General features: G+C 36.0%; 1 protein-coding gene across 1 annotated transcript; it reads left to right on the forward strand.

Moving 5' to 3' along the window:
* The first annotated feature begins 19853 nt into the window (after window positions 1-19853).
* On the forward strand, window positions 19854-37585 carry LOC145686379 (uncharacterized). Its single transcript, XM_081759649.1, has 6 exons — window positions 19854-20066; window positions 24939-25141; window positions 27608-27856; window positions 29944-30130; window positions 32774-32946; window positions 35483-37585. The coding sequence occupies exons 1-6, from the start codon at window positions 19877-19879 to the stop codon at window positions 35678-35680; spliced, it is 1200 nt and encodes a 399-aa protein (XP_081615775.1). The 5' UTR covers window positions 19854-19876; the 3' UTR covers window positions 35681-37585.
* The last annotated feature ends 34504 nt before the right edge of the window (window positions 37586-72089 follow it).

Consider the following 72089-nt stretch of genomic DNA (forward strand, 5'->3'; position numbering starts at 1 on the left):
ACCCGCGAGAAAGCTCAAGAACACGCATGACGATGTTGTCCACCACAAACTTACTTGGCCGGGGATAGAACCAGGAACCTCACCACCATAAGTAAGCCACCTTGCCCCTATACACAAAGTGGGGGAGAGAAAACTTATAGTTGTTTCATTTATATAATTAAAGAAGCAGATGTGGTTTCACCTCGATTAAATACAGGGAATATATTTCAAACTTATATGTTCATATATGCAAGGTAGTATGGGCCTTACTTACTATGCTCATTTTTGCCACTATGTCAGAGTATTATGCCCACTTTGTACCCCTGAGTCCCTGGCTCAGGACCCATGATCCCTGGGTAGGTGTCAATTACCTAGGGGTACCTAGGGCCAACCATCTAAATCTTTGCATGGTACATTTGCCCAGCCTCTAAATTTTGAGAGGGATACATAGAACTACCCTCTAAATTTTGGAAATTTAGTATTGTAGTACATGACGGGGTACGTACGAAGATAGTCCCAAAAAGTATCCGCTCCTAACAAAGAAAACAGAAAATTTGGGGAAAAAATATATTTGTTTCTCAATATAGTCTCCTTTTAGCTCGATACACTTTTCCCATCGATGTTCAATAGCGTCGATATTGTGCTTATAGTATCAACCGTCAAGTTCCTCAAATTAGCTATTAACCGCAGACTCCACCTATTCACTGTTGGCAAATCTTTTACCACAGAGCCGTTTTTTCAAGTTTGGAAAGAAAAAAAATAATGCGAAGGTGCTAAACCAGACAAATAGGGTGCGTGAGGAAGTAATTCGAACTCTAACTCGTTGATTTTGGCCATCGTGATAACGGATGTGTAAACTGGCGCATTGTCTTCATGAAACAATTTTTTTTTTCGTCAAACACGTCCGATTTTTTTCCTCATTTCATCACTCAAACGCTGTAATAAATTTACATAATATTCGTCGTTGATTATTTTTTCCGTTTGAAGATAAACAATGAAAAATTATCCCACGCACATAAAAAACGGACACTGTTTCGAGCAGATGGGACTGTCTTCGCATTCTTTGGAGTCGATTCTCTCCTTTTAGTCCATTGTTTTGCTGTTCCTTTGTCTCAGGTGTGAAGTGATAGACCCATATTTCATTCATGGTTATGACTAGAGACAAAAGTTAGCTTTATTGCTGTAAAACGTCGCCAAACACTCGATTGAAACATCCTCATGACGCTGTTTTATTTCATTGTGAGCAAACGTGGCACCCACCTCGCGCTCGGCTTTCTCATATCCAAATTTTCAGTCAATATGCTATGTATAACACTTTCTGAAATGCCTACCATGTGTGCTATCTCGTGCACTTTCAGTCGACAGTCATCCAATATCATTTTGTGAATTTTCTTCACTATATTAGACGTAGTCACCTCATTTAGTCGACCACTGTGATGTTCGTCTTTGCAGCTTGTACGGCCTCGTTTAAACTCTACCACCCAATATTTTACTGTTGTTTAAACGAAGGAGGAGACTCTCCCAGAGTAGAATCTAGCTTGGTTCTGATATTGGTTGTACTGAGGTTTTTTTAAAAATGAAAGGATTGTGTCATATAACGAGGAGCCAGTTTTCCCATGTTTACAAATTCAATATTGATGTCTGCCAAACAAATACTAAACAACGTAGCATCTTCAAACTTCAAACCTAAGCTTTATAACGTTGGCACTTTCAATAATGTTTCAAAAGTTCCGATTCTTACGTCGAAAAGAGCGAAATCGCGACCGATGAGAAAAATTTTACGTATCAGACGGTCAGTAAGTGGGAAACCACTGGAAATCGGTAAGTTGGAAACACTGCACTACTTGCCTTCAGTAATTTCATGGAATCCGGAAGATAGACATAGATGAGTGTTGGCTTTAGAGTTCAAATAATTCATCTAAATCTTAAATTCTTTAATGGGCAGTGTTGCTCTCAAGCAACATCGCATTCTATTGCGTTATCCGCACGAATTATAACTTCAGTGATCATTTAATTGTCATTATTGCTTTCATACAATACTTATACACATAATTTGCGGGTCGCTTATTTAGATACTTCTAATCTTCGCTCACAGGGGCAGTCAAATTTAGTATTGTAGAAGTTTTATCTCTTACGTTCCGCGAAAGTATTTTATTATTATTATTTTTTTATTTGTAGTTTCTTGCTCTGTAGGAAAATATTTCAACGAAACTGTTGGTAATTACTGAGAGTACTCTTATGATATTTTACCATAATAGGACAATGCTGCTCAGTAGCTACACATAAGACTTATTTTATGGTAATGTTGCTTTGAAATAATTACCCTGTATTTTGTAACCAAAGTACAAAAATACTTTAAAAATTACGAAATTATGATCAGGAAGGCATGGTTTAATCATAAAAGCAAACTAAATATGTTAATGGTAATGCTATTAATGCTTGCCAATTAAAGGGTTAATCTATCTTTAGATAACAGGTGATTACTTACTAATCGCATACCAAATGAAATGATAACAATACATTTCTGGTTGAAAAAATTCCTGAAAGCTCGAAATGCAAAAAAGCAAAGTAATGACATATGTTGATAATAATGATAGGTCTGTCTTGGAAGAAAACTTAAACACCACTACAAAAATGTCACCATTTTACTATAATTATATTAATGTGTTTAAATTGTAACTGTTGTTAATTTTGCAATTGTCAACTTACAGGCCGGTAGCCAGCCCAAAAGTGTAGGGGGGCCGGCTGAAGTTAGGGGGTCCCGATCCAACAATATTATAGTTCATCACCATATTATAGTTCATTTGCAAGCCTATCGTGAAAATTTTAGGGGGCAGCAAAAATTTAGGGGAGCCGGGCCTGCCAACTTATACTAGAAATTAGTAGAGTATTCAACCAAAACTCAATGACTAGTAAGAAGGATGCACAGAGCAGATTTCTGCATCTTACTTCTTTATTCTCTCTTTGGGTCAACTCTCTATATTTAACAATCCCTTACAATATTATAACGGAGTGAATACACTATAAAATACGTTCGTAAATATTTAGAAATGTGGATGCATGTAGTATATTAACAATGCATGATATTATTCAAACATACGTTCAAATGTTACCAAGACTCAGTTTCAGGCTACTTTTCATTTATCGAGAATGTTCTAACTTTCTATACACTTTACGCCCCTCCCACTCTCCATTTCTTCGAAGATCCTCCTATCCTTAGATGCTAATGAATTCTACACCAAATAATCGGGAAAGCATATTTTTTCTAACAGAAGAAACCATCAAAATCGGTGCACATATGTCGAAGCTATACATCAGCACGCACACACATTATATATAACGTCGTTGATCTGACGTAAAAGTCATGATGTACAGCGGAACCACTTGCCAGACGGTAACAGAGGTTTCACTCGATTAGTCAGTGTGCTGCTTGTACGTAGAATGGGGAAGGCCGGCGACATATCAGAGTTTGATAAGGGCCAAATTGTGTGACACATTACTGCGAACGGGTATGTCACAAACAGCGCGACTTGTCGGGTGTTTGAGAGCTGTTGTGGTTAATGTTTTCCAAGAGTGAGAAAAGGACGATGAAACCAGCACCAAACGACAAGGTTTGCAAGAGCCACACCTCACTGAAGATGCTGAACGTCGTAGACTGTCGACGTTGGTAAAATAGTCTAAGGCGCAAACTGCAGCACAATTAACAGCGTATTTTATCAGTGGATAAGCATGAGTGTATCTGTGCATATAGTTCACCGTACTATGTTAGATAGAGGCCTCCGCAGGCGACGTCCCGCACGTGCACCAATGTTAACCGCACGGCATCATTGTCATTAGATCTCAGAGCAATGGCAGAACATTGCATGGTCCGATGAATCACGATACTGCATCTGGATCAGAATCCGTCGTCTTTCAGGAGAACGGCTGCTTAGACGAGCACAGTAGGACGTCGAGAGTCCGGTGGTGCCGACATTATAAATTGAGGATCCTTCACATTATCATCTATGAGCCTATTGTGCTGCCAAAATGTCTTGAGCCGTGGCAAAAATGCGAACTAAAGCTCACACCCTCACACACCCACGCGTTGAGCCAATAAGGGTTCAGGTGTCGCTAAGCGAAAGAAAGCGACTGGAATTCCTTCAACCGATAGCAGCGCTTGCAACGGAAGACTAGGGATCAAGTCAAAGTGGCATATCTTTAGTAGTGTGTGTGGAGGGCACCATGACGGCTCCCACCTATCGGCAGGTCATTGTTGATCATGTTCAGTCATTCATGTTTCGTGTTGGTAATGGCATCCTTCAGCAGAACAATGTTCCTCGTCACAAGACAAACATTATGCTGCTGTGGTTCAAGAAGCACAGTGGTGAATACAATAGCTGCAATGGCTCCCAAATGCACCCGATCTTAACTTAATTGAACACTTTTGAGATGTGAGTGAACGTCAGATCCAAGCTCATAGACCCATTCCTCGGAACATACAGGATTGACGAGGATTGTGTGTGCAGATCTGATGCACCATGCCTCCAGCCACCTTACAAATCCTCATTACTTCCATGCCAAACTACATTATTATTGCGAACCAAAGACGGACATACCAGATATTAGATAGGTGGTTATAATGTTTATATATATACTTATCAATTTAATAATTTAATGGGGACATGTGTTCAGAGCAGCCGTGATGTTACGTGGATGGAGTCAATGAGGTTGCGAATAGTAGCTAATGGAATATTACACCATTGCGTGTGCAATGTCATTGAGTTTCGTGACAGAGGATTGAAGCAAAAATCTACGCCGGATTCCTGTTTCCAAATGGGAGCAATTATGTGCAGGTCTGGAGATTTGATAGGCCAGGGAAGGTGTTCAACTACATCCCGATGTTCCTCAAATTACGCTGCAACAGGTCCGGCTGTGTGAATTGGGGTATCATCATCCTGGAATATGGTGTCTTTGTCCAGATATAACATCTGGACCGTAGGTTGAACATGATTCCATAAAATAGTGACATAATTATGGAAAGTGAGGTGATTGTAAATGTTAGTACAGGACCCACTGAAAACCGGAATATTACGACTTACAGAGCCGCCTCCATGTTTCTCACGTGGGCGGAGAAAGTGAAGATCATACGCTTCTTTGGGCATCCGCCACACAGTAACACGGCCCGGGTTTGGATAAAGGTAAATGATGATACATTCGACCATATCACACGGTTCCAGTCATCAGTGATCCATGTTGCATGTCCTCCATTGCTTGTCTTCACTGATGTGGTTTTGCCGTGAGTTTCCTAAGTCGTTATCACATTGGACATTGTCCCTAGAGACAAACTCACTTGCCAGTTGCCAGTTTCGTCACTCTCGCACCACATAACCGAACACCAGAATTTCTCCTGTTTGCAATTCAGAGCGCTATCACTATCTGCTCAGTTAATTGGTCGCCGCGTGATGTATTTCCAAGTCAATATGTTTTGTTTAAATTAATAACTATATATATATATATATATATATATATATATATATATATATATATATATATATATATATATATATAAACTAGTCGAATCAGAATATATTCCTTTCCTTGAAGTCGGTTAAGCGGAATATAAAAACTTTTATTTTTAAAAAATATTAACCAACTTCAGAAGAGCGATAAAATAAAAATAAAAAATTCAAAATCGCTAAAAACAGAGAGAGGCAACAGTTGTACAAAGCAATAAAGTGTTGGTATTATCAATAAGAAATTTTTGTCTGTGATAAGCCAAATAAATTAACCCTTAAATCTATAAAATTAATGTTAAAACTACAATTATACATTAGACAAGGACTAATTTGTTTAGTGACTTCCATGGCCTAAAGCTTCATAGTCTCGCACTGGATCCTAATTAAATTTACGCGGCTACGGTAGATCCATTATGTTACAAAGAGAAAACTAGGGGTAAAAGTGGACCTGAAAGGGTGGGGGGACGGTAAATTGTGGCATGACGTCACTCTGTCCCCCTACCTATTTTTCCTCATTGTAATTTTTTAGGAACTGGGGAACGCCGTACATATTTTTTGGAGGTGGAGAGACAGCGTCCCCCCGCATTTCCGCTCACTTTTACTTCTTGAGAAAACCGTCCAAAATGATGCACCTACTTATGTCGAAGTTATGCGTGATCATTCACACAATTATATAAACATTGTCAATCGTTCAAGAATTTCGTGGTTTAGCTTCAAAGACTATCATTACATCCCAATGAAATTTACATGAGACCACCGTGAAAGCATATTCTTTCAAACAAGAAGAAAAATCAAAATCCCTGCACATATATTAGACCCTATATATAACACACACGCAATGAAGTAGAATAATTACGGTATTAACGTTGAACTGTTGATGTTTCATCATTTTCATTAAGGTTACCATTAGATTCTAATGGAATTTACGTGGAACCATCCCAAAAATATGTTCTTTCAAACAAAATAAGAATAACCAAAATCGATACATTTATGTCGAGGCTATGCATGAACATACCCACAACATATGGTCGACAGCGTCACAAAGTGTCGTATCTCAAAAAAATCGAAAATTGAGATATTTTACTATGTAGTTGCATACACTGACTTCTACAATTTCCCAAAACGACGCATCTGTAATGTGCGTTGTTTTGACAGTGGTGATGACGTCACTGTGTCGTATCTTCAGATGAAGCACAGAAACCATTTTCACAAACAGTCGTATCTTGAGTTACGACAGTTTGTGAGCAACAAATCTTTCGCAACTGGACAGATACGCCTATATTCAAATCAATTTGTTCATATATACAAAGTGGCCCAAAAGTATGTCTACAGTCCCGTACTGATGAACTAATTGCTTTTTATATCATTTCTTATTGTTATCCATCAGGTAGACTTAGTTTCTTTATCATTTGTTCCTAATGTATTTTACTTTTATCTTAAGCTCGGAACAGCCGAAGCAAATAAACTTATACGCTAGAATGTTATACTTGATCAGTGCGGGGCTGTATACACATATATTTACACGGCATGGGCGTCAGGTTGCGGATCGACATGACATGACATTTTTGAGTTTTACGTCCCACGGTTATGCCGGTTAGGTTAAAGGAGACTGTAATTATGAGAAATGAATGAAATTGTGGAATGAAGAGTGTGAGGAAACGGGAGAACCCCGAGGAAACCCACGCACATGGTGTTTGTCCACCACAAAGTTTACTTGGCGGGAGCAGGGTTGGAACCCGCGACCCCATGCACCAGAGGTGAACGCTCTACCACTGAGCCACCGCGGCCTCAGGTTGCGGATCTAGGAGAAGGCCTTTAGATATAGAGGTTAGCTGCGAAGATACTGAATAAGCAGTCGCGGACAGACAACTAGCAGTTTTCCTCCAGCTTGGGGGTTTGGGTAAGGCTAACAATCTCATCTATATATATAAAAGAGAACGTACAAAATCCTTTGTCCGCTCATCACGCTAATACGGCTGAACCAATTTCTTTCATTTTTGGGGGGTTATTAGGATTTGGACCCTAGATGGTTTTTATCATATCACTTTAATTTTTAATTACCAGTGTCTTGAGATAATTGACCATTCAAGTGTCCATAACGTACAAATCCTTTGTTATTAGTTCATCATAGGTAAAAATAAACGTATTTATATGCAACCCGCATGACCGTGTCACTCGGCGGGTTAACATAAATGACAGGCGATATACAGCGGAAAATAGCTTGAATCTTCTGTTTAAAATTTTTTAATTGATTTGCTTATTTTTACAGACACTTTTACAATATGCCAGCACCGGGATGACCGCAGCGAAGCGGGGCGGGTTAACATAAATGACAGGCGATATAATGTTAAGATTTACTGCAATCTTCTATGGTTTTTATCATATCACTTGAAAGCGAAAAAGTAAAAATTATCTAAGTAACAAAGTTTATTGCGTTCCGGGGTGACCGCAGCGAAGCGGGGTGAACGCTGCTAGTCCTGTATATAAGAAAAAAAAAGTACTTGTTCAGAAACATTCACAAAAGCCTCAGACAAGGACTGATTACTTGGCACGACCTCAGCAAAAGAAAATGGACATGAGATTTGCAACATGGAATATTAGAAGTCTTTATAGGGCAGGCGCGTTAAAATCCGTAACCAATGAGTTAGAGAAATACAGGAAGGACCTAGTAGGAGTTCAGGTTAGTTGCTATGATGGGGTATGCGGTGCAAACACGTAAGAACATAAGAGAAATTTCTCTCCGATTCTTTGAATCTCGGCATGGACAAAATGAGGAAAAATTCAGTCCACAATGCTATAAGCATCTATTAAGCACTGTGGCAATAATTTTGTACCCTTGCAACTTGAACCGATTGTTAAACTGGCAAGAACCATATACCGTTCATTGTGTTGACAGAAGCGATGTACGAGACTAGATCTCTGTCCCAATGTCTTTGTATTCTGTCAGTTAGACGTGACGAAAATGGGGATCCAATCAATTGGAGGGAAAGTGAACAAAGACTATCCAAACTGCATTCAGTTTAAGATAACTTATTTTGAAGACACTTACAGAACTATTTCCCTGAAAAGAATGCAGATTGAATCCACCAGATAGAAGTTCCTACTTTGCAGACTTGTCAAAAATTATCTCCAGAGAAGTACGAGGACTTGTTATCATTGTATCCGGGCCCAACTCCAATCATTCGAACCCCTGAACATATTCAATTTTACAGAAACTTACCACATTAGTCATCCTTGTCAAGTGCAATATCAAAGCATGCAATTTGCAAATTACTTTGCAAGATTTTATATTCTGGCAATTATGTTCTCAGGAATTTCGTTTTACCCTCAAGAATCTCAGGAAGCGTTTGTTAAATTATTTTGTGTAATAAACAAGAAGTTTTTCAATAAAAGTGCAGTATATTCCGATTGTTCATCTATTAATGTAGTTCTCAGTATAAAAAATATGCATCGTATCTTTCATACAAGAGAGGATTACCATCGTCACAAACTGTCGTATCTTTTCCCCGCCAAAATTTCCACAAGCTTTTACAGGCAAATTCCATAAAACTTTCTACACTGATTTCTTATGATTTAAGTTATAAATTGGTACATTTTCACTCCTTTCGGTAAAAGAAATTTTGAGTTATGGCTGTTCAAAGTTGTGTGAAAACCTAAAAATCGCTCTCCTGAAAAGTTTAGAAAACTGAGATACGACAGTTTGTGACGCTGTCGACGAATAAACAAATAAACGAGTCGACATGAAAATCTCCTCCTTTTTTAAGTTTATTAAAAAATATGCTCTAAATGTTTTTTTTCTATGTCCTCAATAATGCTATGTAATTAACTTGCGTTTATGTAGGTACACGTAAAATTCTAAGTAAAACAGATATGTAAACAATCATTATCATTTTCTCAAAAATATTAAAATTTTCCAAATTTCAATTTAATTCATGTGTCTATTCCTTTAGTAACAGTGATAAAATTGACTAGTTTATGTTATTATTATTAACTTCTTTTTCTTGATCTTGGACTACTTTGAACCTGAATTTGCATATAGTATTGTACGGTTTCTATTAATTATTATTATTAGCCGGCGAAGTAGTCCTATAATCCAGCTCTCTTTGTGATGGGGAATATCATGCACTGTCAGTATGGGCGCCCGAAGGGGAGGGCAAGGTAAGGACTGCCCCCCCCCCTTGGCTCACGAAAATGTATACGTAATATAGCAAACCACGTATATTAAATACTATACGTAATATAGCAACCATGGAATGCCCCCTAGAAAATTTTCTTCGGGCGCCTATGACTGTGAGGGTTTACACTGCACTATGGTCTGTGCATCTGTCAACTGCACTGAGTTTAAGCCCCGCTTGTAGCTCGGACCACATGTTAACAGTAGGGTTCATTTTCATTTTACTTTTTTAAATTTTATTTTCAGTTTAGCGTCCCTTTCAGCAGCGAGGCTATATGAGACGTGGATGTAAAGCTAAACGTGAAATCCGAACTACATGAACTACCGCCGGGAATCGAACCCAAGTCTCCTATTCCAAAGGCATGTATACTAACCGATTAGCCACGAGCGAGATCTTCTCCCGTATAGCTAACCTCTGTGTTACACAAGGATACGGAAACTCAACTCAGTATTATTAGTTAGTAATAGCAGTAGTATTTTGAGGTTACATGTGTGTGAAATAATTCAATGTTTTCCTTCCTAAGTTCATCTTGTCATTGGTCACTATTCATAAACACTGATCTTAAAGGTGTAACAAAATATTTTACGCAATACGTAGGACGTTCATTGACCATACCTAGTACACAAGTACTTATAATGAGTACAAGATTGTTATTTGGATCACTATGATGAAGTTTTGTTTTTGTTTCGTGTAGAACATCGGTGCGCTTGTACTTAAAATTATCTAAAAAGAAAGAAAAATATAAAGGAAAAGATAATAATATACTGACGTTTGAAATACTCCCATAAATTCAGTATATCTCTGCCTAGTACACAAGAACTTCGATAAGTTCAAGGACAACTGAAATTAAGAGACGCTTGCACTTGTATTCAGTGCAAGGCATCAGACATCTCTTAACTTAGTGATACAACCTGCTATCTGTGATAGTATTTTTATGAGTAAAGTTACATTAGAACATGACTAATTTAAACAAAATGTGTATTGCTTTCCCATGAACAAAGACTATTTAAAAACATAGTAGAATAGACAGTGACATTTAAAAAACAAACAAAAGAACTTGAAAATTTTTGGAGTGAAAAAATTTGACATTTTTACTGTCAAATCACTGGATTAGTAATTTCTTAGATGTTTAAATAAGTACCTATGCTAATCACGATTATTATTTTTACTTTTCACGAAATAGGTCTATTACTGTCTTATGGTAATGAGTAAACTCTCTAACGAAGACTTGTATTTGTAAATATCTTAAATTTCATATATAATCTCTACAGACTTCTTCATTCTAAACATTTCTGTTCCTATACAAAATTAAGAATAAAGAGCGAATTACCAATAAGCTCCTAAATAAGAAAATCTTCTTTACCTGCTGAAGCAAAAAAAAAGTCATCTCCACAACGTAAAAGTTGACTAAAAGTCATGCGTCAGTGGAAAATATAAGCATTAGGAAGGTGCTGGACTAAAACAGGGTCATAGCCGATTGTTTTCTTAAGGCTTTCCAGATAACAAAAATTTGAACAACGTCATGCTAGTAGGTTTTCTCGGGTTCCTCAGACTTCCTCCCACGTTCTCTTTCTTCTATTTTTTTCATAATTGTTCGTTTCCATTAATCATCCTTCTCGCATAGTCTACAGGGCATAACTGTGAAAAGGTAAGTTATGTTAAAGATTTCATATCCAATAACAAAAATTCGGGATTATAATGATCAAGTACTTTGAAAGCACTATGAAGCAACGTGGGTACTATTTATAAAATACTATCTGAAACTAAAATCCCCGTTCTTCGCACAGGGAGAATAGGGATATGAAACATATTTGAACCCCTCTTAGAATACGCACTTCAATGAAAGTGTATTGATAGAAACCTGACATATTCTACTTTTCGAAGAAATGTTGAACCTTTACCCCCCTTAGAATACGTCCTTTAATCAAAGTGACATGGTAAAATTCCAGCTTGAGGTAGCTGCTATGTTTCAAAATTTATTTCAAACGGGTTAACAGTTTCCCATGATGTAATCACAAATACCAGATAGATCGATTTCAATGTAAAGAAAGAAATTATAAAAAATGCCTCTTAAAACAGAAAATTTTAGAAACGCTGGTACACGTATCTACTTATTTTTAATGACGAGTTTATTTATCGAGTTTCATGTTCCTAACTTGATGGGCTCGTGACATACTGTATTATTTTTTACATAAACTTGAACCCTTTCTACCCCCTTAGGACGCACCTTCAATCAATGTAACATGATATAAACCCAGGTCAAGGTAGGTATTAACTATGTTTTAAAATTCATTTGAAACTGTTCAACCATTTTCCCATGATGCGAATACAAACAACACTTTCAGTGTGAACAAAGAAATTTTAGAGAATTCCCTCTCCCCCTTAAAATGAGAATTGTCAAAAACTTTGAGATACGGGTTAGCTTTTTTGTTTTTAATGAGGAGTTTATACACTTCCTAACTTGAAAGGATCGTAAGAAACTTAATTTTACGCGTAAATATTGAACCCCTGTCCCCTTATGATACGAATTTTAATCAAAGTAACATAAAAGATTATTTCAAGGTTATATTCAAAAATTTATTTCAAACGGTTAAACTGTTTTCCTGTGATGCGACCATAGGCAAGATCCTTTTCATTTTTATATAGTAGATTGTTTACATTGTATAATTTGATCGCACATTAATTTTCTTTTTAATTTTAGTTTAATGTCCCACAATTATGCTTCGAAGATAAAGGAGACTGTAATGATGAGATGAATGATAATGGTGCAATGATGAAAGTGAGAGGAAACCAGAGAACCCCAAGAAAACCCAAGCATACGGTATTTGTCTACTATAAACCCCACTTGGCGCAATCCGGGATTAAACCGGGAACCCCTAGAGGTGACGCACGTCAATTAGGGTCTATTATTACTATAGACCGACAGTTGTGGCAAAATACCATAAATGCCATATTTTACAATTTTTACAACAAAAAAAAATCATGAATAAATTCGTATTATTGTAACCATGGCCATATTTGCTATTTTATGGTAGCTTCTTAAATTTTGTTGACGTTTATATCGCAAATGCAACTGAAGTTTTTCGCCGTTATTATTGAATGCAGCTCAACCATGACGTATGGAATTTAACGCTCTTTGACGTGTATTGTTTACTACTCGAATACACTGAAAACATGCCTGATGTTGCTAAAATTTCTAAGGTTGTGATGTGCTTCAAATATGATCCTATCACATCGATAAATGGCAATAGCATCATTTCAGATTTTGCCCTAGGGTTAAGATTGTCCACCAACATAAGAATTTCGCGTGCTTTATTAGCTTTTTAGTATATAGTTTATTAAAAGCATGTATTACTCAAACTTAAATTGTCCACCGACTAAGAGCTTTAAGTTTTTTATTAGTTTTTTAGTATATAATTTATTAAAAGCATGTGTTTCACAAACTCAATTACCCCTCCCCCTGCCAAATGACGCCACTGATAAATGTTGAACGATTTTAGCCTCACAAACACATCTTAATGGACAGATAGCATAATTTCTGTGTAGATAACCTAATAAAAGTGCTTATACTATCGTGCACAAGTGAACTAAGTGTTGTATCAAAGTGCCAACGTAGAGTTTAAGTAACGTAATACGAACCGATGTTTTTTTCCTTTCTTTTCTTTTTTTTCTTTCTTTTTTTCTTTTTTTTGTTCATTCTTTTTCTAGTTTTTGATCACTGTATTCTTTACCGTATATTCTTTTTAGTTTTATGTTTGATATTAAAATCCATATGATCTGCAGTTTTCTTTGTTTCTTGGTTTACATGTGATCTGCTCAGAGCAGTAACTAGGAATTTCGGCGCCCGGGGCGAACTAGAATTCGGCGCCCCTACACTCATCTCATAAAGCTTTCCCTACCACCAGAATTAACTATTGCATCACATCGTATTATAACTTCCACTGCAGCAGACTTCCTTGCAGCTGTACAAGGGTGTGTTGTTCCATTCACGTTTACAGGCTTCTCAGATGCCAGTTATCATGCGAACCCGACGTAATGAAAAGCTTTTTGGGAAGTCCAAAATCACAGTAATCCATAAGACTAGCATATGGACTTCAACAGGAGGATCCTTGAATGAAATAGCATGACACCAGTTGTAGCTGCCAGGTGTCTGTACAAGGCCAGAGATGTTTTTGCCGCGTGACTTGAAAATTTGTCATTATATTGTTAGTGAACATGCCTTTGGAGTGTGAGATCGGGTTTGATTCACGGTGGGAGTTCATGTGGTTCGGATTCCACATTAAGCTGTAGGTTTCATATACCCTAAGTTTTATATGCCCTCTCTGCTGAAAGGAACACCAACAACAAATAATGTATGTCTGTACGTAGATCCAGTCTCGTCCAATCCCCTTTCGTGGCCTAGTAACGAAAGTGTTCATTTCCTATATACGTGATCCCTAATTCAATCCCCAATGATGTTTTGCTTTTGATACAAATCCTATTACTGCTCTAATCCAACTTTAAGCAGTATCTTCGTCTGCTATGGCCTCGGTACTGAAAACAGATATGAAATTGAAATCAACCATTTAATCTTGGCCCTATCATCACAATTGTTTTCAATATCGTCACGTATGTGATTCTAAACTTCTTAACCTATACAACATAACCTTTGAGATAAAACTAGGGTGACCATATGTTCAGTTTTGACCGGAACAGTCCCGTTTTAGAGACGTGTCCCGGCCGTCCCGTCAGTAGATGGAAAAAAGTAGTAATTGTCCCGTTTTATTGCAAGTGAAAGAAGTAAGTAAAAACCTAGTGCCTTAACTTTTTTTAAAGGTATTAATAATTAATAATAACAAAAAAGCAAGAACTGAACTGAAATTCACTACATTAAACTGATCTATAATTATAATTAGAGCTCGCAGTATTGCTCTAAAGCTAGCAGAAATTGTAGCAGTTACTTTGTTTGTTGAATGAGCTTCAACGTGTCTTTCCTTTTTAATAAATATTGAATTACTTGATCTATTGACTTGACTAAATCTATTCTCAAGAAGATAGGTTCTTCTGAGAAATACTTCTGGCATTCTTCAGTTCAAGAGTAAAGTCCTCTATCAAGGATTCGAGCTAGGGCAAAGGAACAAATGCAGGCAGCGTCATGTCCTGCTACATTGTAAGTTAAATGCTGTTTATATTTTATAGCTTATATATATTATGTTATATTACAACATAAATGCATTAGGTATTGCTAAAGTAAACAGGAACTAATTTACTCACTGACCTGTTTCCATTTCTCATGATTTTTAAAAAGCCGTCTCGTTTTCAGCTGAAAATTTTATGGTCACTCTAGATAAAACTCAATAAAGCAAACAGTATAAAGATATTAGACAACCACATGATTTTATTTGCTGACAACTCTGCATACAAAATATAGAAGACTGGCTGTGTGGAGTCTTGTTTTGTCTCCTCTAGATAAGGAAATAGATAGCAAAAGTTCAATCACTCCTCAGTTTTGGAATTATTTTTGGGGGATCAGCCGCATGCAGTTGGGAAACATTTCGGATACAAAAGAAAATACTATGAATAATATTCAGACTAAATAAAAGAACATCCTGTAAACAAATATTTAGATCACAAAAAATTTTAACCCTTCCAAGCCTATAAATTACATATATAAATCTATACACTTCGTGATACAAAACAAACAGATGTTTATACAAACAAGAGATATTAATACATACAACACGCGGTAATTAAACGACATTTACGCAGTACAACAAAATTACTCCAAATATAAAAAAAAATGTTTATTTAAATTGTACGAGACTTTATAATATGTTACCATCACATTATAAAGAGGTAAATTTTAATATTCAAAACAAAATTCGTACTCTGTTACTTTCTAAAGCATATTATTCAGTTCAGGAATTTGCAAATGATAATGGTGTATGAATATGATGTAATGATGTAACAAATTTAACATGTGATCTTTGTTTATAATTTTGTAGTACAAATGGTATAATAAGTTGTAACTACAATTTACATTTATATACATATGACAACTGTAGAACATAGGAGATACTCTCCATATTGTAAGTCAAAACAGGCAAAATAAATAAATAAATAAATAAATAAATAAATAAATAAATAAATATAACTCTGGGACCGAAAAATCTCTTCTAGAGTAAGGATGGCCAATTCTGGAATTTTTCCTAAGTCCGGAAATTTTCCGAAATCCGGAAAGTGGAATTTCCGATTCCGGAAAATTTTGGCCATCCCTATTCCAGAGCTATAGGTATGGTCTAGGTCGACTTGATAAAAGACAAGAAAAAGAAAAAAGGAAGTGTACGTCGGCTGTTGCTTGTGGCGATGCTACTACTGACTTCACATTAACACTTTCAATTCTCTTTTTTCTAACAACAAGCAATGGCTGTGTCTGTCTAACGCCCTTGAAGAAAGAATGCTTCTTGGTCCATTCATTGATAAGATTATTTCTTCACTTTAGAATTAATAGAACAAAGAAATACAGATACATACAAAATACACTCACGTTATAATTGAAAAGAATGGTTGCTCAGTGGTAGAGTATTTATTTCTAGGGTAAATGAGTTCTTTTTCAATATTAGGCTATGTGAGTTTGTAGCTATTACCTTGCCAATTTGTTTTCCTGGCGTTCTCCCACATTAATTCTATCGATTCTTCCATAATTACTCACTATTATTGTTGTTATTTATTGGATCCCTTAAGCCTACTGGAAATCACGAACAATTTCAATTTATTATGCGAGAAAACAGAATTACGAGTGTTTTTTTCTTGTACAACTTGAAACTAGACGATTCTGGACAAGGATGAACATTCTGCACAACAAAATATTAACAGTACACAGCTAGGAATACCGAACGAACTTATCATTCGCCGTTTGACAAATTTCATCCCGGTGACACAGCGTTGCAAAATGAAATTTGTGGGCACCGACCAATACCATATTTAGATGAGCTTCTCAGGAACACCCTCTGAAAAGTGTTGGTGCCGTTGCAGATTAGTTAGGCATACACCTTGCCACTGTCGTTTGGCAATCCATGCAAATGATAAGGTGAAACGTTGAGCTTGCGGATGATACATGAGTTGAAACCGGTCAACAGAATCGCCATGTGGAGGTGTGTAGTTATCTGAGTTTAAGGAGTGATCGGAAAAAGTTTCCTGCATCGGACTGTCACTTTTGAAGAAAAATGGACGTGTTACGACTACCGCAAACGGTGAGGACAGTAGCTGATCAAAATCCAGGACGGTTTCCGAAATCCTTAGATGATGTTGATCATCGAAAGATTTATATTCGGGCTGATTCATCATGTCTTTCTCTATCAAAGCAAAACATCTCTGCGGATCGTTACAGTGCTGAACACCACGAAATGCACAGCAACATTACCTGCACACATCCAGAAATTGTCAAAAGACGTGGTGTCATGCTGCATAATAGTACACGCGTAAATGTTGCTCAAAGAACATTGCAGACTCTCCATGAATTGCAGTATGAAAACTTTTCTCATCCATCGTATTCTCCTGATCTTTCTCTCACTTACTACCATCTCTTCCAGCATTTCGAGCACTTGTTGGGAGGAAAGAGCTTCCCTGATAATCGGACGGTGCAACATTCATTCTTCATTTTATAGAATCCAGACTTCTTTAGCCACGGAATCTCATCGTTTGGCTGAGTGATAGCAAAAATTGTGGTTGCAGACAAGGACACACACTTTTGCTATTGTAGTTTTTAATTAACCAAATATTGTAGTTTTCATTTCTTTGGACTTCGAAAATTACTTTTCCAAAGCTTTTATTATTGAAATAAATAGTGTAAACTTATGCGTAATATGTTTTACAATGGTCAATGAATATGACATACAAACGTTAAGGTGATTTATACACATATACTTCATCCTTAAAATTTATAAAATTAAAATTTCATATTTTTCACATTTTGTAACTCTTAATTTTCATATTTTCTTATTTTTTCTTCATATTTCGCCTCTCTCTAGTTGTAACTAATGAATAAATAAGTGTGGTTTAATGGAGATGTCAGAAGCTGGGCTATTTGTTCCTGTCACAAACAGTACTACTTCTCAAATAAGTTTTAACGAACAATAGGATTATAAGTATGTTCAGTAGAAAACAGAAGTAGTTACCAACCATCGTAAGAGACTACCAACTTAATCTCACTTTTAAAGGTAACCCACTTATCTAGTTTCTTCATTAACAAGTTTAAGAAAAGCCGATGTATCCCTATAGAAGTAATATTCAAAGAGAAGAGACCCAGTAATAGAAGTTTCTAGATTATTCAGGTACCACTTATCGAGATTTGACTGTATACTATTTTTCTGATAATTCCGATTCAATAAGTATTGTCCCCGGCATATTTAAAATACTTGAGCTGGGATGGCTGATGCAGGATATTGTAGCCTAATGTCTTAGATGCCTATATGATAAATTTCAGAACCATAGCTGTATATTAATATTCTTTTTTGTCGTTTCAGGTGTGGGAGGTGGCACCTAGCTTGAAAAATGGAGAAAACCGAACAACGAGCTGTCATCAAGTACCTCCAAAAAAAGAGGTTAAGCCTAAAGGAGATTCATGAGAACATGATCAGTGTGTTGGATGATGGGTCTCCTTCCTACCAGGTGGTAAAGAACTGGTGCCGTGACTTCCGTTGCGGCAGGGAAAGCTGTCTGCAGGCCCCTGGTGCTAGTCCTCCAACAACAGCATGCACCCTAGAAAACATTGATGTTGTGCATGATACGATTATAGCAGACAGACAAAGCACGGTGCAACAGTTAGCAGACATCATGCACATCTCTGTAGGCTTAGTGGAAACCATTGTGCATGAACACTTGGGATTCAGAAAGGTGTCAGCACGATGGGTACCCAAAATGTTATCTCGTGAAAATCAGAAAGAGTTCAATGTTCAAGGGCTGGTTTGGAGGTTATGGGGGCAGACCTGAAACAGTTCTGTGATAGATTTGTGGCAGTTGATGAGACGTGGCTCCACCACTATGATCCCGAGTTCTAACGACAGGGCATGCAGTGGCGGCACAGCAGCTCGCCTCCCCCACGCAAGTTCAAGGTGCAAGCATCAGTACGCAAGGTTATGGCCACAAGTTTTGGGATGCGAAGGGTGTGCTCCTTATTGACTACCTGAAGGTTGGACACACTATCACGGGGGCCTACTATGCAGCCCAAATTCCCAAGTTACGCGAAGCAATCAAGGAAAAACGGCGTGGGATGTTGCAGCGAACAGTGCTGTTCCACCAAGATATTGCTCCAGCCCACAAAAGCCATCGTACTGGTGCCGCAATTCATGCTGCTGGTTTTGATGTGTTGGAGCGTCCTCCCTACTCACCCGATATCGCCCCTAGTGACTTTCATTTGTTCCCAAAGTTGAAGGAGGACCTCAAGGGGTAAAAGTTTCACTGAAATGCAGGTGTTATTGAAGCTGTGGAAGGAATGGCTCACGGCTCAGCCAGAGATTTTATTTTAAGCTGACATAGTAGCTTCACAGCATAGGTTGAAGAAGTGCATTACTATGAAAAGAGACTTTTGGAAAAATAATACTCCTTATAGGTCAGGGACAATAATTATTGAACCACCCTCGTAGACTTGTTTGAATTTGGTAACATATACATACAGTGATGATTTCAGGTGGTGGCTTGAGAGGAATTCCCACCCTCCCAGGATCCTATCTACTATTGTTCTCAACATACATTCCAAGTACTTTCGTAGGCCTACATTTCAGTCCTAGTGTATTGAATTCCCCCTCTCTGTGAGAAATATTCTGAAATCATCATTGTATATTTAATTACATTTTTATATAGGCCTATGTCAAAGTAACTATTCAAGTGTGTCGATTGGTAAATTAAAATCGTGGTGTTGAGGCAACAATTTTGCTATTGACTGTACAATGCGAGTGCATGTCCTTCCACGAGTAGCGTAGCAAAAGAAAACAAGTGACAGTTACCTTATAAATAAATTCCTAAATATCTTCGTAATTCATATCCACTTATAATAAGACAAAGTACGTTGATCACAAGCGTTTCTTTTTAAAATAACTCTTCATCTGCCAGATAAAAATCAACAATTGATATGAGTACAAGTGTACTCGTTTATCAGGGTACGTTAAGTGCACAAGTATAAAAGGCTGTTAATGTTGGAGACAGGTAATCATATTTTGCCAGTGCATTGCAAATTAGTGAAGTGACAGAATGACCGTTTCCAGATCTAAAAATGTTGAGGAGGAGAAGAAGAAGACTCCTACGCGTTTCGATCCAATGGCAGTCACTTGGATGGAAAAGTATAGTACAACTTTGGAGCATATTTGGTCACATATACCTAGTTTCCTGGGAACTTTCATAGCTACTGTAGCAGTGTTTCTTTTAGGAGCTACCTTCCGAGGTATTAACATTGATGCAAGTCACTTTTTTTATAGTAAAATATTGTTAAGAAAAAACAATAGTATCATAGTAGAAGTCATTTTTAAATATTAGTGTTGTTTCTTCTATATTTAAGGATATAGGCAACTGTAGTTTACTACAACACTAGTATATTTTGTAAAACATGCCCCTGTTAATGGTGTTGCCACCTGAACTAGCTTTATTTATAGAAACGAATAGAACTGCACTTACACTTATCTAGCTTATTGATTCATATGGGAAATTCATTCTTCCATTTTCCTTAAAATGAGCTGGATGTTACTAGCTTTAAAAAAGGAATTCGTATTTATTTAAATTAAGGTTGATTTATGAATAAAGAAATTATATATCACGATTTAATTTGTGGCCCAATATAGTGATCGCTAACTCTCTCGCCTTTGGTGCGAGTGGTCCCGCATTCAATTCCCGGTGAGAACACTCGATTAACAAAGTATAAAAGCTTTTTCAGAACACATCTTGAGAAAGGCTTTCCTGGAATTTTCTCGTTCACACCAGGCAAATATCGAAATAGTACCTAACATAATGGTCCCAGGTTCCTTCCTTCCTTCTCTATTACTTTTTTCCTCTCCAATTCCCCGGACAGTGTGATCGTTGAGGAACAGTATCCTTCATACATGACAGGCTAACATAGCTGCCGAAAGCCCAGAAATATAATTAATCCCAATCTTAAAATTTAATTTTCATAGTATGAGAAACATTTAAATAGATTTGAAGAGGAAATCAGGAAATTCATATTGAAATTTCACTTCATTTCAAATACAGAAAAGTAATCTCTCACATGAATCAATGGGTTAAAAACAAGATGGCAAAGGTACTCCACATTCTTAACGTTTATATTAGGATATTACATATTTGGTCTAGCACAAATTTTGGTACTATTTTACTCTCAAATAGCATTTACAATGTCTGAAATCACTGATTCCATTCAAGAACTAGAAATTTTTCCTTCACTATCAGACAGCAATCACATTAACAGCCAATGTTTAACAACTATAGGAAGTTATGGTATGCATCCCCTTCCCTTCCTCTTCTTGATAAAATAGTATCTATATACAAATGACAGTTGAAACTCACAATGTTTCTCTCTTTAGTTGTAAGTTTAGAATCTATTACTTTGGGGATATCTCAAATGGATACCAGGAATTAATTGTCTAAACTTCCCTGCCAATATTGAAGATTTTTATCTCAATTTTCTCTCTATCTTTGCAACAAATTATCTTGCATTTTTTCTTCAAACGGAAACTTCATTCCTCAATTGGCAACACTTATCTCAAGTACACCACTCTAGTTACTAATCTTATTTGAGTTACTCTTTTTTTTTTTTAAAAAAAAAAAAGCAACTTTTATCTGTTTCTACTCGTATAGGCTTATAACTGTATATAACAAATTACCAACTTACAAACTATCTGGGGAATAAATACAAATAAACATATCTAGAATACTATCCTAATTGTGCTTAAACTTTCTGAGGAATAAATACAAATAAACATATCTAGAATACTATCCTAATTGTGCTTAAACTTTCTGAGGAATAAATACAAATAAACATATCTAGAATAGTATCCTAATTGTGCTTTCCATTAATTACAAATTCTCTAAATTACAAATACCTTTTTAATTTCATATTTGTAAGTGCTAAACATTAATTAACATCCATGCAATGTAGATGGTCAGAAAGATTAACGTATGGGTTTATCACTGCATTCTCTGGAGAATAATATTTTGTTTACATATTTCTTATAGGTTCCCATTACTACATCTTTTATCATCTGAAGAACTATATTTTGTTTACATATTAATTATAGGTTTCCGTTACGATACCTTTTACCAGAAACATTTCTGTAGCAATGAATTTTTAATATTCTTAAGTTTATTATTTTCCATTGATGTTCATTATTCAGATGTTTCACTGTATCATTTTCAATGAAAAATTATGTACCTCCAGAAACTCATTTCTTACATAGAGACATACAAGTTAAAGTTTTGTTACAGTTCCTGGATGTATTTCTTTATTTGTTTTTTTTTTTTCTTTTTCGAAATTATTTTACTTACCTGTCTTTGTAACGGTTCATGTGATATGTATTGAACTTTTATGAAGTATTTATAAATCAAAGTTACAATAAAAAAAGCATAATTAAACAAAAAATAAAGAATAATGTGGGTTGTTCTAATTATTAGACAACAAACAACAGTAGATACATGCTAATTAACAACATGTATTTTTACATATACAGTATACAAATAAATATCTGTTGTACGAAAATAAAAAAGAAAATACTTTCAATTATCATTGGTAAGAAACGTATTTTCTAACGTCATAAATTTTACTTTTTTTCTTGACTTTCTTCAAAACTACGCATAGCATTTGATTTTGTTCAGTTTGATGTTTCCTATCGATTTCCATATGCCTCATCTTTCGACAATATTACAGTTATACAAAAAAAATAAATAAATAAATAAAGTTTTAGAGCTAATCAAAATTTTGAGGTTACACTTCATTCATTATCTATATTGTGTACTATCATCTTGCTAATGTAATAATGAAAAACTTGATAAGGGTATACTTCTTTATCAGTTTCATCTTTAAAAAAAATAGTGTGGTTATCGTATAGTATCAACTTTTAGGTTTACAAAAACAATTCGTTTTTCTCCGTTTTACCGATTTACGCTCATTTATATCATTTTGTTCAGGTCAATAAGATTTATCACTTGGTATTTGTCTCACCTTTAGACATTTTTTTGTTAAATGCAAATAATATCTTAGAATTTTCTATTTTTATCAGTTACCTATAATGGGTATTTCTTATGTTATTATCCTATTTATTATCCTTATTTTTCTTAAATCAATATTTTAAATACTGAGTGAATGTAATTTCTAATCACATCACATATAATTACTCATAATGACAAATCTGCAGCCGAAAAATGTAAAAATCATTATCATTATCGAGTTATCTTAAATAAAGGCAAACAACCTTATCTTTTATCAATATTAATCTTTAATACTTCTGAATAATATTGTCCTTGATGCTACTGCAATTGTGATTCTCATTTATGTTATTTTTGCTAAGAGCAGACAACGTGATTTTTATGTAATACCTTCCACCTGCTATAACATGTGTGATTATTATTTCATCGAACATTGTTACACGTCAACCAAATATTAACAATAGAATAGTGATAGGCACTTAAATTCATTTTCCGGAATCGATTTCTTTCAATCCATTTCAAACAAGGATTCGTTCCTCTGGAGCGAATCCTTTGGTTCCAGTGAAATATAGGTACCATTCGGATTTATTTCGTTTTCCAATTTGATTCCTTCAAACAATGATTCGATCCTTCCTTTGAATTGAATCCTTTGATTCTGATGAGTTGATTAATTCCGAATTTCCATATGGTTATCCAATATGATTCCACTTTTCAGCCAAACTAATCAAACCACTCTTATCAAATTTAAAGTTATTGCAAACTAGTTTTGGGTGGGTGAGTAGGGAAGAATAAGTAGAAGCGTATAAGAAAGGATCGTCATATTTCAACATATCTGCATAAAGTTCAATTTCTTCCTATTCGAAGCTCTTGCCTGTTATACGTCATCAACCAAAACCACTGACTCAATCCATGAAATTAGCATTATATGGGGTATTATACTCTCTCTGCTACTGCCAAATATTGAGTAAAAATAGAAGTACGTAGCCTACTGTTTCTTTTTCTATCAGAGTTTCATGGAGAGCAAATTCTCCTAATTTTGTTTCCTTATAACAAATTTCATGGAGTATGCCCCCTGTCCCTCTTTCTGTATGTAAATAGATAAGTTTATTTCTTTGGTGGTTTTAATTCTAGGCCAGAGAGTTATGAATATTGCAAATTTGGTTCCAATCGTTCCGGTTCTTCTAGGCTAGACCCAAGAGCCGAAAACCTGATTTAAACCATTTTGGCACTAATTGTTAGGTCTGCGGAAGATGATGCCCAAATACAGATACGCCAAAATCTGACGCTCCTTTTTGTACACAAACAATACATTTTTGTGCACTAAATATTGAGACCATTTTGGCACCAATCGGCGTTAATGAGGGGAGGCTTGTGCCTAAACTAGATACCTTACTATCTCACACTTCCTGTTGTGCACTGATGAATCTTTTGAGTGATGAATCTTTTGAGTGCACATACCTGTACAAACGATGCAGTAATGATTGATATAATTTTGGCGCCAATCGACGGAGCTAGGGAAGCTGTCGTTTAGACAACCCCCAAATTAGTGTTTTAATACCTTAAAATTGCTTTGTACACAAACGTGCACAAATGCAGAAATGTTTGAGACTACTTTGGTAAAATTCAAGAGGGGAGCTTTCTAAACGCATGGTCAAATTTACATTTACGCTTGAAGACAAATTTTACAACATAAGTTATTTACTCGTGCAGTTCTATTTCGGACTATAGATAAGAATTCAGCAAATTTAGAAATTATGTTATTTTATAAATACAGATCTAACCATATAAATAAGGGGTATTCAGGTATTGATATTACTATATGGCACATCCACAAAACTACAAATCTGCAAAACTATTTCTATGGCACTCGCATTTAAAGATTATATATAAAGCACAAGGTATCTAAACTTCTTCTTAAATATAGTGTAATAAAAGCCTTTCTAAACAACCACACCTCTCTTTCATCCTGTCTTCATCGGTAAACACCAATCCTTGGTCATCTTTCATTTGTCTAACATGAGTAATATCCTTTCTGTCTTTCAGTAAAATAGACTATAATCATTCAGAAATAAATTGAAGAGTATTATTAATATTGGAACTTATTAATTAATTCCTTTCTTTTTAGGAGAGTGGTTGTTGATATTGGTACATGCCATAAAACACGTTAAACATGGACAAAATATAAGTAATCATGAAATTTCTGTTCAAAGTTCCAATGAAAGCTCTGAGTGGTTAGAATACCTCCATTTGCAAGGATTTGGCTACTATTGGTTATTTGCAACGACTGTTTCTTATACTTTGTATCTAGGCGTCGGAGGATTCTTACATGTAAGTTTATTTTTTAGAAGTTTTTTTTTCTTTTCAGGACAAAGGAGTATTTTGATTATTCCTGATTAGTCATCGATTGCAATATAATAAGATAATGACTCAAAATATATAAGTAGTGTATGAAATTAACTAAATTCCTTTCACATATATTTAATTATAAAGTTACAAAAAAATAACTACAAACCACAGGAATATATTTATATAGCTTTAATTATATGTAGTCGATGAGAACTAACTCTTTCACATATATTTAAATATAAAGTTACAAAAAGTTGTCATAAAACAAGAATAATGTTTGATTCCCAATTATGAAGGAAAGGTATAACTCTATTAAAGTTATTTATATAAAAACCTGTATAAAGCTATTTATATTTTTAGCTATATATTTATAAAGCTTTAGTAGGACGTAGAATGTCATATCTTTCCTTTGTAATTGTAAATCAAATATTATTCCCGGATTTTATTATTAGTTTTGCATAATTTTACAGTTAAATGTATGGGAAGAGAATTAGTTAATTCTATCCTATATATAAATCGTACTTTTAGAAATGCTATGCAAGCTATTTATAGCACTCTATATCATTTTAATTACATAATTTTACAACTTATTACCTAACACCAGTATATTCAAATATTCGTCCATGTACTATTAAAAATTATGAGGTGTAAGTATGCTTTTCTGTGATAATTTTTATTGTGAGGTGAAAGCTTGTATTTCAATCTTCTTTTCTACATAGTTTCCACCAATATTAATTCACTTATCGTATTATTCAACAAGCTTTTGAATACCATCCTCATACAAGTCTTCCGCCTGTTTTGACAACCACTGTTACACAGCCGTTTTGATGTCATCATCGTCGTCTTGGCACTGACCACTAAGATGCTTCTTCAAATGCAGGAACAAGTGGTAGTCACTGGGTGATGTGGGTCGAGACTGTGCGGAGAGTGATCAAGTTGTTCTTAGCCAAATAATGCGATGAGATTTTGAGTTGCCTCGTGTAGACGGGCATCGTCATGAAGCAAAATGAGTCCCTTACTCAGTCCCGTCATGCCACGCCTTTCGTTTTGGATTGCACAGGGCAGTTTTTGAAAGATCTTACAGTACGTCGTAGAATTTACTGTGTCACCACAAGCAACACCCCCTTCCTGACCCAAAACACAGTATACATAATTTTCTGAGCTGAAATTGTTTGGTTAAACTTCACTTTCTTGGGTGATGTGCCGTCATTTCATGGAGTGTTGCTTCTTTTTCGGTGTAACGTGAGCCGCCCATGTTTCGTCCCTGTGATAATTTTGCTACAAAATAAATAAATAAATAAATAAATAAATAAATAAAATTAAATTAAAAAATCGTTATCTTCGTCACTATAACGCTCACAGAAAGTCAACGCACTAACCAAACGTTTGGTTTTATTCACCTCAGTCCAGGGACGAATCCAGGGGGGGGGCGATCGTCCCGATCACCCCCCCAGAAGAAAAATTTTCTTATTATATATATATATATATATATATATATATATATATATATATATATATATATATATATATATATATATAAAACTCATCCCAAAGTTTGGAGCCCTTAAAAGTAACAGTATGACAACCCACCGCCCCCTTCCCCAGAAGTCGGCCCTGGATCAGCCCCTGCCTCAGTCAACATTTTCGGTACCCAATGTGAGCACAACTTTCGATAATTTAAGCGTTGAGTCACAATTTCATAGAGAATACTTCTTGAAACTTGAGTAAAGTTATCAGATAGCAACGAAATCGTGAATCATCTGTTCTCTTCACTTGTTCGTCAATTTTCTGTATGAAGTCTTCATTAATGACAGAATATCTCCCAATTCATTCCTCATCATGAATATTCGTGCGGCCATCTTTAAAAGCTTTAACCCATTTCCGTACCATACCATTGATCATAATGTTTCCCCATACACTTCACTAACCTGGTGATGAATTTCAGCCACTTTCACGTCTTCAGCACTACGAAAACGATTCACAGGCGGTGGGATTCTCAATCTGCGTTTTAGCGTTTCAGCTACTCACAAACAAATGTAACCATGGTCGAATGTTTCCCCGTAATGGTGTCTGTGGATGGCCAACAGATGTAGGTGCAGAGCGCTCATGCGCGGGATGCCGACCACAAAGCTGCAGAGGCCGTGTTTCAAAATGGACTTAAAAACCATGTCTCATATGTAAGATTTCCTCAGTTTGCTTCCATTAACTTTGGTTCAAATCCAGAAAATAAATGCTTAAAAATGAGTAACTGTTTTTTTTTATTTTTTATTTTTTTCCCTAACAAGAAAGTTTTTTAACACTTTTCTTACTAGTATATGACCTGCTGCGAAGACATTGACATTCCTCCCCTTATTATGACTTTATCTCTAACAATATGTTGTTTTCATTACGACAAACATATTTTGATCTGAGAGTCTTTATCAATTATTTTCATTCTCTTTCTTTTAGTGGTACTTTTACGTTCATTTACGGGACCAAGCAGATAAATGGAAATGTCAACCAAAGAAATGGCTTTCTCCAGAACTCGAAAGACACGAAATCTTGGTCGGTTCTTTCAGTTTATTGATCGGCTGCACCATGACAGCTGTGCTCGCCTGCTATCATGTAAATGGAGGATGGTCTATGGTTTACTACCAGTTTGATGAGTACGGATGGGTTTGGTGGTTCCTTCAGTGGCCAGTCATATTTTTGTTAGAGGTAAATCTCTAATTAATAAGTCTAAGGAATTTGCTGTTTAGGTGAAAGTATTTCTTTAAGAAATTAATATTCTTTCATATCCACTATAAACATATTCTCTACTTAAATGAATAGGATTAATATTTCCTAGAATTAGGTTTAAAGAAACTACAACCCGATCTAACTTAGCTCGTGGATGGCCTTGTAACCTCAGTGAAGGAAAACACACTCAACTCTTCATATGTACTACCTTGGAAATGAAATTCCTAACCTGGCGTCTAAGGCTAGTGTGACAAGGATCATTAAGTTTGGTAACATTTTTATGAGTGAAAACTGACACATTGTACCGTTAGATTGGTTAGTATTAAGAAATAGATATAGTATATTTAAACAGAAATAATTTGTCACTTATATGATGAAAAAAGCATAACTGATAAATAGTTTTGTCGTCCTTAATTTGATTTCTTCCAAAAAGAATCAATATCTGGACAGTATGTATCGTATGTGATCGATGAAAGTAATCTGATCCTGACTAAAATTGTGATGGTGATAGAACGTGACAAGCTTAGTAGAATACACATGAAGTATTTTGGTGTGCAGGTCTTCAAACTCTGAGTTATTGACAATCAAACCTAGGATTCGACTCAGTGAAACTTATTATAGGTGGTATGCTATCGACAATACTAACTTAATTTTGACTAAATTTGGTATGGTAGTAGACCCCATACAGTTTAGTACATTCATGAAATATTATGATACACACTGTTCATTCTCGAGTTATTGACCTTAAATTTGGGTTTGGACTTAGTGAAATGAAGAAATTTCCCTAAATCACGATCGATAAAACCAATCCGATCTTGACTAAACTTTGTATAGTGACAAAGATTGACGAACTTTGTATACATTCGAGCATAATATGAAATATTGTGGTGTAGAGATCTTTAGTTTCCAAGTTATTGATCATCGGTGAAATCAAGAAATTTCACTACAAGCGATCAAAGAAACTCATCCGATGTTGACCAAATTTAGCATAGTGATAATCCTTCATGAGCTGACTACGCGTATAAAGTATCATGTTGTGAAGATTTTTTATCCTCGAGCTATTTTCCGTCGAAGTTGGTGGTTTGAACTTGCTTGAATCCAAACCCAAGTTTGATAACAAATAACTTTAGAACCTGTCCACCACGGTATTTGTCACGTATATTAAGATCTACCGTTAGGTCTACCAACATTTCAAATTTGGTCAGTGGAGATCTTTAGTTTCCAAGTTATTGGTCATCAAATTTCGGGTTTGAACTTAACAAAACTGTTACGGGAAATAAGTGTCATGTGTATCTATAATAAAAAATTGCTAACAATCAATGAAGGACAATATTTTCCGCTATATAGAAATTTACTAGTAAAGAAAACATTAAAGAAATCCTGCCCCGAAGAACCAATAGTTCCCATTGATGGATTCTTTTAATTTCAGAAAGTAGTTAAAAGAGAGGGGTTAATTAACTCATCACATAATGGATTATCATCTACGGTGTTTGAGTTAAATTCTGAAGTTTGGTCCTTGTGTTCCTTCTTTAAGTTATCTTTACTGTTTTAGTAAATTACGAAAGAAAAATGAAATGTGAATGCAGGAAATAAGCTTGTTGTCAATACCGTAGCTGAACTGTCCTATTGATTCAGTATTTTACTTGGTTATTACTTCTATGAATGATCATTGGCGATTGGTAAAAATCAGATGGTGTCTGTAATCAGATGGTGTTCAGGACTGTTCACCCAGTATTGTAATTACAAAGACTAGGCCTAATCTAAAAAGGAAAAGAAGCGGCGAATTCCAGCCAAGGAAACCAGCAAGACTGGAGATTGAACTTTCCATATTGGCTGGTGGCTGGCTTCTTACCTAACTTCCCATTTCAAATACTCGGCTGGTCGAATTAAGGTTAAACTCTTCCGAGTTTTGTGCCAGACAATTTAGTTTTGAACAAAATAACCCCTTTTTTTCTCCATTCAGTCCTATTTTCTACTTAATACCTGCTATATTACTGTATGTATGTTATGTGGATATATGCAAGTAGTATTTTAAAATATATCTTATACATTTTCTCCTTTTATAGGACTACATAACTTACCTTATACACCGTATGTATCACACGCCTTTCCTGTATAAACATTTCCATAAACTCCACCATAAATACAAACAACCAACAGCTTTTTCAGTGACAGCTATTCATCCATTTGAATTCATCCACCTTCAAGTAAACGTCTTCATTATACCAATGTTTATCATCCCAATGCACTGGGGTAAGTACATCGTATTTTATTATCTTACGCTATTTTCTTCAAGTTGCTTGTGTATTTTTAATTGTTCGTTATTTATAAAACTAAAATATTATGTCTACGATTAACATGTCAAGAAAGAAAATAGAAGGTCCAGCTAAAACCACTTTCAACGAATCAATGGAAGCAGGTGTATCATGGAAAGTTGACACTTTATAGCAATTATTCTATTTTCCTTGCGTAAAGGCAAATATTTAATATATAAAATGATAAACAGAGTGATAAAATAAAAAATACGAGGTGATACCTCAAATACATGTCGTTTACATATAACTTCGGTCGTGTTCAATATTTGGGGCAGATATTTCCGTCACTTTTAACCGTAATCTCCGTTTACCTTTACACACCGTCGCAATCTATATATTCATCTTTCAAAAGCACCCGTGATGTCATTTTGAGATGTCAGATTAAGGCTTCCGTGTCAGGTATATAGTACTTCCGTGGGAATTTCCGGATGAAAAATGCCTGCCCCACAAGGAATTCTTGAGCTCAGGAAATAACTAAAAGGCACTAGGAGCAAGATATGGGGACTAAGGCGGGTGTGAGAGAAATGTGAGGTTCGAAACATCAGTTTTTGAAGGATCTAGTGGGAAAGCTACAATTATTCGGGAATTGAATAGAAATAAGTATGGTTTCTATCTAAATATCCAGTAAGAATCGTGTTATAGAATTTCAACTGATTTTTGCAGAGTAAGTTGAGTAACTCACAGAGATACTTTTGATACCTGGATTTTATCTTCTAAAATAAGGTACAATACGATTCGCAAACATAGATATTTGCTTGAACTTGCACCAGTTCTTGTGTAATTTATCAAATTGTTCTAGCTCAATACAGGCGTAAAAGTGGATCTGAAAATCTAGGGGAACTCATGACATCACACTATTCCCGTGCCTATCTTTGCCAATTGTAATTTTTTCGAAAGTGGGGGCACGACATACCCCGCGTTCCCCTTCACTTTTACCCCTGGCTCAATATCATATTCAAGATATCATATTCACAATATTTACCTCCGAAATTAGTTTGGCCTAGAACAACAAACGACATCGTACAAAATATTAAAAATCCGAAATAAGAATTTATGTTGAGCCACACTAAATTTAACCTCGAATAAAAAGCCGTTTAATATATGTATATGTACAAAAGATTGTGTACTTCTTCATTAACCAGCTCACCAGTATCAGATAACAACAATTGATCCTCAGTAATAACTGTCCACTCAACATTAATAGGAAGTACCGGAATGGATTTTAAGAATTCTGCTTGTTTTCCAATTTATTCTCTTTTATACAGTATAATCTCCTTCAGAGAACCTCGTACATAAAATCTTAATAGATTAAGGCATTATTCTCAGTTAAGTATTTAATTTATGTGTGAAGAAAGAATTGAATTTTTCCTGGTAATGTGATTTTAGTAAGTGTTATTGGGTTATCAGCCAGGTGAAGATATAACATCTGATGTTTTGAATGCAGACAAACATCTTGATGTTGAATGCAATGCTGGCATTCGAAACGTCGGATGTCAACGTTTTCACCTGGCTGATAGCCCGAGAACTATTAGTTAAATATATGTTATCACTGTACTATGGGCGTAAGTCACATTTAGCATCTCCACCATGTCAACCTGGGTTGTTACCCTTTTAAAATTTACTTTGGAATGTAGCATTTTAACTAATAGAGCACTTTGAGTAGCCGCAGATTGGTAGCATTAGCTCAAGGTACATTTCACATGACCTATATTGCTAATGTAAAAATGCACGAATTTGAAATGTGCTATGAGGTAGGGGATTTTTACTACTGTTTTGAGCCGGCAAAACAGAACCGTGTATGTGAATGAGAAACACAATTTAAAGTAATAGTTAAGATGTATTTTTTAGGCTAAAAGAGAAGCGGTTAACTGGATTATACCTAATATAGATGTTGACGACAACTAAAATCAATAAGTTCACCGTTGAGTGCAGCTATTTTTTATGTATACACACAATCAGTTTGTTTGAAGAACTTTATAACCGCTTGATTCTAAATTATAATGATCGGCTGTGACTAAGATTCACAGTGTACTAACTATCGTTGATAATTGATGTTTTTGTTGTTCCTTTAAATTTGACTCCAATTATGATTCTAATTGTGACTGACTGTGACAAAATAAACTGAAGTATTTATACAATAAAGATGCTTGCACTGTAGTTCGTGGCTCCCAAAATTCGGGTCGAAATTATTGCACGTGTATTATTATTACAGATTTTTTTTGAAGGAATTTGTCAACCAATTTCTTTTAAAGATGAGCGTCATGTCAGCACTCTGAATTTTACAAACTTACATAACGCTGTCCGATGCAATGTGTTTGTGTTAATAGAACATAAAATTACAAAAATGCTTAAATTTACAGAAAACCATTTAAACAATTTACATTTACAGACTACGTTTTTATGAAACTGAAATACTAAAACCAAACCAAAACATTGATATTCTTCCAAAACTGAAAGTTAACATACACAATATTTCCAATATTATTATTTTCATATATTAAATTATTAAGACTCCTTGACAATATGTATCCATAAATTTTACTGTGATAATACTCTAAATATCCACATATTTCGTTTCCAGTTCCTGCATGTGCGATTCCTTTGTATGTGTATTATCATGGCATAATTGACCACTCCGGCATCAACTTTAAGGCGCAATGGTGGCAACCATGGCAGCCAGACGCCATTTTCCACGATAATCATCATCAATACTTCCACGTTAATTTTGGATTCAATACAGAAATATGGGACAAGGTAAGAACGGAACTTTCCTGCTTTTCTTATTATCTTTCAATCACACTGATACTAAAATTCACTTAGTGTCAACTAGGGTTGCACACGAGACAAGATAATTTTATGACGAGATTTGAGACGAGGCAGTTCTTCCATAGAAATGTTTATTTTTTGAGACGAGACACGACACATTTTCGAGATAAAACCGCCATAACTCTTGTTTCGTGTGCATTCCTAGTGCAAATCATTTCGTTAAGCTTAACATAAAATAAAATATGTATAGTATTATCGAAGTCTGTTGCAGAGATCCACATTCTACCACAAACTTATAATACTTTGTAGTACAACCTTAATAGCAAACACCTATTATAAGAAAATATGCTACTCTTAACCAATGTGCTCAGCGATAGGACGCTTACCTCTGGTGGTTCCCAGGTTCGATCTACAGAAAAGTGAGTTTGTGGTGGCCAACACCGTTTCCGTGGGTTTCCTCGGGGTAGTCTTTCCACTTTCTCATTCCACCAATTATTGCATTATCATTCACTTGCCTTAATCCCTTAGCCTAAAGAGCATGAACATGGGACGTTAAACTGAAATATTTCATTTAATTTCATTTAACCAATGTATGATGCTGTCCGTCACCTTGCCGTTAAGCTATTCGAAAATGAAATCACTTTCTGATAACTGTAGGTTAATGGAAGTAAATAATTATGGAATAATTGCTTGTAAAATGTCATTTTCTAGCATCTATGCTATATGAGATATTGAACTACGGAATCGACTCTGGGTCTCCGAAAACCAAAGACAATTATGTAACAAAGGATCTACTTTGCGGAATAATTCAAATGGAAATTTGTGGAGCACTTGAGACAACAAAGTTTATATGATGTACTGTAATAAGCTCTAATAACCCTGTGCACCTCTACCTGGCCATCTCTTCTACAGACTTATCGAGTTTTGAACTTCAAGCATAAATCAGTTAACTTCTTGTTTTTCTTTTTCGTGTGAGCTTGAAGTACGAAGCTCAATCATAAATTTTGCAACATTTCCACAGACGCTGCATGTATACGCCGTGATCCACCGTGAATACTAGGTCGAATAACCCAAGAGGTAGTGTGTCAAGCCGACTAATTAATATGGAGTCCGTCATTACCTTCAATTATATTTAGTGACAGTGACGATGAGTGCTCAACAGCGTCTGATATGTGAACTGTTACTGTATAAGTTGGAGCTCGGGCACAACCTACAGCAGGAATTCGAAACATTTGTCATATGAAAATATGAAAGGGGAGGGTGCAGTGAACCACAGTACAGTAACTCGTTTGTTATAGAAAGTTCGTGCAGATTATAAAACTTTCAAAGAACAACCAAGATCTGGCCGCCCCAGGGTAATAGATTCTGATGTCATAAGCCATTGAGGAAAATCCATCCAATAGCACACGACGATTGTCAAACTACCTTGGCATATCCCAGTTCACTATAACACATCACCATCACGAGCTCGAGAAAACCATTAGAAGCTACCGCACTAAGCCATGTGAGTTGACCCCATATCAGGGACAAAGGTGAGTGAATGTGTGAAGACGATTGCTACAAAATTTGCGCAGTGTGGATATCATGAAACGAATTGTTACATCCAACGAAAAGCAAGTGGTTTCCCGAAAACCGAATGTGCAAAAACAGTATTTGAGCAAAGGTCAGCTTCTAGAACCGGTCGTCAAACAGAGCCATTTTTAGTATAAAGCCATGTTCTATGTATGATGAAACAACGATGGGGTAATTCACTTTCAATTCGTTACCATCAATGCTGACATTTATTCCGAACAATTGGAGCAAATGTATACTACAGAAAAAATTCCTGTATAAGTGAACCAAAAACGCGCCCTGATAACGGAAAGCTACACGCGGCTCGGAAAACTTGATGACATCGAACCCAGCACATAGTCCTGAGTATGGATTACTGCGGAATCCCTTTGGATTACTACCTGTTTCGGGTTATAGAGTACTTTCTGAAATCATGATGCTTCACCAACCAGCAGAAGGTTGAAATACCAGTGACTGACTTCTTTATCTCTAAGGGCAAGACGTGTTATTGGCGTTGAATCGAGGAACCAGCAGTAAGGTGGCTGCAGACAGTCGACACGGGGAGCTATACTTTTAATGTTAACCTGCTTTTATTATACTGTATTGAATAAAGTAGACTATATTATGTACAGAATTTGCAAGAGTTATGACTCATCCTTGTATTACGTAACGATGTATACTCAGATAAACGGTCATACACTTGACGATTTTATTTTGCTGCATTGTCTGCAAAAAGTGTTTTGTTGCTTATAGTTAATTAGTTAAGATAAAAGGATCACAGCTTTCTTTGTGATCCTTGTAAATGACGGATATTACAACTTCAAGTCTTTGGTAAATTCTCATACACCGTAGCAGCACACTTAAAGAAGCATGTTTGCACAGTGTTTCTTATTAGATAGCACAATTGTTTTAGTGGGAGTTTAAAGAAATCAATATAAAAAATCGTAAACTCTTGTCTTTTTTTCCTTAACAGATCCATAAAACATACAGACGCAAGGATAGAGTATATAATGAAGACATCTACTACGGCCGTGGTTTACCAATTAATGCAGTATCAGAAGAAGACTTCAGAAAAGATTTGGAGGAAAGAGAATCGGAAAATCCATTAGCATATAAATCTGGAAAACTTGAGTATGCTCTTAATACTGATGACATTAGGAAGGTCAGATGACTACCTCAGACTGTGTAACTTGTGAGATTAATCGTTATATGTGGGTTTTATATTGCTCATTTGTGTTTAAATACTGACTAGTAAAAGCATGTTCATGATTTACTCTTGAAAATGCTTATAAAAATGAAGAGATGTGCGTGGTTAAACCTACATTTTTGTAAGGTTTTAGATCAATTCAGTTCAGTCCAATTCTAGGAAAGTCACAAGAATAAACAGTGATAGAAATAAGTAGACTCTTATAATGGAGCTACATAATTATTTATAACTAACTTTTGAAAGTAAATGAATTGCATCAAGTAATAATGCACAGAATGAGTTATACAGGAACTGATGTACAGGATTTTACCCTTCCAAAATTAGATTACTAAAAACGCTTAAGCGTAAACAATGTTTAGTTGTAGAAAACCATTAGGGAGAAAAAATTATCTATTTTGGATATTAGATTTTTTGTATAATACATGGTATCTAACACCTAGTAGTATATGTTGATGATTCATCTTAAACACAGCAGAATCAAGGTATGAGGATTTTCTCTGCTGTTTGTTTTGGCATTCAAATGCAAATGCAAGTAATGAGAAGATAGCTTTTTTGAATCAAGGGTTGTTTGATTAATTAATTACATTGATTTATTCATGCATTTATGAAGCAGGATGTGTCATTTAACCTGAGCTACTACTCATGACTTGATCCGAGGTCAGCAGAATGCACGAAAAAGTAAGGACGTTAAAAGTTGTCTATGAAGTGGCATTAAAGCAAAATTTATTTTGTTTCTAAGTAGTAAATGCCAATATTATTGGTTTTGTTTTAATCATAAAATCACGTAATTTTTCACGTGTTTTCTTCAAATAAAGATATGTTCTAAAAATAACTCATCGCAGGATTAGTTAAGATCAATTTTTAGTAATAAAGTATGAATACTTAGTCGTAAATTCTCAATTGTGATATAGAAAACCTAAATAAAGATGTTAGATGTAAGAAATGTAAGTGATTTCTTGAATATCAAACTTTCCTGAATATAGTTCTTCGGTAAAAAATACTGACCCTCAGATAAACTCGTCTATACCTTTCTAAGTAACTGATTCGTCTCATATTACCTAGTTACTGAAAAGAGAAGTTAAACTGCATTAGATAAAACAAATTAGATGAAGTTAATAATTTGTTACTATTAATGCTGCCGTCTTAACTTGACGGATGAACATAGATGAAAGGTACAACGTTAAAAGCAATATTAAAACCTAATCAGACTATCATATGTACACAAATTATAATGTTCTAACATTTATCGTTAAACCATAAAGTTTACTTTAAGTTGCATTGCCAGTTCTTTCATGTAGGATATGAATAATAATAAAAGTGTTTGATAATTAATACGTCTAAATTATAGACTTTCTTCTATGTAAATTTCGTTTGGTTCATGTTTGTCAAAATGCGAAGAACCAAATATATTACTGGAGTTTATTTATATATGATTAGTTTCAACAACTGTGAGAAAGGGTCATGCAGATGCTTTATGAATATATACTGTACTTATTAGAGAATCTCAAAACTTGAGAAATGGATTTGTGAATAATATTTGCTTATCTACTGTATTAACGTAAACTTACTGCATTGTAAATAAATATTAGTTTCATCACATAATCATTTATTACACTGATTTACACTTAATCAAGATGAGTTTTAATTAAACTAAAGATATTTGAATCAAGTGTTTGTTTGTAATCATTTTTAATTGTAATCATTGTCATAAAAACAAGTTATGTAACAAAGAAGTAAAACTGTATTTTTCACACATTTTCTTCAAATAAAAATTGTTCTGAAATAACTCATTGAATAACTACTTAACATATTTTTAAGTAATAAAATATGTATATTTAGTCCTAAATCCCAAATTATATTACGTACGAAAACAAAGTTTTTTAAGAAAAAATAATAATAATAATAATAAATAGAGAATTTTTGCGGATGTTGTTAATACCTATGTAGGTATTAGAATTGTGTTTTCTCGTTGTCCATTCTCTCTATTGCACAATGGGTTCTATTTGCTAATGGAACAAACCGTGATACAAAAGAAAAATTATATGTATTTGTATATCTAACTTACGATGATTATTTATTAGAACACAATGTAACCAAACCAGTATACGTTATTAAATGCTAATGGTAAAATCACAAATCTATCCAAAAATGCAAATTTAGATGCTAGTCTATGTAGATATGATAGCTGAATTACTTCTATAATAAGTTGTAAATTATTATTAAACCTTATGTGACATTAAACATACATTAAAACAAAATTTGCATAAATTATTTACCATCATGATTAATATCGTATTATACGACATTGACGTATAATCGTATAGGCAACCGGTTCCATGGACAGTGATCTAAGGCAAGATCAGCAATCGCAAGACCTGTCTGTCACTTGCCTGCATCAAGCATAGGTGTTATTTATTTATCCTATTATCAATTGTTTCACTAAAATCATTTATATACTATCGTTTCCTTTAGTCCGAAAGGTAAACCATGGGACGTAAAATTCAAAAATATAATATAAAAATAATAGTAATAAACGAAATGTTGCTATAAAATTTCCAATACGTATGCTATAAAATTTCTAATAATCACACCAGATATTTTTCAGTCCTCTCCGCCGATCTAGGAACTAGCGTGCGCGCCTGTGGTGCATGAAGTCCCGGATTCGATTCTGGGTGGCGAAGCATTGTAATTTGAACGCATTACTATTTAAATTTCAACTTAAACTCCAGGTCCAAATTTCGTATAGCCCCGATTATGGAAAGAGAATCTTAAAACTCAACAAACAAGAATCGAACAATTATTTAGTATAAAACAAAACATCAAAACTGACCTTTTATTAAAAGAAAAAATTTCAGCTTACAAAGATATTTTTCATGAAAATAAAAAGGTTCCAGTGAGTAAACATATGAACCACAAACTATTAATAAAATGTTATTAAACAATTGAAATGTAGTAAAACATCACACGTCAGATTTACTATTTTTAAATGAAATATCGCTCAAAAATTATTGAACAAAATATGATTTTCTTGCAAATCTAAATCAGTGAGTAGCTATTCGTGTAATACCTACAGCAAATAAGTGTTTTATTCATAACTTAAACGTACTATTCTGATGCAATAATAAAGGTACAAATTTACGCTACCAACATTTTTGCCTAGTCTAGTATATTTGTTGCGATTAACATTACGAGTAAGTTCAAATAAATCGATTACATAAAAATTACATTTTTGGATGTCAAAATGTTGGAAATATCATCACCAGGCAAAAGCTACTTTGTGGACTTAGATTATTTTTAGAATAATACGTAGGTAAATATTGATGCTGTTCATTATAAAAGGAAGTGAAAGATTTTTATAATGGAAGATTTTCATTGCCGGCTCTACCATACTGTATGTGCAACGCGTGCACTTGCACGGAGCGATATGTTAAATGTACAAAATTGAAAAATATGAAAAATAGATGATTTAAAAAAAATATTTCTTAGACATTATTGCACAGGGCGGCAAATCGTCTAGTGCCGGCCCAGGTCTTACCCCAGGAGTGTCATTTCAGATTTTGCTTGGGGGGGCAAAACCCCTTGATATAAGTAAAATTTCGCGTATTTCACTGATTTACTACTATTTTATTGATAAAATCTATAGAAATCTCAAACTCAGGGGGGGCAATTGCCCCTCCCTGACCCCCCCTAAATGACGCCCCATCACCAATTTCAATCCCAGAGTAGAGAAGCAACAGGGATTAGTCCCTAAACTAAATAAAACTTGCACTTCGAAATTATAAAAGAGAAAATTATTCCTTCATTTTGTGCATCGCGCTAAATTAATAGTAAATTGTCACGCTAATACAGGGATTGTCAAAGCTACACAGGATAACAGGCCTCATTTTTTCTCTCACAATTTATTAATCGTATACATATAAAAACTTAATATTTCTCAAAGTACATACCTTCCGCATCAATACACCTTTGCCCGCGCGATGCCCATGCTATATTAGGGTGGTCCTTATTTCTCAAGTTGTGTATATCTGAGACCGCACCCCTTAGTCTTTTTCCTTTTAATGAGAAAAGTGTTATCTGTAAATTTGAGTTCGTTATGACAACGATAAATGGTGCCGCAAAGACATTTTAATCTTTATAGAAATAAGATTTAGAAAACAGTAGTTTGCTATTTTGCTCAATAGATGGCAATATATTCACAGTTTAGATTATTCTATTTAGTCCCATTTTTTTTTAATAATTTGGAGCAGATTTATGAACAAAATTAAATTGGAAATAATAAATAAGTGTCAAACAATTATTTTTTACGACCGTTTACAACTAAATTGTTCTCTCCTTTGTTTTTAATTACAGCTGTTACCGTAAATAAAATAATTTTAAGCTACTTGTAACATGTATTTGAGATTTTCCGCTTTGCATTTATGATCTTTTGATATGATCGTTAATTTTAGGGAATTGAGTTTTATTGTGGGTCTGGTATCATTACATGTGATTAAATGAACAAAGTGATCATTATGTGAACGGTGTCTAGTGAAATCAGTTATCGTAGTGGTATTTACCTCGTTGGTAATATGAGTGAACAGATATTGGGTTGTAAGTTACTGTCCAACAGACAAGTACTTGGTGCATTCTTTATAACACATGAAAGTGAAATTTCCTTCAAGAGAGATTGCTCGGTTAGCAATTCGTGAAACAGAAATGTTTTGGTCTAAAGCAAGAATACCGATCAAGGATACTCACCACAGCACAGAAAATACAATTCCAATGGAAAGAGTAGGTTCTGATGAGATAGTGACATGATCTTCGAGAAGAAGAGGGAAAGTACGTTTTATTATTCCACGACTCGTTGCGGCTTTTGATCACTATAAATTGATTGATGGGCTCAATGCGCATATTAATCGCAACAGCAGAGGCATTGGGACATAACTTCTTCTAATACTAGACGTATCAATGGAGCTTGTATTCTTCTTGAAGAAAAATTGGAAAAAGATATTTTATATCTTCCGTGTAGGCATCACATTTTTGAATTAATATTAAAGTGTGTATTTGAAGAATGTGTTTCAGTTTCTTCCGGTCTAGAGGTGCGAATTTTTAAAAGTTTCCAGAAAGATTGGCTGAGATTTCAACAGAACAATTTTGTTACACGAATTTCTAATCGAAGTGTTAATTCAGTTCTTTGCAATATGAAGAAAGATAAGCTAGTTTTTGATGTTCAAAATTTGGAAATGCAGAGAATCATTGCAGAGAACTTTTGGAGCTTACAGTAATTTTTCTAGGAAGTACGCCTCCTGGAGGTATTTGTTTTCGCTTCGCTGGAGCTGAACATCAGGCAAGGTGGATGGGAAAATCCTTATCATGTTTAAAAATATTTCTGTTTAGTAATCAGTTTAAATTAAATGAGCAGGAAGAAGAAGGACTGTGTCAAGTGTGCACTTTTCCTGTTCTAAAAAGCTTGGTTTACTTGGTTTTCTTGTCCCAGTGCATCTCGTTCACCACATCAACATTTACAATTTTTGAAGAGCCTTCAAACGTACAAACTCATAAACTCTGATGTCTCGAGAGTGGCTTTATTGAAGTTTTCCTAACATCTTTGGTACCTCTCAGAGGAGTGTGAGCACTTTTATTTTTTGACGAGAATATCAATAATGAACAAAACACAAAATAGCAGAAATATTTAAAAATAGTGACAGTTCATACGAAACGATGAAGCGATTTGAACTGCACGCTAGTGAAATAGATGATATTGAAGAAAGATAAATTGCTGATTTTGTGATAGGAAGCACGAAGAAGTTCTTCAAAAGGTTTCGTATTTCTACAGGCTTTCTAGACCTTGATCCGGTTTGTTGGTCCACAAATGATGAATTTCTTTCCGGGAATAAAGTAGTTGATACAAATGACGCAGCGGAAAGAGCGTAAAGTTAATGGAAAGTCACAATGCAATTCTAACTAAAAATGAACAGAAACAATTCCTTTTGTAAGTGGTGAAAGACTGTAGAAACTTGTTTCCAGGATGTGGAAAAGCTACCTTGCGTAAAAACTAAAAGTTATCATTAAGTCGATCTACAATCTTAAATATATTTTTGTCCATTTTTTGGAATATCAGCCATTATCATTAAATTTTTTACTTGTATTTATTAGCTGATTGATTTCTAACTCATCTAAATTTTACTAACGAAGCAAGTGGCATGAGAAACAGGTCCAAATATCTTTTCCACAGTGGTTCATAACACTGTGAATTACCATAAGTACTATATATATGGACGATGTTCATGATGCTTGTAGCTTGTTGCCTGATAACCAACGGACTGTATTTGAATCCCTGTCAATTCTGAATTACAGAGGAAAGCTTTTTATTGTCCTATTTACATTTGTGATAATTATTATAGGTTTATTGGAAAATAGTAAATCGAGTGCCATTGAAATTCAAATGGATTTCTTTTTACAGAAATCAACTGCTTTGCGGCACGGGTTAACGTTGATGGATTTTTGTGAAATTTTGTGTATGATGTTTCTATTACCAAAGGAAAAGAAATAGGGGGTGCGGCGGAAGAAATTCGATAATTTATTTTTTCCCCATATACCTAAGGACCACCCTAATGCTATATATATGCCTTTTGAAAGTCCTTGGCCGGGATGCCCTTAGCCATCGTGTTGGATGTTCTCCATAGTGCCCAGATTAACCAGCCGTTTCAATTGGGGGAACAAAAAGAAGTCTGCCGGGCTAGGTCGGTACTGTGAGGTGGGTAGGGAACCGTTGCTACGCCGATCCGGGTCGCAACAAGGCATTCTGAGAGGGTGCATTGTCATGACGCAGTTTCCATGTCCCTTGGAGCTCCTTTCGGAATCTGGTGACCCTGGCGTTCAGTCTCTCAAGCACTCCCTTGTAATATTAAGCAGTGAAAGTCTGGCCAGCGGGGACAAACTCGTGGTGCACGATTCCTTTTGCATAAAAAAACAAAGACCATGGACTTGACTTTGGATTGGTTCATTCGAGCTTTCTTCTGGCGCGGTGACGATAGTGTGTGTCATTAGGAGCTTTGCCTCTTAGATTCCGGATCATATTCAAAAATCCATGACTCATCACCAGTGATTACGTTGTCCAGGAAATTGGGATCTCCTCACAACGTTCTTTCAGTTCTTGACACGTTTCCACGCTATTCACTTTTTGCGCGTCGGTCAAGACTTTCGGCACAAGTTTTGCACAAATTGTGTTTCTTCCGATACAGTCTTGTGGACAACGGTTTACGGCAGGTTTAACTATTACGCCATCATACGAACACAAATGCGACGATCTGTGTTGAGCAATTCCACCGTACTGTATATATTTTTATAATGGAAGATTTTTATAATGGAAGATTTTCATTGCCGGCTCTACCATACTGTATGTGCAACGCGTGTACTTGCACGGAGCGATATGTTAAATGTACAAAATTGAAAAATATGAAAAATAGATGATTTAAAAAAAATATTTCTTAGACATTATTGCACAGGGCGGCAAATCGTCTAGTGCCGGCCCAGGTCTTACCCCAGGAGTGTCATTTCAGATTTTGCTTGGGGGGGCAAAACCCCTTGATATAAGTAAAATTTCGCGTATTTCACTGATTTACTACTATTTTATTGATAAAATCTATAGAAATCTCAAACTCAGGGGGGGGCAATTGCCCCTCCCTGACCCCCCCTAAATGACGCCCCATCACCAATTTCAATCCCAGAGTAGAGAAGCAACAGGGATTAGTCCCTAAACTAAATAAAACTTGCACTTCGAAATTATAAAAGAGAAAATTATTCCTTCATTTTGTGCATCGCGCTAAATTAATAGTAAATTGTCACGCTAATACAGGGATTGTCAAAGCTACACAGGATAACAGGCCTCATTTTTTCTCTCACAATTTATTAATGGTATACATATAAAAACTTAATATTTCTCAAAGTACATACCTTCCGCATCAATACACCTTTGCCCGCGCGATGCCCATGCTATATATATGCCTTTTGAAAGTCCTTGGCCGGGATGCCCTTAGCCATCGTGTTGGATGTTCTCCATAGTGCCCAGATTAACCAGCCGTTTCAATTGGGGGAACAAAAAGAAGTCTGCCGGGCTAGGTCGGTACTGTGGGGTGGGTAGGGAACCGTTGCTACGCCGATCCGGGTCGCAACAAGGCATTGTGAGAGGGTGCATTGTCATGATGCAGTTTCCATGTCCCTGGGAGCTCCTTTCGGAATCTGGTGACCCTGGCGTTCAGTCTCTCAAGCACTCCCTTGTAATATTAAGCAGTGAAAGTCTGGCCAGCGGGGACAAACTCGTGGTGCACGATTCCTTTTGCATAAAAAAAACAAAGACCATGGACTTGACTTTGGATTGGTTCATTCGAGCTTTCTTCTGGCGCGGTGACGATAGTGTGTGTCATTAGGAGCTTTGCCTCTTAGATTCCGGATCATATTCAAAAATCTATGACTCATCACCAGTGATTACGTTGTCCAGGAAATTGGGATCTCCTCACAATGTTCTTTCAGTTCTTGACACGTTTCCACGCTATTCACTTTTTGCGCGTCGGTCAAGACTTTCGGCACAAGTTTTGCACAAATTGTGTTTCTTCCGATACAATCTTGTGGACAACGGTTTACGGCAGGTTTAACTATTACGCCATCATATGAACACAAATGCGACGATCTGTGTTGAGCAATTCACACACACTGATGACATTTTCCCCGTTTGCAATGTTGAGGGGCGTCCGTAACGGGCCTCGTCGTTGACGTTTTCCTGACCTTCTCGGAACGCTTTGTGCCACTTCTTTACCTGTGAATAGGACATGCAGTCATCCCCAAAGGATTTCTTCAGCATGTCGTAAGATTTCTTTGGCGTCTTGTTCAGTTTCACACAAAATTTCAACGCGTAACGTTGCTCTAACGTTTCTCCATCGCACTGTGGGCCAGAATCAGAATCTGACTGGAAAAAAGTAGTTTTCGCAACTATGGCTAATCTACATTCTAACAACAAGTTGTTTTAAGTGATAACCAAGATTTCTTGCTGCGTATCAGTAAGCACGAAAACAGACTGTAGCGATGGTAGCAGCACTTCAAAGTTGATAGTTCATTATCTGCTTTGTAGCGCGCTAAATTGGGGTGGTGTGAACGTAAGATTTGTGGTTTAATTATACATGTGAAAATGCAAGGAACGTTCGCGAAATAAGTTATGAGTAAATACATGTATATGTACTTGCTGGTTGACTAAAGTTTTATTTGATTGGTTTATGTTGATTTTTTTGTAGAAGTATCTCTAGAGAGTGGAAGTAATTAAGTAGTAAAGAATTGCTATTGAAAATTCAAATTGGCATTTAAAAATGTACGTCCATGTCTGTATAGTTTGGTATATGTATTTCGAAATCCAGTTGTGATCTACTGCCCATTCTTGCCCGATTTTTATATTTATCTTCTTTTCAAAGCTAGGTGTAGAGAGCCGGACATGCTCGTAGTGGCGCGGAAGGATCGGTACGAGGTGTTGCGTTATAAACCATCACACGAAGCCCTTTATAATTATGTTACGAACAAATATGGAATGGAAACCCTTTCTGTGGATTTTCTTCGCAGTGTGAAAGTGACTTTAAGTGCCTTCATAGATGATTTTGAGGAGTGTTGCTAACCATCTTGCCTATCGAAATGCTCTCCGAGGAAGCTCAAGAAGCAACACATAAGCACATTAGAGCAGATAGGCCACATAAGAGCAGATTAGGAGACAATTCATGCAAGAAAACATTCTCGAAAAGAGAAAATTCGCAATGTATTGTACATGCTCCTACTTAGGTCCGATCCTATCATTTCAAGTCAATCTCCTTTTCGAAACAAGAACAATAACTCATTCCTCTCTGATGTCAGGAAGTTACTTATTAAACGTGCAGCATCTCAGGAAGGTGAAGTAGGAAGTGGCAAGATCGCGATAGTGATAATTGTGATGATTATTTTGATGATGACGTCGATAATAATAATAATAATAATAATAATAATAATAATAATAATAATAATAATAATAATAATAATAATAAAATAACGATGCAGACGGCAACAACGAAGACTACAATGATGAGTTCTAGCGCTCAGGAAGATTACACGATTTAACTCTCCAATCTTTGCAGGTAAAGTACATTACTATTCTATTTGGCTCATTTATTTTTGTCCTTTTTTATCTTTTAGCTTTCAGTTCATTATTTCTCTCTTACGCATCGCTTTTCAGTTGTTTTGCATATATTGTGGTCACTCACGGCACCAAGTAATAATTTTACTGATATTGTGACCATATGTTGCATATATATGTGGAATACTAATTTTTTTCCACTCAGATTCTGCATGTGGCCCACTGTGCATCGTAAGTATAACAAGGTCACTGCACAGTGGTTCACACCGCAGCACTTCCTGATTTACCGAGACCACAAAGGCGACTAACTCCGGTACCGCTTTAAAGTTTAAGTGCCTGTCACTCCTTTTCGCTCGGCGCTGTACAGTTGCAAATAGGGCTCGTTACTTTCCGAACAAACCCTGTAGGTGTTAATTCCCGCGCTGCCTGTATGGCGCCAATAAATATCGCTAACATGGAATTTGCTGATTTAAAACTATCGTGAAGATTTAATTGCAACTTAAAATAATCTGTATTGTTTCAATTTATTATATTAAAACAGTTATATTGCTGAATATAAACGTGGTTTGCTGTGTGTTATTAGGAAATTAGTGTAATTCAATTCGTGTTTCATAAAAATCAAAGAATATTTACGAAATTTATGGCCAACGTTTTTCTTAATTAGCAGTGGGACTAATTCACTCGCAATTTCAATTCCAAGCAGTATGGATGATACTCAGAATATATATATATATATGATATTCTACCAGACTTAAATTATTATCGCTTAATGTATTTTTTAAATTAGACGATAAATTCACCTCTCATTTTTGACTGATTTCAGCCTCAAAATGTAAGAATTATGGTCAATCATCCAAGAACATATAAAACGCGTTGTATTAAAATCGAACATTTTTGACAATAGTAATCATCGAAGGGGGAAATTAATTCCCTCATTCTCTATTGGCTTTAAACCCAAGCAATGAAAATGATCGAGAAACCTCTGAGAAAGTATACGCCATGTTGAATCAAAAACGTACATTTTTTTTTTTTGCGAAAGTTACAGTGAAAAAAATAATAATCTAGTGTTTTAACATATTCAAATAACAAAACTTCGAAGTTCAGGTGGCTTACTTCTTAATCCTGCTTAATCTTGACAAATTTCAACCTCAATCAATGGGGATAATCAGGAAATCGTAAAGAAACTATACATAATATTGTATTCAAATACCATAATTTATACTTAATTATACTGGAAAATTGTTTGGCTATTACACTACATATATTTGCAAATTTACATCATCAGTAGAATGGTACTGTAGTCTTGATCGATTTTAGCACCAAAGGATAGACTTATTTCCGAAGATCCTAGGAAAGTACAGTTCACAGTAATGAAAATGCAACATCGAATACTGATTTTTGGATAAAGTTCGTTGAGTACTTTCAGTACATTACTGAAAGTACTCATCGAGCTTTATTTAAAAAGTAATATACGAAGGTAGCATTTTCATTGTCACGAACTGTAGTTTTCTAAGATCCTCGGAAATAAGACTAATAAAGGAGAAATGAGTTTCTATAATTTGCCCCTGCATTTTTCGAAGTTATGCAATTAACAATACTTGCCCCTTCAAGTATGCAATCTGCAATAAAGTTGGCTATTCAAGTAGGGAGTCAGATTGCCAAAATATTCAATAGGAACTGAAATATTGATAATATTATGTTTTCTGAATTTGCCAGTCAGTTGAGCCTTCTATTAAAACAGTTATTCAGTTACAGTTATTCAACAGTTATTCATACTTCAATTATTGCGATTATTGTTTATCACTTTGCTGATAGATGTCACTACTTGTAGAAGTATTTTTTCATATATAAGAACCCACTTTCACTCGCTTTTCTTGAGCAAGTGTTAGCCGACCAAATTTGCTCGCAGCCTGGCTACCTGTGAGTTGTTAGCGGCCTCATTCTTGATGGGACGAATCCAACTGCCAACCAACAAAAAATTTTTACTTTCTCCTCTGCAAGTCACCAAGTCAGACCGAGTTGATGTGTACGGAGACTAGCACTAGTCAGGAAAAACAACAGAAATAGAAACAAAAGAAGCAGCAACAGAAAAAGCACAAGCAGCAGCAGCTCAAATAAAATTAGATAGAAAGTTAGTCAGATCTGAACAGTCAGGAATAAACTGACTGGATCCTGAGTACATGGAGAAACCTTCGGTAATAATATCGAAAATAAGGGGATTGCACCCAGAATCAGCCGGTGGTTTTGCTACATTTTATTCTGATTTTAAAACATTTATTTCACCTGTTTCACATGGTTGTATTTATATATATAAGTGCATATTTCTTTATGGTCCGATTTTCATGATTCAAAAAGTGTTCGAAAGAGAATTTCAAGATTTATATGATTTTTAATATTATAAAGTTGTAATTTGTTACATTTCTTCTCTAAGTGCTTTCTCGCTAGGATAATTTGGGGAGTAGAGAATTGAACAGAATAACAGTAGCAAGAAAAAAACAATTTTCAAAGACTAAGAAATTCGCTCGCCCGGATCATGGTGACAAAAACATTATATATTTTTACCCTATGTCATATTTACTATGTGTTACTTAAAGTGTTGCGCTTCTGGTGATCAATAAATACCTATGTTCAAATAATTTTCCATCACTTCGATCACAGTGAAGCAAAACATTAAATACTTACTAAAATGCTTTTAGCGTTAGGATAATTTGGGAGTGAGATTTATATAAAAATGGCTAAATTTACCTGTTCTAGAGTTTTGCACTAGAATTTAGGTCATCTAACTACTTAGGATTTTTGTTCTTGTGATAGACAAGCGACTTTTTTCTCGATTTTATGTTTATTGTTTCCTTTATTTTGTGTACCCAGCTTTTCTTGTGTATCCTTTACGTTTTCTGTAGTTAACCAGATTGCTTTTCTTCTCTATTGATGATTAACATTGTAAAGTAGCTAAATATTCTTATGTTGGAATGCCTTGCTGCAAATATTTCACTTTCAAAATTACAAATAAGTGAATGATTTTAAAACAAATGTTATCCGTTGTTGAACACAAATAAGTTCTCCCGCGAAGAATCGATGTTAGATCTACGGTTTGCAAAGCAAGAATGCTAACCACTTAAACACGAGATCCACGAGAAACTAAACATCTTCCGGTAAGCAAATATCATATTGTTTAGAAGTACGCGGGAAGTCACAAGCCTGAATTGAAGTCAAGTTAGAGGAAAAATGGACGTAATTAGGCACTTCTGAACACAACTTTTAGGTTTGACTAGGAAATTATGCCGGCTTTATTGAAGATTAATATCTTGTGTAGTCCTCTTTAGCTTCTATGACAGCTCTTAAACTCTTTGGTAGAGTTACCTAAGCTGGCGACATATCGCCCGATCCATATCTCCGTGCAACTTCTTACGCAAGAAGAAGCTTCCATAAATTGTCATCTCTCCTTGGTGAATTATCAGGCAAATTTTCTTGTAGCGTTCTAATCATTTCTGCCCGTAGATTTTCCATCGGATTCAAGTCAGGTGCTCTAGGGACCCAGTCGACTAATTCAACATTGGGCTTTTGTTAAAACCAGGCTTGAACCAAATAGGAATCGTGAACTGAGTTATGATGGTATTGAATTTCTACAATGTCGTCTTGAAATGCATATCTTACAACTGGGAACAAAATAACTGATACAATCGACCCTCTATGAGGTGTAACTCACCTACTGTATCCTCACATACAGTGGAAAGTGACATGTCCCTTTCGATGCGTGCGAAGCATGTACTGCGGATCGTTTCCCTATGGATATATAAACGAGTCTTGGGGCATCATTCGATTATGTAAATTTCTTCTCGTGTGTAAATATTACTCTATCCCGGTTATGAATAATATTTGCCACAGCAAATGTTAGTCGGTCGACTTTATGGATGCCTGTCAACTGTTCCTTACGTACAGCTCGATAGACCTGAAGACGAGCATCTTTGAGGTGTCGTCAAGCAGCACGAAAGGAACCAGGGAAAATAAATGCTAACAAGAACTGTCGGAAAGTCATGAAAGTGTTTTGACAACTGACATAATCAAGGACAGATCCTGGTCCTGAGTTGAGACCTTTAGAGGGCCGGTGCCGTCTTTTCGAGCCACGTTATCTGTTACACTTCCTCCACAAAGTGTATGCTGTAGTACGGGGAACTCCAGGTTCACCAGCTTCAGTTACTTGTATTAGCGTACTCAACCAGGGCACAGAATTGCTCACGAATCGTTTGACAACGTTGTTCCATGGTGTTTGGATGTCTGACTAATTAACTTTACAAAGAGGTTCTTTACTTATCAACTAGGTATTCGTGGTGAATCGTCTGCTAGCAGTTTTCCCTCACGGCATAAAGCAGAGCTTGATTGGAACCAAATGCCGCAAGGCTTTGGTTAAAGGCATTTATTTGATTGCTATCTTATCATAGATTCATGAAACTACAAACCAAATATTTATAATTATTAGATATGTTATAACCTGTTTTGAAATCATAATTGTTATTATTGTTATTTACCGATTATATAATATTGACTGGTATTTCTTCAATAGATCTCGTCTGCTGGAACGGTTGAAACAATTTAAGTAATGGTTTATTATTATTATTATTATTATTATTATTATTATTATTATTATTATTATTATTATTATTATTATTATTATTATTATTATTATTTAAGTATAAACACCCAGAAGCTTTAAGAACCTAACATGGAAACCATATTTTGGTCAGAAATACGGTCAAGCTCTAAATATAACAGGTTTGCGAAACTGAGGCAGAAAAAAGATAAAATGGAAATTTGAATGAATGGCGTCGGGGAAACATAACACCTCTTGTTACTGAGGCGAGGTTTAACAGTTCACTTAAATTCTCCGAGAAGTAGTTTAAAATAACGATCTGTCTACTGTTGTGACTGGATGTATGTATTCGACTTCACTTATTTTGTTTGGATGCCTGGAGTTTAGTATGCCTTTTCAGCACCGAGACAAAATGAGATAGAGACCTACAGTTTTAGGTAGAACACTAACCACCGCAGTGGATTCAACTTTCAAAAGTATCCCGCGGGAATTGAACCCAGAACCTTGTACACAAAAGACACGAGCCCGTCACTATACCAATGCAAAGGAGAGATAGAGTGGGTCAAGTAGAGTATCAGTATATGTAGAAAGAGAGAGAGAACAATTTCCTGAAATACAACCTAAGATCCGCGGTGATTCAGTGGTAGAGCGACCAAGTGGGGTTTCTGATAGACAACCCACTTTCTTCATTCCACCATTTCATTTATTTTCCATCATCAATCATCGCAGACTCCTTTAGCCTAGCCGGCATAATTGTGGGACGTAAAACTCAAAAGTTTAATTTCATTTTTGAGATTTGGGATGTTTGCCAATGATAGCTTTGGATCTCTTCCTGCAAGACATTCGTTATCTGCAAAATCAAAGTGCAAGACCAAAGTATCACTTGTTGACGTACTTTATCTTTTCTTAGCAGTAATGGCCTCTCTTTGAATGCGGCGAATGTGAGCATCACAGACCTTCCACGATCCAATTGTTTGCCAGTCACGTATTTTTTACACTAGATTTTATCGAACCTGTTTTTAGTCAGTATATTTACTTACATTGTTACTATGGTGATATAACACCTTCGATATGAAATTTAGTTCAAAAGCAGTGTTGCCAATCTCAAACTTTCTTCGCTACTTTACTATTATTTCACACCTTGTGTAAGGTGCAGGGGTCATTCATAAGTCCTAAACGGCACAAGTCCTAAACAGCATAAGTCCTAAAAATATAGGCACTAGACCTAAATTTTAGGTATTGTGCCGTTTGGGACTTCTGCCGTTTAGGACTTGTGCCGCGATATGATTTTTAGGTCTTGTGCCGTTTAGATCTTGTGCCTTTTTCATACACTTGCTTTAGTTCTGAAATTCGCCACCAGCACACGAAATTGCAACGATGCAGCAACTAGTAGGCGATAATGTTACGAACGTAGCTAATTCCAACGGTAACAGCTATATTTGTATTACTAAGATTATTATCATTATCTGTTCTGCACTTATACACGAATTACATAATATAACCTATTTCATTCTAACAATTAATTATATAATTGGTTAAGACATTCGTTTCTTTCAAATGGAGATACGAGAATCCCAAGACAAATTCCTTAAATAAATAAATAAATAAAAATGTTTAAATACCTAATTTTACCAGACTTCTGAAACCAAGCAAACATTCAGAATTGCAATATATACTCTGTGGAGTGTATTTTGTTAAGAGTAGGACAAAAATCCACCGAAGGTTACTTAATTAGGACAAAAGCTCACTAAACATTTTACGAGTGAACATTAAATACCAACTGTATACATTAAGAACGCAGTAAGTTTAAAATTGAACAAAGAACATTTATTATGCAATACAGTTACTGTCCGTGTAACGTGGGTTCCTGTCACCACGGCATAGTGCGTCCTCAGGTTGCGGATCGAGGAGAAGGCCTCTAGATATAGAGGTTAGCTGCGAATATACTGAATAAGCAGTCGCGGACAAACGACTAGGAGTGGTCCTCCAGCTTGGGGGTTTGGGTAAGGCTAACACCTTCATCCTGTAAAAAAAGGTACTTGTTCAGAAACATTCACAAAAGCCTCGGACAAGGACTGATAACTTGGCACGGCATCAGCAAAAGAAAATGGACATGAGATTTGGAACATGGAATATTAGAAGTCTTTATAGGGCAGGCGCGTTAAAATCAGTAACGAGTGAGTTAGAGAAATACAGGATGGACTTAGTAGGAGTTCAGAAAGTTAGGTGGGAAGGAAATGGATCTGAGAATTCCGGAAATTTTACGTTCTTTTACGGGGAAGGAAATAAAAATCACCAGTTAGGAACAGGATTTTTCGTTCACAAACGAATATTACCAGCAATTAAACGGGTTGAATTTGTTACTGACAGACTTTCTTTTATTACTCTTAAGGAACGGTGGTGTGATATTGTTTTAAATGTACATGCTCCAACTGAAGAAAAGGGTGACGATATAAAAGATAGTTTTTACGAAGAAGTGGAACGGATATTTGACCAACTCCCGCGATACCATATGAAGATTCTATTAGGGGATTTCAATGCGAAGGTAGGACGAGAGGATATTTTCAAACCGATTATAGGGAACGAAAGTTTGCATAAGGAAAGTAATGACAACGGTGTTAGACTCGTGAACTTTGCAACATCCAAAAACCTAATCGTGAAGAGTACAAAATTTCCACATCGCGACGTTCATAAATACACTTGGACATCACCAGACGGAAAAACACATAATCAAATTGATCACGTTTTAGTAGATAGAAGAAGACAATCTAGCATAATTGACGTCCGGTCGTTTAGAGGGGCTGATTGTGACACTGATCACTACCTGGTAGTAGCGATAATACGGGAGAGATTATCGTTGAATAAAGGTAATATTCAATGTCCAAAAACGGAGAGATTTAATTTAAAGAAATTAGAAGAGATCCAGGTAAGAGAGGAATACCAGATTGAAGTTTCGAATAGATTCGCGGTTTTAGAAGACTCGGAGTGCACTAGTGTTGAGGATACTTGGATTGAAATTAGAGATAGCATTAAAAGTTCAGCAATAGAAAAATTGGGACACGCGGAAATACGTAGGAACAAACCATGGTTCGACCAAGAATGCATTAAACTAGCAGAGAAGTGAAAACAGGCAAAATTACGGTGGCTACAAAATCCGAATGAAATAACTACACAAAATTTCGCAGATATCAGGCGGGAAACTTCCAAAACTTTTAGAACAAAGAAACGGGATTTTTTGAAAGCTAAAATTAAGGAATTTGAAGATAATAGTAAAAATAAAAATATTCGGGACATGTATAAGGGGATCAGCGAATTTAAGAAAGGCTATCAACCTCGTGCTTTTATATTAAAGAAATCTGACGGAACAGTTCTCACCGATACGGATAGCCTCTTAAATAGATGGAAAGATTTCTTTGACGATTTGCTGAACACGCGGCCAAAAACTAATGTGCGTGGAGAAAAGGACATACACACCGCAGAACCGTATATTCCAGAACCCAATCGAATAGAAGTGGAAGCTGCTATAAAGAAATTAAAGAAACACAAATCTCCGGGTGTAGATGAAATTCCGGCTGAGTTAATTTTAGCTGGAGGCGAAAAATTGTGGAACAAGATACACAAACTCATTCTCCTTATCTGGAACAAGGAAGAATTGCCACAAGAGTGGAAAGAATCAATCATTGTTCCAATTCACAAGAAAGGCGACAAAACTGACTGTAATAATTATCGAGGCATTTCTCTTCTGTCAACATCCTATAAAATCCTTTCAAATATTCTGGTAGCAAGATTGACCCCATACGCAGATGAATTTATTGGAGATTATCAGTGCGGATTTAGACGAAATCGATCAACTATCGACCAAATATTTACCATTCCCCAAATACTCGAAAAGAAGTGGGAATACAATACCCCAGTACATCAACTATTTGGTCTAGGAATTAATTCGTGCGGGTGGACAAGAGATGGCGCAACGAACGGAGCGTCCCACAGTTCCGTGTAGCCACACATGTGTTGCAAACCCCTGTCATCGCTTATCGTTCGTAGTATAGGGCAGTGGATTAAAGCGTCAACAACACCAGTTTGTAGTTAAGTGAACATGGCGCAATTTGTGCCTGATAAAGTGTTTTTGCGGGGTGTCCTGCTGCATTACTTTAACATGCAGAAAAGTGCGACTGAAAGTCATCGTATTTTGGTGGAAGTGTATGGTGACCATGCTCTAGCTGAGCGAACGTGTCAGAAGTGGTTTGCACGGTTTAGAAGTGGTGATTTCGGCTTGGCAGACCAAGAGCGAGCTGGACAGCCAAAAAAATTTCAAAGACGAAGAATAGACAGCATGCTCGAGCAGGATTCGTGTCAAACGCAGGAACAACTTGCAGCAGCATTAGGCGTTGATCAAACAACAGTCTCCAAACGCTTGAAAGCCATGGGAATGATTCAAAAGATGTCACATTGGGTTCCACATGAATTGAAAGACAGAGACGTTGAAAGACGAAAAACCATTTGCGAATTGCTGCTTCAACGACAGAGCAGAAAGGGGTTTCTGCATCGAATTATTACGGGTGATGAGAAGTGGATCCATTACGAGAACCCTAAACGAAAAAAGGCCTGGGTGAAACCAGGTGAACCAGGTCCATCACAACCAAAACGAGATATTCACTGTGCAAAGGTTATGCTGTGCATATGGTGGGATATGAAAGGTGTGGTGTACTATGAGCTGCTGCAACCGGGTGAAACTATGAATGGAGAACGTTATCGACGACAATTAATGCGTTTGAAGCAAGCTCTGGCCAGAACACGACCAGAATGGGAGAACAGACATGATAAACTTATTGTTCAACATGATAGCGCTCGCCCACATGTCGCAAAACCGGTCAAAACCTATTTAGAAAATGTCGGATGGGAAGTTTTACCCCACCCGCCGTATTCACCAGACGTTGCTCCTTCGGACTACTACTTGTTCGATTGCATGAACAACGATTTGATTGGACAGCGGTTTACTTCTTCAGAAGATATCGAAACATGGGTCTCTGACTGGATCGCTTCCAAGGATGAGGACTTCTTTCGCCACGGAATCCGTACATTGCCTGACAGATGGGCGAAAGTGGTGGCTAGCGATGGATAATATTTTTCTTAAGGTATTTATGTATTTTGTGTTTGTACTACAGCTTCAATGTGTGCGTACCAACCGCACGAATTAATTCCTAGACCAAATATTTATTGATTTTAGAAAGGCTTACGACTCGGTTAGGAGAGAAACATTATACAACGTTCTTACAGAACTTGGAATACCGAGAAAGCTAATTAGATTAATTAAGATAGGTTTAAGTGAATCCCAAAGTAAAGTCCGGGTAGGAAAATTTTTGTCCACGAGCTTCCACGTCGAAAATGGCCTGAAACAAGGAGATGCGTTGTCGCCATTATTATTTAACTTTGTGCTGGGATACGCCATAAGGAAAATCAAAGATAGCAACCAGGGCCTAGAGTTGAACGGCATTCACCAGGTTATGGCATATGCTGATGATGTAAATTTAATAGGGGATGACAGGAGAACAGTAGAAATAAATGCAGAGATCTTATTAAACGCTTGCAGGGACATGGGTTTAGAAGTAAATGCAGAGAAAACTAAATACATGGAAGTGCGTCGGGACCGTAATACGGCAAGTTGTGGAGGCGTTAAAATATTAAATAATGCTTTCGATAAAGTGGATACTTTCAAATATTTAGGATCAATATTAACAGACGAAAATCATATTCACGAAGAAATTAAATGTCGACTAAAAGCAGGGAATTCGTGTTACTATTCGGTTCAAAATCTCTTGTCGTCACGAATTCTGTCGAGCAATTTGAAGCTTAAAATATATAAAACGATAATTATGCCTGTTGTTCTGTATGGTTGTGAAACATGGTCGCTTACTCTGAGGGAAGAACATAGACTGAAAGTATTTGAGAACAGGATCCTGAGAAGAATATTCGGACCCAAGAGGAACGAGAATGGGGAATGGCGGAAGCTTCATAATGAGGAACTACATAGTTTATACGGTTTACCCAACATTGTTAGGATCGTCAAGTCTAGGAGGCTTAGGTGGGCAGGTCATGTAGCTAGAATGGAAGAAAGTAGAAACGCTTTCAAAGTCTTGACTGGTAGACCCATAGGAAAACGACCATTAGGAAGACCTAGGCGCAGATGGGAGGACAATATTAAGATGGATCTTGCAGAGATAGGAATACAAAGTAGAAACTGGATGCAATTAGCTAAGGATAGAAGTCAGTGGAGAGCTTTTGTGAACGCGGCACTGAACCTCCGGGTTCCATAGGCCATAGAGTTAGTTATACAGTTACTGTATATCACAGTGTGTTTTGATACAGTTGATATGTATTAGTAAAAAAATCAACAAACACTAAATTACTAATGTAATATGCAATACAATACGTTTGCAGAAACCACTACATGATGAAATTTGAAGATATGATTATTCTTCTTACAGATTTTGTTAGAATTACTAAACAGATTATTACGAATGCAGGACAAAATCCAAGAGGACAAGACCTTGAAAATTCTGACAAAATGAACTAAAATCAAGAGACAGAATCATAGGCGCAGCCTAATAAAAGGATGATTTTTTTTCTTCAACTGCCACACACCTTTGACAGAGGGAGGGGCGAAGGAGACAATTGATGGACGATACCAAAACAGAAAAATCGTACGTGAAGAGAAAGAGATTAGCGGGAGACCGTTGAGCATGGAAGCTTCTCAGTTGCAGCAAGTGACCTGCCAATAATGCCAGAATACCTATGATGATGATGTCATGCACCTAAAATGTTATCTGTGATTCTTCACTTTATTGAAGTAACCTTTTTAAAATACTGAAAACTCAATAAAACATGTAAGACTGTTGTACAGACGTGTTCAAATTATTAGACTCACCCTCGAAAAATGCGAAATTGATGTTGCAGTCCTAATTTCGGAGTTCTTGAACATGTAATTTATTGGTTTAAACCACCAATATAGGATCCTTCATTTGTTTACTGTACACTTGAAGTGGTAATATCACCGTTGAACAGCAGATGGCATTAGTAAAGGGGAGAGAGTTCTGAAAGTGGTATTTCAGTTGTAGACAGCTATTGTGGTTTCTAACAAGTTACAATCTGAAGTATTGTGCTTGCAGTCGTAAGCAGTTACGACATTCAAAGCGTTCAACAGTTCGAATGGGCCAGTTCAAAGTGATCTTGACGTGTTTTGTGTACTAATCTTTTATTCTATGGAGTCTTGTAATCGCGGCATAGGCCTAATTTGAAAAGCCAGAGACTTTTCTTCCCGTAAAGTGGAAGTTGCCAAAACACTTTTGGCGGAACGAATATATACACAACGACAAATTGTTATTAGATTTGGGGTAGGGCAAAAATCTGTGAGTAAAATCTCCGTTGCGATATGCAAGAAGCAAACGTATCAGCAAAATAGGCTTTGGAAGTGTGGGCGAGATCCAAAGCTATCAAGAAGAGGTATCAAAAAAACTAAAAAGATTGGCTGTGAGAAACAAAAACGCAACTTCTAGGGACTTAAGCATAAAAATGGCTGAGTGTGGTTTAGACATTTCGCCTGAAAATGTTCGAAGGATTCTTTGTGTTGAGGGAATAAAATCACTCAGGCCAGTAAGTACGCCAGAAATTTTTACTTGGGGGGGTGCTCTCAGAATAGTGATATACATTTTTAAACAAACTCAAAGAAAACATATGTTGTTGTGCAACTATTGCAATACTACTACTACTACTACTACTACTATAATAATAATAATAATAATAATAATAATAATAATAATAATAATAATAATAATAATAATAATAATAATAATAATATCAGCTCTTCGCAGTGGTAGATTCAATAAAAGCAAGTTCACAAACATTTGAGCGTTTATTATTATTAGACTAAGTAATACAGTGAAATCTCTCAAAACGGATATCGGTGGAACACGATTATTTGTCCGTAAATGAGAGGTGTCCCTAAAAGGAAGGGTTCTCTCTCATAACACCACACCACATATATTTATGGCATGGAAGAATAAGAAAGTTTGTCCTCTTATGGAGGTGCCACCATTTTACCCAGTAATTACATATGAATTGATTACATACGAATTATTGTAATCATTTTGCAAAATTCTGCCATTATTTTAATTTATTCATCCCCAGCAAGTTTTAGTGAGTGATTTTTTTTTTCAAAGTGTTAATTGGGGGAAAATTTCCTCGTACCACGCTGAAATCACATTCGTTTAGTAATTAATACTATACATAGTTGCAATTCCATTACTTTAATGTTCTAACCCTGTTGTTAACGTTAATGATTGTAATATTATTTGATCTCTTAATCTTCGCTCCTGCCCCTTCCTAGCTACGTTATTGGCTCTGAATATCTTTCATAAGAAAATTATTCATTGATTTGTTTTCCAGAAATCCAGTTTTTCAATTTACAAATATTTTGTATCATTCTGTTTTGTCTTTCTTTCTTAATATAGCCTAATTTTAATAATTCGCTCAATTAATATACGTGAATAAAAATATACTTTACGAAAAAATTAAGCTAGCGACAAATGCGCTCCTGCATAACACTAAACTCAGTCTAAATATATATAATTCTTACTTCCATCGATTTCTTCATTTCTAAAAACTTTTTGACTACACCCTTCTAACTTCTGTCCGCTGATACACCACTTGTAGAGTAGCACTTATCAACTGAATCTGGTATAGGCTTATTATTATAGTGTCACATTTTTCCTTATTAAGGAGGAGGTAGGTAAATGACCGCTCAAGACGTTGACAATTTTAGTCATCTGCATCTGTCCATCAATCTCTTTTCTCGGAAACGACCATGGAGCCCAGTAGGGTAGGTATGAGCGGGTCTGTTTTGTCAATTGTTTTGATCGAAACACCGCCCGAAACAATGTCATGTGGTTATGGAAGCCGTACATGAGAACGAGGTCGCTTCGAATTTTGAAGTGAAATAAATAAGAATATTGCCTTCTTTCCTAAACGCTAAACCATTTTTAACTTGATGTAAAAAAATAACCTATATGATACTGATTGATACAATTGGATTTGGGAGAGTATTCCTTTTCCATCCAGGGGTGTGTGTAAAGAAATTTGGAGGGGTGTTAGGGGTGTGTTGGGGGTGTGTAGATTACTCCCTGACTCAGACCAAGAAACACTGATGGTGTGGTGATAGAGGTTGAGTGAATGTGCTCCGTATTTTCTGTGTAATATATCTGGAAATATGAACTGGAGATATTTCACTGGATGTACACCTTGTCTCAAAAAGGTTGAGCGCATTCTTTACTGGTGTTTTGAGGCAATAATTTTCTAAGTCCAGCTTCGGGTATCTTCGGGAAAAAGTAAGCCAGGTTCGAACCTCCAAGCCAGCCTTTGCAATCGGGAAAAAGTTTGCAGATTTGTTTTTCTTCTTTTAAATATAATAAGACTTGTTACCAAGTGTTTAAAAAAGCAACATTGATTGAAATACTTAATGATACAATATTTCGAAACCTTTTTTTTTTTAATGTCAGCACATGCTTGTTTGTCATTTAGCTCTCCATACGTAATGGAACATTTAAATACGTTAAAGAATCTTTCCATATGTAAAAGAATGCTCAAAGTTAAGAAATAGAACATAATTATCGCCTGAGTACTAAAATAAAAGTCAAAGTAGAACAGAAACAGCGTTTGTAATGGATATGAATGTCATAATTATCTTGAGATCCGTTATACATCGCTAGAAGCATAGGTCCAGAAGTCCTTGTGTTAGCTCATTGGTAAGATGTCGGATTTCTAATCTTAAGGTTGAGAGTTCGAATCCCTTCTAGGTTAGTCCTTTTTTTAAAATTATATTTTCCGCAATGCATGAAAAATTATATAAAATAATTACATTAGAATACATAAGTTGTGTATATATAACATAATCATTGCAGAACATAGTAATTATTATGTTTAAAATATAACATCTGAGATAATTTTCACAGTAGGTCGGTATTATATATGGGGATGTAAATACAAGTTAAGAAACTCGTTCAATAGCAATAAATAAATCATGTAGTGTATTTATTTGCAGCTTTTTGTCATATAGAGAGTAATTCTCAACATTCATAATATAGAATGTCATTTATGTTCTTGAAAAGTTATTCGATGCATAAACAGAAGGTATAAACAGAGAATCCAAAGTCGGAACGCTCGCAAAAAAATTCATGAACCCCAAAGGTCACGTGAGCAGACTGGAATTGTCTTTATGAAGCATGCCACAGCAGAAAGTCTTTACATAGATTTTCAATTCAATTCCTGATATATGCTTTTGCAATGTGGAAGTGGTGATGCCTTGAGTCGCCCTCTCTCGCTCGCTCGCTCGCTCACTCTCTCTCTATTTATACAGAATATAAAAGTGGATTTATGTGTGTGTTTCAACCTAATTCTGATATATCTAGAGCAATTTTAACTATATTTCTTACAGTCTGGAAAAAGAGTACTGTCGGGATACATATCAAAAATGCTAGAAACGGGTCGATATTAGTATCGAATCCATAGTTTCGTGGTCGCTTAGGTGAATGGTTCTACTTTCAATTCAAGTCCAACTAAGCTCCCATTAGCACCCAGGGTGGTTACGTAGCGACATAAAGATATCGAAATCATTCGATATTAGAATCGAATCGTAAGTTTTCAGCGCCGCTAAGAGTGCAGCATTTCCCATTAGTCCACAATAATCCACATTTCACATTAGTCCCATTGCCTAGAGGGCAACATATTTGCAGAGTGCAAAGTTTAAAACTTGAATAATATTTTATTTTTTTTCCGTATGAAAAAGTTATAAATCAAGAGCAAATATACTATTTCACGAACAATCCTCTTTTACTATTCTAATATGTTTAATAATAGCGTAAGAAATCTAATAGTAATTCAGAACATGTTTCACAGTTGTTATTTTTTGCTACATAGTTGTAGCTGTAGCATGTAGTGAGTGGAATTTAACTGTAATAAATTCACTAATTAACCATATTCGAATTAAGTTTTATTTTTAAGTTCGGGATGAAGGGGCGGAGAAATATGTAGTTATTGGGGGCACCGAGCTTTTCTACATTTTATTTTCAAGATCTCCATTTTTCTTTTGTCATTTGTTCCTAATAAAAACAGTTCAGCCACTTTTGGATTGTCATAGGATAGTAGGAGTTGGATTTTGGGATGCAGCCTGTGAGATTCTAGAGGAGCTAACTGCTTGAAAAAGTATCTTTGAATCATCTGTAACATATGAAATAAGGATATGTATCATAAAAAATTGAAAGTAACTATGTCTCCGTAATCATCACGGTCAAATTGCAAAGTCAAATAAATTGACGTTTGGTATATAATCAGGCTCCAATCCCAACTGGGAAGTTATCATACGCGTGTCACTTTCATTATAATACATATCCTTAGCGGGAGTAGAAGTCCGAATTTTTGCGAAAAATTGAGTTGAGTTTAGTTTAGCGTCCCTTTCAGCAGCGAGGCTATATGAGACGTGGACCTACTGATTAACGTGGAATCCGAACCACATGAGCGAAAAATTGAGTATCTCACAAGCCGTTCAACTGAGAGCTGAAATTCAGCATATAACTCTTTATTAAAAATAAAGAGAATATGTCCTGGCATTTTTTAAAATTATCTTTTATGAGCGGGGGGACGGGGGTGCATTTTCTATATATTGGAAATTGGTAGTGGGTTGATTTGTAAAAATAATCGAAAACGATTGATATTAGTTGAGAAACAAATTGAGTAATGCAAATTAAAGTTCTTTTTGAATTTTATACCCGCTGCTTTCTATTTATAATTGCTGAAGCTGGTGTTTAATATATGGAGCGTTCCGAGCATAAGGCAATCAAGCCATAAAGTTAGAGAAAAATGGCCATAAAATTTGTATTCTAAACTTATTTACATGGGCATTTTCAATTAGTACGGCATGCTTAATTACATAGAAAATTAGTTTTTCTCTCTCTCTCTCTCTCTGTTTTTTTTACGTTGGTCTACTTTTCCTTGATTTGAAACTTTCAAATTTCACCCTATTTTCTACTGAAATGTGTCTGTAAGGCAACAAAGAAATAATTATATATGATAAATTTAAATTCATTTTAATTTGGAAGATGAGAAACACTTTGCCATTATATATCGTAAAGGTCAGACCCACCAGTATTGTAACAGAGAGGTGCTTGAGCCATTAACGGTAGAAATTCAAACTCCGATAAGTGATAATTTCACAGTCTTGTTTTATTACAAGTGTAACCTCTTTAGCCAATGGAGAGGAGGACGTGGGCCATCGGTCAGAGTTGATGCCGATGGGTTTTGGTGGGTCGGAGTTGGTCACAATGGTTCAGAGTGGTTCATAGTTGGTGGTGGGTAAGAATGGATCACGATGGTTGATGGATCAGAGTGGGCCAATGGGGCATTTGGGTGGTGGGTGATAGTGGGTCATGGTGGGTCGTGGATCAAATTTTCATTGACCCACACCATCTCTGGTTAAAATTGTACTAAAGATAAGAGGCACCGAAGATGCATGTCGGCTATTATGCTCAAATTTTGCTCATGGATAGTACTCCACCAGGAAGCAATAAATCTGAAACGGTTCACGGTATCACCTTCTAGAACTCGAGATGTAGGGGTTTGTCTGATTGGCTAAATTAAGACGTCAATGATTTATCCTTCAACAACCAAGCTTTTTATGATCGTTTCCGTGGGGAAGTCAGAAGAACACGTGCCTAGTAATCGTAATATTGATAGTTTGCGTCTACCCCGGGTATTTGTTTTGTGTTTTTTGATTCACCTAAATATAAACAAATCACACATATAGGCATTTTGACATATTTTGGGAGAGTAATTTTGTGGTTCGTTGGCGTTTCATCGCGTCTCTGCTGCTGGTAGTAAAGTTTTCAAAATGGAACTTGGGCCACCACGGATCGTCGCTGCGGGGCCACCAATTTCTGGCGGGAGGTCAATAGTTGACCATCTGTAGTCCACCGACGCTTACAGCTTAGAGTAATGAACGATGTGTTTGCCTTGTAGAGTTCATGACTACCGACGTCGGCAGTCAACTAGCTTTTAGTATTCCTTTACTAACCATCTATTGTTCATGTTTGTACACGGTGTTGTCATAATAATAATAATAATAATAATAATTATTATTATTATTATTGTTATTATTGTTATTATTATTATTATTATTATTATTATTATTATTATTATTATTATTATTATTATTATTATTATTATTTGTAGTAATAGTAGTATAATTGATGATAGAATAATTATTGTCTATGTATTGTCCAGGTAGGACTACACACAGGATTTTGCTCGTTTTGGTTCGACTTGACTCTAATCCGAGTCGAGTTGGAAGATATTTTTCGCGCCGAGTCCAAGAGTAGACCTCAAAGATGTCTGTTTCGAGTCGAGTCGAGTTTCAAAGAAAAGTCGTTCGTGCCCATCCCTACTAATGAGAGCTTAATCGGAGTTAAGCGAAATTGAAAGTCTCACTATTTATCTAAGCGACCCCGAAAACTATGAATCTAATATCGATCATTTTCTACCAATCTTTTATATGTATCCCCCTCCCATTCACCATAGGTAACCCGACAGCACTCTTTTCGAAACTATAAGAAATGTGGTTAAAATTACTCTAGGCCAGTGGTTCTCAATCTAATTCCTATCACGATCCCCTTTTATCACACGCTCTTGCCAGCGACCCTTTTATAATTTGTTTTATAATAAGCTTGGGTGGGATTTTTAACATACCTATTTCTATAATAGTAGAATCCATTTTTTTGTTTATAGTGAACAGTGCCATGGAAAATCAGCGCCCAGGGCGAGAGTATAGTACGATGTCACCGTATATATGAGTGACGTCGACAAACTAGCTACGAAGCGCCACCATGGTTGGCACGAAGCTCAATAACATTTTCAAAATAAACCCTACCTTTCCTTAATTTTGAGCACATTTTATTACGTTTTTCCTTCTATTTTACACATGTGCACATGCACTTTCCTAACATGAGTAACACACTTCCTCCGAAATGTGTGGCCCCTTTTTCCGGCGCCCGGCACTGACAGTAGACACAGTAACTGTAATATCTATATTCCCAACGACGAAGGTGCTGGTTCAAGATGGATGTTAAACTCCTTCATTGAAGAGGCCATTAACGTATCCGATCTAAGCCCACAACTTCTTGACCAAATAATAGAATGATCATGCGACAAGTCTTTGCAACTGGTTTTTTGTAACGAAGACTTGGACAAGTTCTGCCTGATGAGGAGAGAAGAATATCCTGGTCTGGGGATTGCTGCTTTAAAAGTAATAATTCCATTTGCTATATCGTACTTGTGCGAAAGTGTGTTTTTTATGGTAAACATTAAAACAAAGATAAGAAATCGCTTATCAGTTGAAAATGGCTTGATAATGTTCGTCATGAAGATTGAACCGGACATTGCTGAACTAGTGAAATTACACCATGCTTAGGTGTCTCATTAGGTTTTAATTTTAATTGTATTTCAATGTGCTGGTTTTGTTGCATGTGTATTTTTCTAGTATTTCTATATACAGTTCTCATTAGTTTTATATCATACCTCTTTGATTTAAATTCATTTTTAAACAACTCTACTAACTAACTAACTCTATGGCCTATGGAACACGGAGGTTCAATGCCGCGTTCACAAAAGCTCTACACTGACTTCTATCCTTAGCCAATTGGATCCAGTTTCTACTTTGTATTCGTATCTCAAGGAAAACCATTTTAATATTTTCCTCCCATCTACGCCTAGGTCTTCCTAATGGTCGTTTTCCGATTGGTCTTCCAGTCAAGATTTTGAAAGCGTTTCTACTTTCTTCCATTCTAGCTACATGACCTGCCCACCTAAGCCTTCTAGACTTGACGACCTTAACAATGTTGGGTAAACCGTATAAATTATGTAGTTCATCGTTATGAAGTTTCCGCCATTCCCCATTCCCGTTCCTCTTGGGTCCGAATATTCGTCTAAGGATCTTGTTCTCAAATACTTTCAGTCTATGTTCTTCCCTCAAAGTAAGCGACCATGTTTCGCAACCATACAGAACAACAGGCATGATTATCGTTTTGTATATTTTAAGCTTCAAATTTCTCGACAGAATTCGCGACGACAAGACTTTGAACCGAATAGTAACACGAATTCTACACCCTTTGAAAATGTTCAGTAGACTTATTTTTTATTGTTCTTTACAGTGTGTATAAAAAACAAAAGTATGCCAATCAGAACAAAATTAAAAATAATATTTAAAAATAATTTCTGGTATTAGATTCTAACTATATTTATCTCTTCCGCCTATCTTCGCGATCCCCTAGGGGCCGCGACTCCCAGGTTGAGAAACCCTGCCCTAGGCATACATGAGTTATGTTGGAACATACATACATACACTTTTATGTGTATAAATGCAGATAAGAGAGAGTTGAGAGAGAGCGATTAAGGAATTACCGCTCTCAATCTCTTCACTTTACTTTTGCGATTCGCGAATTTCTTACGTGACAGTTTGGGGCTAGCTAGTTTTTTGTCTTGGACCACGATCCGATTTTCGATATGCTCTACCTAAATGCTGTAATGCGAATATTGAGAAGTTATCTGCGATGAAAGTAGCTGCAAATAAATACATTACATAACTTATTTATTGCTATTACACGATTTTTTAAATTTGTATTCAATATTCACACATAACACACCGACGTTCTGTCAATACCTCAGATGTTATATTTTAAAGATAAGAATTACTTATGTCGTGAAATGATATGAATATATATATTCAACTGATATATACAACTGATGATATGAATATATATATTCAACTGATATATACAACTGATGAATTGTAATGTAACTATTTTACATAATTTTCATGCATTGAGGAAAGTAGAATATCATAAAAGAATTTCACCTGAACGGGTATCGAACTCACGATTTAAACGCTCGGTGGTGTACCACTGAGCTAACATGACCACTTTTCGGAAGCTGCTTCTGAAATATAACTGAGCTCATACGTAAATGCTCTTTTCCGTATGGAAATCACAATGACGAAACGAGAGTGTGAATACATAGTCTCGAAATATTGTATCATTAAGTATTTCAATGTTACTTTTTTCTATACTTAATACCATTTCAACATGTCTTATTATATTTAACAGAAGGAAAAACATATCTGTACATCGTTTCCCGATTACTAAGGTTGGCTTTGGAGGTTCGAACCAGCAGCTTTAGTTTACTGTTTTGCGAAGATACCCGAAGTTGGACTTCGAAAGAGTTTGTCTCAAAACAGCTATCATCATATCGCTCAATCTGTTTGGTATATGGTATATGTTTTTATACGTGTAAAGTCAGTATAACAATTCATTCTTTAAACAGCTTTTCGTATGTATTAATATTCCTTTATAAAAACTGTTTTTGATATTATTATTACGGCACACCATTTTCAGATTTCTTTCGCGAGTCGTTGACCAAGTCGTTCCCCACCAGCGTTGCCAGACTCACAGCTCGGAATTATTCCAAAACCTGATCGAACTTATGCTAGATTCGGTCAAATTATGCTAGATCCTCATAATTACTAATTCAGGAGTTTAAAAAAACGAAGTTGAGATACGATAACGTAACTTAAAATACACAGAGAGCAAGAATGCAATACTTCACGCACCAAAATTTTAACTCAGCTAAATTAATGCAGTCGTTGCCAGACTCAATGGCGTATATATCGTATAAATGAATGCAAAGTTTTTGTTTACATATTTTGAAAGAAAATTACTTCGCAGCATAAGGGGAGTTGGGAATCGTCTGCTGGCGGGGGGGCAGATTTTTGGTCGGTCTCGGAGCTGTCATTTCAGGAATAAATATGATCATGAAGTCAGAAATAAAGATGGTGAAGTTGTCAAAAAGTTGGGGGGAGAATGGCCCCCATAGCTCCGCGTATGCCTCGGAGTTAAAGGATTAGAAAACCCTTGGTGGAGCCACAAAAAATCCCAAAGACGTTTCGAACTTACTTCGGAAAATAAGACTGCCTGTATGGTTTACCGACTGTATGAATCAATGGAAGAGGATACATTTCTGCCGTTCTTTTTCTTCCCACGACCAACTTCTTTCTCATCTCCAGGTTTTACGGCTTTCTGATAAACTTGCTGAAATTGTGCTAGATTTGGGCAGGATGCTAAAAGCAAGATGCTAGATGCTAGAGACATGCAAATTATGCTAGATCTAGCATCATTATGCTAGATCTGGCAACGCTGTTCCCCACAATAGGCGTGTCGTGCAAGTAACCAATCACACGTCAGATACTAGCTTTTACCTACCTATTGCTTCCTTCTCACAGCTCAGAACATTGGTAACTATGGATAGACGTACAGCAGTAATTACTTTATGGGAGTTGGAAGGCTATTCTGCAACTGCAGCTAGCAGGCGAGTAGGTGTCCCGGCCTCTACAGGAAGGCGATGGATTCGGAAATATGGTGCTACAGGTCAGACTGATAATTTACGATCTCCTGGTCGTCCGCATGTGTCAAACGAAGCCCAAGATGCGAGATTAGTAAACGAAGCCCGGTTAGATCCACCAAGGACGTCTAGACGGCTAAGGGAAGTTTCTCTCTTTCCTGGTAGAAAGCATACAGCTCTGCGAAGGCTTCGTAATGCTGGGTTACGTGGCCGTGTTGCTGCCGTGAAGGAAAAACTCTCAGACGACCACAAAATTTACCGTCTCGCGTTTGCACAGGCGAATGTGGGTCTCAATTGGGAAAACGTAGTTTTCTCAGATGAATCCATATTCACAACATCAAAGGAGGGACGCCGTTTTGTGTATCGTCCGAGAGGCACCCGATATGACCATGGATATGTGGCTGCTTGCAATCGCAGTGGCCATGTATCTATTTTATGTTGGGGTTGGATTTCCAGTCGCGGAGCAGGACAGCTTCATAGAATTGAAGGACATCTGGACAATGCTCAGTACTTAGACATTATCAGTAATATCATGGTGCTATCTGTACGAGTATTTCAGCCTGATGGTGTAATTCAGTTCCAGCAATACCAGTCGCCAATACATACTTCCCGTGTGATTCAGGAATGGTTCGCAGGGCACCCTGAGATTGATTTAATCGACTGGCCGCTCGTGGAGCAGACCTCAATCTCATGGAAAATATGTGGGCAGAAGTGAAGCGTACTCTAAGGGAAAGTTGGCCTGAGGCAGATCCACCAAGAACTCAGGATGACCTGTGGCATCTTGTTTCCGAATCATGGCTGGAGGTAGGGGAAGGAGATAGATTTGTCACCCATGTAATAGATTCCATGCCCAGAAGAATGGAGCGTGTAATAAATTCAGAAGGGTCTTGGACACAATATTAATGTCCCCGCCTTAACTCCCGAAAACAGCCCTTTTCAGGGCTACCTAAACGCTTATGAAAATATTTCTAGAAGTAAACCACTCCTTGTATCCGATTTCTGTGCAATCCTACTAACAAAAGAATGATAATTAGCTGTAGGTTTTGAACTCAAGACCTCTTTATTGGCAAGTCCGTACTCTACCAGTGAGCTAACATGAACACGCAAACCCAATCTGAAGAAACACGACTTTCAATTTCTGGTATTCGATGACAATGATGTATTCAACTTGGCAAATGTTGTATTCAACTTGGGATATTCCGCAACACACACACACACACACACATAAACAAAGCGAAAGAGAGAGAGAGAGAGAGATGAATATACAAAAGCATATTCAACGTATTCGAATGAGACTCTAAGTAACGACATTCCGTTCTAAAGAGAGTTTGTGTTTCTTCCCGTGACGTTAAGAGGATCGGGAAAAGTTATGTGTCTTGAAGCAGGATACGACTTTGGATACTCTGTTTATACACTTTCTATATCCGTAGGAATATATTGTATTTCACGAATGTAAATGACATGCTGTAATGAGAATAATGAGAAGTTACATCTGTATGACAAATAGATTCAAATAAATACACTACATAACTTATTTATTGCTATTGAACGAGTTTCTTAAGTTGTATTTACATCCTCATATATAATACCGACCTACTGTGAAAATTATCTCAGATGTTATATTTTAAACATAATAATTACTATGTTCTGCAATGATTATGTTATATATACACAACTTATGTATTCTAATGTAATTATTTTATATAATTTTTCATGCATTGCGGAAAATGTAATTTTAAAAAAAGGACTAACCTAGACGGGATTCGAACTCTCAACCTTAAGATTTGAAATCCAACAGCTTACCAATGAGCTAACACAACGATTTCTAGAACTATGCTTCTAGCGATGTATAACGGATCTCAAGATAATTATGACATTCATATCCATTACAAACGCTGTTTCTGTTCTACTTTGACTTTTATTTTAGTACTCAGGCGATAATTATGTTCTATTTCTTAACTTTGAGCATTCTTTTACATATGGAAAGATTCTTTAACGTATTTAAATGTTTCATTACGTATGGAGAGCTAAATGACAAACAAGCATGTGCTGACATTAAAAAAAAAAAAAAGGTTTCGAAATATTGTATCATTAAGTATTTCAATCAATGTTGCTTTTTTAAACACTTGGTAACAAGTCTTATTATATTTAAAAGAAGAAAAACAAATCTGCAAACTTTTTCCCGATTGCAAAGGCTGGCTTGGAGGTTCGAACCTGGCTTACTTTTTCCCGAAGATACCCGAAGCTGGACTTAGAAAATTTTTGCCTCAAAACACCAATAAAGAATGCGCTCAACCTTTTTGAGACAAGGTGTACAATAGACAGTAACTATGATACATATCTTTCTTATTAGAATCGATGTTCGTGAAATTTAAACTAATTAAACAGCATTTTGTTAGTGCAAATTGTGAACTAGTACTAATCTAAACAAATATCGAAGTTAAGATCGATCGAGGTTAAGATCGATCTGCAATAGTACCAGACACGTTAGTATATTTAAAGTTGCCAGTTCATACTTGAAATTAATCAGGGTACAAACACTAAATGCCCTAACAGAATTGAAACCGACAAAAAGTAAAATTAAGGCGGATTTTCATGTGTCCTTTACCTCCGTGAGTTGCGAGCGATTGTGCTAAACAGCCAATGAAATCACGCATCGGAGATGGCGCGCTACACTCGCGTCAGAGTAGAAATTTGTTCAATTCTGACGGAAGTAGCGCGCGTACACTATTGTATTCACTGACTAACATGGCGGAAGTCGCAAACTTTCTATTTTACGCATGCGCATTAGCTAGGGAGTAGTAATTTGGCGCAATACACGCACGGATGTATGAAAACGAAAATAATTTACGGTGAATACGCTACATGTGATGCTTCCGTTCTAACGCGGGCATGAGAATCCGCCTTAAAAGACACGAGAATTTTCATAGTTGCCAGTTCAGATGGAAGAGGAATCTAAGTATTAACAGCAAATAATCATGAGTGTTTGTTTAGAGTGCAATAAATCGATTATTCGTCAGGATTTGTCAAAAATACAGTGTGTGCAGTGCCTGAATTACGCTCACTTGAATTATGTTAATTTGAAAGAAGATGATGTGACGTATATGAAGTCGAAGAATCAAAAATGGCGATGTGACAATTGCTCGAAACTAAGACGTAAATGTTTACTAGGAGAAACTGTATCCGAAGACTTAATTACGGTCGAGAAAATGCACAAAGTACTGAATGAGTTGAGAAGAAATAGCAAATTTAGGGAAACAGAATAGAGAAATTGAAAGTGACCTAGGGAAATCATTGAATGTTTTACATGAGAAGTTAGATGAAAACAATGAATTAATCAAAAGCAATCAGAAATGTTGAATTCGTGTGTTCAAAAATTTTCAAATTTAGAGATTGAAAATGCGATATTAAAGAAGCAATTAGCTGAATACCATTTGTAATTAGATGAAGTCGATCAATACAATAGACGTAATTCTATTGAAATTTACGGTGTACCTGAAAATCAGAATGAAAATACTTTTGAAACTGTTAGGAATGTCTGTAAAGCTTTGGATATTGATATCAGGGAGGAACAAATTGATATTTGTCATAGAATGAAAAAGGTGCCAAATCAAAAAGACAGAGGTATTATTGTTAAGTTTGTTAGGAGAACGGATAAGGAAAAGGTTGTACAAAGGCGTAAGGTGAAGCGAAATTTAAATACAACCCACGGGTTTGAACGCTATGCAAACCATCTATGTCAATCATAGTATAACCAACTATAGAAGAAAAATTTTGGGACAAGCAAGGAAAGAAAAAAAGAAAAAGGCTATGCGTTTGTTTGGGTTGATAATGCTGGAGTGGTAAAATTAAAGAAAAGAGGTACTGATAGAGATATTGTATTATTAAAGACAATGGATGATGTTTTAAAATTGTAAAATGCCCAATTCTCAGACACGAGATTCGTAACACATACTAATGGCAATAAATTATATTAATATATTACCAAAATGTAAGGGGACTAAACACAAAATTAAATGAATTTTATATTAATAGTGTCGATGCTATGTATGATATAAGAATAGTGACCGAAAGTTGGCTGCATAGTTATGTTCATAGTCGCGAATTCATTACTGATAATTATGTTGTTTAGAGAGATGAGAGGATTGATAGATGTGGGGGAGGTGTAT

This window comes from Thermobia domestica, chromosome 5 (genome assembly GCF_964235325.1).
Source record: "Thermobia domestica chromosome 5, izTheDome1.hap1.1, whole genome shotgun sequence".
In the NCBI taxonomy this organism is placed as follows: Eukaryota; Metazoa; Arthropoda; class Insecta; order Zygentoma; family Lepismatidae; genus Thermobia; species Thermobia domestica.

Coding starts and splice junctions, on each gene's coding strand:
- LOC145686379 (XM_081759649.1), top strand. CDS start 19,877: ATGACCGTTTCCAGATCTAAAAATGTTGAGGAGGAGAAGAAGAAGACT. Junction 25,142..27,607: donor GCGTCGGAGGATTCTTACAT/GTAAGTTTATTT, acceptor TCTTTCTTTTAG/TGGTACTTTTACGTTCATTT. Junction 27,857..29,943: donor CAGTCATATTTTTGTTAGAG/GTAAATCTCTAA, acceptor CTCCTTTTATAG/GACTACATAACTTACCTTAT.